The sequence below is a fragment of the Oncorhynchus keta genome, chromosome 25 (assembly GCF_023373465.1).
Source record: "Oncorhynchus keta strain PuntledgeMale-10-30-2019 chromosome 25, Oket_V2, whole genome shotgun sequence".
Classification (NCBI taxonomy): Eukaryota; Metazoa; Chordata; class Actinopteri; order Salmoniformes; family Salmonidae; genus Oncorhynchus; species Oncorhynchus keta.
Genome location: NC_068445.1, coordinates 41,926,554 through 41,998,642, shown reverse-complemented (window position 1 = coordinate 41,998,642; position 72,089 = coordinate 41,926,554). Strand labels below are relative to the sequence as shown.

The 72,089-nt window shown below is 43.2% G+C and overlaps 2 protein-coding genes and 2 long non-coding RNA genes across 66 annotated transcripts; 1 reads left to right on the top strand and 3 right to left on the bottom strand.

The window, feature by feature from the left end:
* Positions 1-14,500: 14,500 nt before the first annotated feature.
* On the top strand, positions 14,501-34,176 carry LOC118378774 (CCR4-NOT transcription complex subunit 6-like). Of its 47 annotated transcripts, XM_052479573.1 has the most exons (12): positions 14,501-14,695; positions 15,947-16,068; positions 19,282-19,468; positions 19,705-19,790; positions 19,970-20,059; positions 21,007-21,075; positions 23,064-23,221; positions 24,182-24,336; positions 24,913-25,064; positions 25,728-25,955; positions 27,948-28,168; positions 33,303-34,176. In XM_052479573.1, the coding sequence occupies exons 1-12, from the start codon at positions 14,514-14,516 to the stop codon at positions 33,513-33,515; spliced, it is 1,863 nt and encodes a 620-aa protein (XP_052335533.1). In that variant the 5' UTR covers positions 14,501-14,513; the 3' UTR covers positions 33,516-34,176. The 47 variants fall into 47 exon arrangements, with proteins under 47 accessions (XP_052335533.1, XP_052335580.1, XP_052335579.1 ...); XM_052479620.1 differs by lacking the exons at positions 14,501-14,695; positions 15,947-16,068 and adding an exon at positions 16,093-16,103; XM_052479619.1 differs by lacking the exons at positions 14,501-14,695; positions 15,947-16,068 and adding an exon at positions 16,130-16,138.
* LOC127911811 (uncharacterized) lies at positions 29,471-31,909 on the bottom strand. 5 transcript variants are annotated; one of them, XR_008079453.1, is made up of 5 exons: positions 31,764-31,909; positions 31,578-31,682; positions 31,410-31,490; positions 31,249-31,329; positions 29,471-29,545 (listed from the first exon to the last, which is right to left on the bottom strand). It is a non-coding gene; the product is annotated as an uncharacterized LOC127911811 (long non-coding RNA). The 5 variants fall into 5 exon arrangements; XR_008079454.1 differs by lacking the exon at positions 29,471-29,545 and adding an exon at positions 30,773-30,815 and having other exon boundaries at positions 31,217-31,329; XR_008079455.1 differs by lacking the exon at positions 31,578-31,682 and having other exon boundaries at positions 31,740-31,865.
* A 158-nt stretch (positions 34,177-34,334) lies between the features above and the next one.
* On the bottom strand, positions 34,335-35,879 carry LOC127911810 (uncharacterized). Of its 13 annotated transcripts, XR_008079443.1 has the most exons (7): positions 35,743-35,879; positions 35,358-35,588; positions 35,127-35,280; positions 34,973-35,049; positions 34,763-34,839; positions 34,553-34,629; positions 34,339-34,484 (listed from the first exon to the last, which is right to left on the bottom strand). It is a non-coding gene; the product is annotated as an uncharacterized LOC127911810 (long non-coding RNA). The 13 variants fall into 13 exon arrangements; XR_008079441.1 differs by lacking the exon at positions 34,973-35,049 and having other exon boundaries at positions 35,050-35,280; XR_008079446.1 differs by lacking the exon at positions 34,763-34,839.
* Positions 35,880-44,040: 8,161 nt separating this feature from the next.
* Positions 44,041-45,640, bottom strand: LOC118379692 (C-X-C motif chemokine 13-like). Its single transcript, XM_035766717.2, has 4 exons — positions 45,481-45,640; positions 45,137-45,272; positions 44,752-44,832; positions 44,041-44,315 (listed from the first exon to the last, which is right to left on the bottom strand). The coding sequence occupies exons 1-4, from the start codon at positions 45,542-45,544 to the stop codon at positions 44,240-44,242; spliced, it is 357 nt and encodes a 118-aa protein (XP_035622610.1). The 5' UTR covers positions 45,545-45,640; the 3' UTR covers positions 44,041-44,239.
* Positions 45,641-72,089: the final 26,449 nt, after the last annotated feature.

The window sequence follows — 72,089 nt, the reverse complement described above, 5'->3', positions numbered from 1 at the left end:
CTACCCTAGTGATGACAGCGTTCCTTCAGACTTACCGTTCCTACCCTAGTGATGACAGCGTTCCTTCAGACTTACCGTTCCTACCGTAGTGATGACAGCGTTCCTTCAGACTTACTTACGTTCCTACCCTAGTGATGACAGCGTTCCTTCAGACTTACCGTTCCTACCCTAGTGATGACAGCGTTCCTTCAGACTTACCGTTCCTACCCTAGTGATGACAGCGTTCCTTCAGACTTACCGTTCCTACCCTAGTGATGACAGCGTTCCTTCATACTTACCGTTCCTGCCCTAGTGATGACAGCGTTCCTTCAGACTTACCGTTCCTACCCTAGTGATGACAGCGTTCCTTCAGACTTACCGTTCCTACCCTAGTGATGACAGCGTTCCTTCAGACTTACCGTTCCTACCGTAGTGATGACAGCGTTCCTTCAGACTTACCGTTCCTACCCTAGTGATGACAGCGTTCCTTCAGACTTACCGTTCCTACCCTAGTGATGACAGCGTTCCTTCAGACTTACCGTTCCTACCGTAGTGATGACAGCGTTCCTTCAGTGATGACCGTTCCTACCCTAGTGATGACAGCGTTCTTTCAGACTTACCGTTCCTACCCTAGTGATGACAGCGTTCCTTCAGACTTACCGTTCCTACCCTAGTGATGACAGCGTTCTTTCAGACTTACCGTTCCTACCCTAGTGATGACAGCGTTCCTTCAGACTTACCGTTCCTACCCTAGTGATGACAGCGTTCTTTCAGACTTACCGTTCCTACCCTAGTGATGACAGCGTTCCTTCAGACTTACCGTTCCTACCCTAGTGATGACAGCGTTCCTTCATACTTACCGTTCCTACCCTAGTGATGACAGCGTTCCTTCAGACTTACCGTTCCTACCCTAGTGATGACAGCGTTCCTTCAGACTTACCGTTCCTACCCTAGTGATGACAGCGTTCCTTCAGACTTACCGTTCCTACTGTAGTGATGACAGCGTTCCTTCAGACTTACCGTTCCTACCCTAGTGATGACAGTGTTCCTTCAGACTTACCGTTCCTACCCTAGTGATGACAGCGTTCCTTCAGACTTACCGTTCCTACCCTAGTGATGACAGCGTTCCTTCAGACTTACCGTTCCTACCCTAGTGATGACAGCGTTCTTTCAGACATACCGTTCCTACCCTAGTGATGACAGCGTTCCTTCAGACTTACCGTTCCTACCCTAGTGATGACAGCGTTCTTTCAGACTTACCGTTCCTACCCTAGTGATGACAGCGTTCCTTCAGACTTACCGTTCCTACCCTAGTGATGACAGCGTTCTTTCAGACTTACCGTTCCTACCCTAGTGATGACAGCGTTCCTTCAGACTTACCGTTCCTACCCTAGTGATGACAGCGTTCCTTCAGACTTACCGTTCCTACTGTAGTGATGACAGCGTTCCTTTAGACTTACCGTTCCTACTGTAGTGATGACAGCGTTCCTTCAGACTTACCGTTCCTACTGTAGTGATGACAGCGTTCCTTCAGACTTACCGTTCCTACTGTAGTGATGACAGCGTTCCTTCAGACTTACCGTTCCTACTGTAGTGATGACAGCGTTCCTTCAGACTTACCGTTCCTACCGTAGTGATGACAGCGTTCCTTCAGACTTACCGTTCCTACCGTAGTGATGACAGCGTTCCTTCAGACTTACCGTTCCTACTGTAGTGATGACAGCGTTCCTTCATACTTACCGTTCCTACCCTAGTGATGACAGCGTTCCTTCAGACTTACCGTTCCTACCCTAGTGATGACAGCGTTCCTTCAGACTTACCGTTCCTACCCTAGTGATGACAGCGTTCCTTCATACTTACCGTTCCTACCCTAGTGATGACAGCGTTCCTTCAGACTTACCGTTCCTACCCTAGTGATGACAGCGTTCCTTCAGACTTACCGTTCCTACCCTAGTGATGACAGCGTTCCTTCAGACTTACCGTTCCTACTGTAGTGATGACAGCGTTCCTTCAGACTTACCGTTCCTACTGTAGTGATGACAGCGTTCCTTCAGACTTACCTTTCCTACTGTAGTGATGACAGCGTTCCTTCAGACTTACCGTTCCTACCCTAGTGATGACAGCGTTCCTTCAGACTTACCGTTCCTACTGTAGTGATGACAGCGTTCCTTCAGACTTACCGTTCCTACCTAGTGATGACAGCGTTCCTTCAGACTTACCGTTCCTACCCTAGTGATGACAGTGTTCCTTCAGACTTACCGTTCCTACCCTAGTGATGACAGCGTTCCTTCAGACTTACCGTTCCTACCCTAGTGATGACAGCGTTCCTTCAGACTTACCGTTCCTACCCTAGTGATGACAGCGTTCCTTCAGACTTACCGTTCCTACCCTAGTGATGACAGCGTTCCTTCAGACTTACCGTTCCTACCCTAGTGATGACAGCGTTCCTTCAGACTTACCGTTCCTACCGTAGTGATGACAGCGTTCCTTCAGACTTACCGTTCCTACCCTAGTGATGACAGCGTTCCTTCAGACTTACCGTTCCTACCCTAGTGATGACAGCGTTCCTTCAGACTTACCGTTCCTACCCTAGTGATGACAGCGTTCCTTCAGACTTACCGTTCCTACCGTAGTGATGACAGCGTTCCTTCAGACTTACCGTTCCTACCCTAGTGATGACAGCGTTCCTTCAGACTTACCGTTCCTACTGTAGTGATGACAGCGTTCCTTCAGACTTACCGTTCCTACCGTAGTGATGACAGCGTTCCTTCAGACTTACCGTTCCTACCCTAGTGATGACAGCGTTCTTTCAGACTTACCGTTCCTACCCTAGTGATGACAGCGTTCCTTCAGACTTACCGTTCCTACCCTAGTGATGACAGCGTTCCTTCAGACTTACCGTTCCTACCGTAGTGATGACAGCGTTCCTTCAGACTTACCGTTCCTACCGTAGTGATGACAGCGTTCCTTCAGACTTACCGTTCCTACCCTAGTGATGACAGCGTTCCTTCAGACTTACCGTTCCTACCCTAGTGATGACAGCGTTCCTTCAGACTTACCGTTCCTACCGTAGTGATGACAGCGTTCCTTCAGACTTACCGTTCCTACCCTAGTGATGACAGCGTTCTTTCAGACTTACCGTTCCTACCCTAGTGATGACAGCGTTCCTTCAGACTTACCGTTCCTACCCTAGTGATGACAGCGTTCTTTCAGACTTACCGTTCCTACCCTAGTGATGACAGCGTTCCTTCAGACTTACCGTTCCTACCCTAGTGATGACAGCGTTCCTTCATACTTACCGTTCCTACCCTAGTGATGACAGCGTGCCTTCAGACTTACCGTTCCTACCCTAGTGATGACAGCGTTCCTTCAGACTTACCGTTCCTACCCTAGTGATGACAGCGTTCCTTCAGACTTACCGTTCCTACCGTAGTGATGACAGCGTTCCTTCAGACTTACCGTTCCTACCGTAGTGATGACAGCGTTCCTTCAGACTTACCTTTCCTACTGTAGTGATGACAGCGTTCCTTCAGACTTACCGTTCCTACTGTAGTGATGACAGCGTTCCTTCAGACTTACCGTTCCTACTGTAGTGATGACAGCGTTCCTTCAGACTTACCGTTCCTACTGTAGTGATGACAGCGTTCCTTCAGACTTACCGTTCCTACCCTAGTGATGACAGCGTTCCTTCAGACTTACCGTTCCTACCCTAGTGATGACAGCGTTCCTTCAGACTTACCGTTCCTACCCTAGTGATGACAGCGTTCCTTCAGACTTACCGTTCCTACCCTAGTGATGACAGCGTTCCTTCATACTTACCGTTCCTACCCTAGTGATGACAGCGTTCCTTCAGACTTACCGTTCCTACCCTAGTGATGACAGCGTTCCTTCAGACTTACCGTTCCTACCGTAGTGATGACAGCGTTCCTTCAGACTTACCGTTCCTACCCTAGTGATGACAGCGTTCCTTCAGACTTACCGTTCCTACCCTAGTGATGACAGCGTTCCTTCATACTTACCGTTCCTACCCTAGTGATGACAACGTTCCTTCATACTTACCGTTCCTACCGTAGTGATGACAGCGTTCCTTCAGACTTACCGTTCCTACCCTAGTGATGACAACGTTCCTTCATACTTACCGTTCCTACTGTAGTGATGACAACGTTCCTTCAGACTTACCGTTCCTACCGTAGTGATGACAGCGTTCCTTCATACTTACCGTTCCTACCCTAGTGATGACAGCGTTCCTTCAGACTTACCGTTCCTACCCTAGTGATGACAGCGTTCCTTCAGACTTACCGTTCCTACCCTAGTGATGACAGCGTTCCTTCATACTTACCGTTCCTACCGTAGTGATGACAGCGTTCCTTCAGACTTACCGTTCCTACCGTAGTGATGACAGCGTTCCTTCAGACTTACCGTTCCTACCGTAGTGATGACAGCGTTCCTTCAGACTTACCGTTCCTACCCTAGTGATGACAGCGTTCCTTCATACTTACCGTTCCTACCGTAGTGATGACAGCGTTCCTTCAGACTTACCGTTCCTACCCTAGTGATGACAGCGTTCCTTCATACTTACCGTTCCTACCCTAGTGATGACAACGTTCCTTCATACTTACCGTTCCTACCGTAGTGATGACAGCGTTCCTTCAGACTCACCGTTCCTACCCTAGTGATGACAGCGTTCCTTCAGACTTACCGTTCCTACCCTAGTGATGACAGCATTCCTTCAGACTTTTACCGTTCCTACCCTAGTGATGACAGCGTTCCTTCACTTACCGTTCCTACCCTAGTGATGACAGCGTTCCTTCAGACTTACCGTTCCTACCCTAGTGATGACAGCGTTCCTTCAGACTTACCGTTCCTACCGTAGTGATGACAGCGTTCCTTCAGACTTACCGTTCCTACCGTAGTGATGACAGCGTTCCTTCAGACTTACCGTTCCTACCCTAGTGATGACAGCGTTCCTTCATACTTACCGTTCCTACCCTAGTGATGACAGCATTCCTTCATACTTACCGTTCCTACCCTAGTGATGACAGCGTTCCTTCAGACTTACCGTTCCTACCCTAGTGATGACAGCGTTCCTTCAGACTTACCGTTCCTACCCTAGTGATGACAGCGTTCCTTCAGACTTACCGTTCCTACCCTAGTGATGACAGCGTTCCTTCATACTTACCGTTCCTACCCTAGTGATGACAGCGTTCCTTCAGACTTACCGTTCCTACCCTAGTGATGACAGCGTTCCTTCAGACTTACCGTTCCTACCCTAGTGATGACAGCGTTCCTTCATACTTACCGTTTCTACCCTAGTGATGACAGCGTTCCTTCAGACTTACCGTTCCTACCCTAGTGATGACAGCGTTCCTTCATACTTACCGTTTCTACCCTAGTGATGACAGCGTTCCTTCAGACTTACCGTTCCTACCCTAGTGATGACAGCGTTCCTTCAGACTTACCGTTCCTACCCTAGTGATGACAGCGTTCCTTCAGACTTACCGTTCCTACCCTAGTGATGACAGCGTTCCTTCAGACTTACCGTTTCTACCCTAGTGATGACAGCGTTCCTTCAGACTTACCGTTCCTACCCTAGTGATGACAGCGTTCCTTCAGACTTACCGTTCCTACCCTAGTGATGACAGCGTTCCTTCAGACTTACCGTTCCTACCCTAGTGATGACAGCGTTCCTTCAGACTTACCGTTCCTACCGTAGTGATGACAGCGTTCCTTCATACTTACCGTTCCTACCCTAGTGATGACAGCGTTCCTTCAGACTTACCGTTCCTACCGTAGTGATGACAGCGTTCCTTCATACTTACCGTTCCTACCGTAGTGATGACAGCGTTCCTTCAGACTTACCGTTCCTACCCTAGTGATGACAGCGTTCTTTCAGACTTACCGTTCCTACCCTAGTGATGACAGCGTTCCTTCAGACTTACCGTTCCTACCCTAGTGATGACAGCGTTCTTTCAGACTTACCGTTCCTACCCTAGTCAAATCAAATGTATTTATATAGCCCTTCGTACATCAGCTGATGTCTCAAAGTGCTGTACAGAAACCCAGCCTAAAACCCCAAACAGCAAGCAATGCAGGTGTAGAAGCACGGTGGCTAGGAAAAACTCCCTAGAAAGGCCAAAACCTAGGAAGAAACCTAGAGAGGAACCAGGCTATGAGGGGTGGCCAGTCCTCTTCTGGCTGTGCCAGGTGGAGATTATAACAGAACATGGCCAAGATGTTTTCACGGTTTCAGAGTTTCCCAAATTCACTCTCAAAAAACCACACTTTTAAATGAAAAACACAGACACAAATGTTATGCTTTAAGCTTAAAAATCAAATCACAAGACCACTTTGGAGGTCTGGGAACAATTCTTTGGCAGGTGTAGTAGCCCTTCCATTCAATTGCACACCTGGCTAGTAGACCGCTGTGTTTGGCTAACGGTGTTTTTGTCCTGTAGTTGCCCTTCCATTCAATTGCACACCTGGCTAGTAGACCGCTGTGTTTGGCTAACGGTGTTTTTGTCCTGTACAAGGTTGGCTACATGTGATGGCAGAGTTAGAAACAAGAAAAAAAAAAGCACCATGATCGATACAAATGATCAAGATAAGCATTCTTGGGGCGGCAGGGTAACCTAGTGGTTAGAGCATTGGACTAGTAACCGAAAGGTTGCAAGTTCAAATCCCGAGCTGACAAGGTACAAATCTGTTGTTCTGCCACTGAACAGGCAGTTAATCCCACTGTTCCTAGACCAGTTAACCCACTGTTCCTAGACCAGTTAATCCCACTGTTCCTTGGCCGTCATTGAAAATAAGAATTTATTCTTAACTGACTTGCCTAGTTAAATAAAGGTAAAATAAAAATTCTGCCAAGTAGGCCTGCTTTGCAGTCAACCTTTAATTGGGAAGGTTTTTGGGGGAAGCCTTCAGAATGTTCCTTTAAACAGCGCATGGGGGCCTCCTCTCAGAGTCAGGTTCCTCTCAAGGTTTTGTTCCTAGGTTTTTTTGGGGGGGGGGGTGTCAAAAGCATTTTGACAAATGTAAAAAAAAAAAAAAGGACGATGTAAATTTGATTGATTGATAACGGGAGTGTTGCCCACCTCTCTTGTTCTTGGGGAACTTCTTTGCGTAGTTCGTTCTTCAGAGGCAGTAGTTTGGAGATGATATCTAGTGCCACTACGTAGAAGTCCACATCATCATCCAAGATCTACATTACGAAGAACAGAGAACACAGGAAATATTAACAAAAAGTGTGTGAGTGATGTGTGTGGATGGGGGGGGGGGTGAGAGAGACAGAAACATAAGGGGGAAAGATTGAATTTCCCTCAGAAAGAGAAAGAACTTTGTGACACTCACTCTCTGCACAAGGTCGGCTCCTCCCACAAACGCTGCTCCGTTCTCCTGGGCTACTTTGACTTGATCAGGATTCTGACAAGAACAGAGACAGTAGCCTTCATTTATATTTACTACAGTATGAACACGAGGCAGAGCAACATGGGACCTATCCTGACATGGGCTGCATTTACACAGGCAGCCCAATTCTGATCTTTAGGCCAACTATTGGCAAAAGTGTTGATCTGATTGACCTATCGGAGGTAAAATAACAGAATAGGGCTGTGAACGTAACTCACAATGACATCAACTCCAGTCTTATGGTGTGGTACAGTGTAGTAGGTGTGTTTACTGGAGCTAAGAATTCCCCGATTGCCAAATATAATATGCGCCACTTGGCTGAACCTTTGATCCAAGCGACGTACAAAACAATATATGCACTCACTGTAATGTAAAGTGTAATGTGTTTGATCCCTACAGGAAGTGAACCACGCGACCTTGATGTTGTTAGTGCCACTCTCTTGCTAACTGGGGCAATAACAGAACGATGTTCATATACAGATTATATATATATATATATATATATATATATATATATATATATATTTACAATATACAGAACCAGTCAAAAGTTTGGACAAACCTACTAATTCAAGGGATTTAAAAAACATTTTAAAACAATTTTCTACATTGTAGAATAATAGTAAAGACATCAACACTATGAAATAACACATATGGAATCATGTAGTAACCAGAAAAGTGTTAAAACATTTTTTTTTCTCTAAATACATTTTATATTTGAGATTCTACAACTAGCTACCCGTTGCCTTGATGACAGCTTTGCACACTCTTGGCATTCTCTCAACCAGCTTCATGAGTTAGTCACTACTTTTCTACAATGTAAATAATTGTAAAATAAAAACCCTTGAATGAGTAGGTTTGTCCAAACGTTTGACTGGTACTGTACATCACTGCCAGTTCTAGTTGCCATACAGATTATACACAGTGCCATTGGAAAGTATTCAGACCCCTTGACTAATATTTTGTTACATTACAGCCTTATTCTTAAATTAAAAATACATGAAAAATGTAAACTCAATCTACCCCATAATAACAAAGAAAAATATTGTTGCAAACGTATAAATACAAAAAAACAGAAATATCACATTTACATAAGTATTCAGACCCTTTACTCAGTTGTTGAAGCACCTTTGGCAGTGATTAAAGGCTTGAGTCTTCTTGGGTATGGCGCTACAAGCTTGGCACACCTGTATTTGGGGAGTTTCTCCCATTCTCCTCTACAGATCCTCTCAAGCTGTCAGGTTGGATGGGGAGCGTCGCTGCACAGCTATTTTCAAGTCTCTCCAGAGATGTTAGATCGGGCTCTAGCTGGGCTACTCAAGGTCATTCAGAGACTTGACCATTCTACCATGTAGGCCTGATTGGTAGAGTGCTGCAGAGAAGGTTGTCCTTCTGGAAGGTTCTCCCATCTCCACAGAGGAACTCTAGAGCTCTGTCAGAGTGACCATCAGGTTCTTGGTCACCTCCCTGACCAAGGCCCTTCTCCCTCGATTGATCAGTTTGGCCCGGGCACCCAGCTCTAGGAAGAGTCTTGGTGGTTCCAAACTTCTTCCATTTAAGAATGATGGAGGCCACTGTGTTCTTGGGGACCTTCAATGCCATAGAGAATGTCTTGATCTACTTAAAATAAGGTCTGCGTTTCGTGCTTAAACCTCCTCTGTTCATGTCTTCCATAGAGAATGTCTTGATCTACTTCAGATAAGGTCTGTGTTTCGTTCAGGCTTAAACCTCCTGCGTTTTGGTACCCGTGTAAATCTCACTAGGATAAGGTAACATTTGTCAAATTATTTTCAAAAATCCACTCTACAAAAAAAGTGATCTTCGCTTATATTTAGCCAATATTGATCAGAGTTACCTTGTCCTATGGATAGCTACACAGTTATAACATTGCCAAGGTGGTGTAAGCCTACACGAAACACAGAGCTTATTTTAAGTGAATCTAAAAATATGCCATGGAATAAATGAATGAATGAACCGCTTTTTATATTTTGCTAGGTGTCATGAGAATTATGACTCGCACTTTGGTAGTCATTTCTTACCATGCCCATTATTAAAATAGGATTTCCTGCATATAGAAATGACAGTTTTTGTATTCAACATTCATGTTATTTGAGATTAAATTGATTTCATTTGTATTATATTAAGTCAAAATAAAAGTGTTCATTGTTCATTCAGTATTGTTGCAATTGTCATTATTACAAAAATGTGTGTGTGTGTGTGTGTGTGTGTGTGTGTGTGTGTGTGTGTGTGTACACACACATACATACTGTGAGCGGACCAAGTAATTGGGCGTCACTCTAAAGCGGGAAGGTGGAATAAACGAGTCAGGAGTAGGTTTTCTTGATTGAACACAGTTCTCTATTGAGGGCATTTGGTCAACACAAACACTCCAACATAATCAATGAAAATCTTCCAAGGAAAAACATATCTTCTTCTCCAGATGAAACAGGGACACAATAGGATTATCTTTAAACTACAACAAAAAGTCAAGGGATTGTCACCGTCTTAGTGGTTCTTCCTGGATAGCTCCTCTCTCTCGGTGGCCATCTTCCAGAGATAGTTTCCCCCCCTTCTCTGCCGGTTCCATTCTCTCTCTTATAGGGGAAGGAGAGTATGTCATTAGTACCGTCAGCTGTGCTTAATTGCCTCTGGTTACCTTGTCTCCCATGCCTTGTTGGGCTACTATCCATGAGCCCAGCCTGCCCTCTCTGGTGGTCCTTCCACCATACATACATACATACATACATACATACATACATACATACATACATACATACATACATACATACATACATACATACAGAGATAAATAAAAAATAAAAAGCAAAAATAAATAAAAAATCGGTATCGGCTTTTTTTTGTCCTCCAATAATCGGTATCGTGTTGAAAAATCATAAATCGGTCAACCTCTAGTCTCTATTGCACTCAACACTACCCTTTCCCACCTGGACAAAAGAAACACCTATGTGAGAACGCTATTCATTGACTACAGCTCAGCGTTCAACACCATAGTGCCCTCAACACTCATCACTAAACGAAGGACGCTGGGACTGAACACCTCCCTCTGCAACTGGATTCTGGACTTCCTGATGGGCTGCCCTCAGGTGGTAAGGGTAGGTAACAACACATCCACCACGCTGATCCTCAACACAGGGGTCCCTCAGGGGTGCGTGCTCAGTCCCCTCCTGTACTCCCTGTTCACTCATGACTGCAAGGCCAGGCACGACTCCAACACCATCATTGAGTTTGCTGATGACACAACAGCGGTAGGCCTGATCACCGACAATGATAACACAGCCTGTAGTAGATTTAAAGTTTTCATAACAATCGGTAATCGGAATCTTTGGACACCGATCATGGCCGATTACATTGCACTCCACGAGGAGACTGCGTGGCAGGCTGACTACCTGTTATGTGAGTGCAGCAAGGAGCCAAGGTAAGGTGCTAGCTAGCATTAAACGTATCTTATAAAAAACAATCAATCTTAACATAATCACTAGTTAACTACACATGGTTGATGATATTACTAGTTTATCTAGCGTGTCCTGCGTTGCATATAATCAATGTGGTGCCTGTTAATTTATCATTGAATCATAGCCTACTTCGCCAAACGGGTGATTTAACAAGCGCATTCGCGAAAAAAGCACTGTTGTTGCACCAATGTGTACCTAACCATAAATAATCAACACCATTCTTAAAATCAATACACAAGTATATATTTTTAAACTTGCATATTTAGTTAATATTGCCTGCTAACATGAATTTCTTTTAACTAGGGAAATTGTCACTTCTCTTGCGTTCTGTGCAACAGAGTCAGGATATCAAATCAAATGTTATTTGTCACATACACATGGTTAGCAGATGTTAATGCGAGTGTAGCGAAATGCTTGTGCTTCTAGTTCCGACAATGCAGTAATAACCAACAAGTAATCTAGCTAACAATTCCAAAACTACTACCTTATAGACACAAGTGTAAGGGGATAAAGGGGTCCTTCTGTAGCTCGCTTGTAACGCCAGGGTAGTGGGTTCGATCCCCGGGACCACCCATAAGTAGAATGTATGCACACATGACTGTAAGTCGCTTTGGATAAAAGCGTCTGCTAAATGGCATATATTATTATTATTATTATTATATTATAAAGAATATGTACATAAAGATATATGAATGAGTGATGGTACAGAGCGGCATAGGCAAGATACAGTAGATGGTATTGAGTACAGTATATACATATGAGATGAGTATGTAAACAAAGTGGCATAGTTAAAGTGGCTAGTGATACATGTATTACATAAAGATGCAGTAGATGATATAGAGTACAGTATATACGTATACATATGAGATGAATAATGTAGGGTATGTAAACATTATATTAGGTAGTATTGTTTAAAGTGGCTAGTGATATATTTTACATCATTTCCCATCAATTCTCATTATTAAAGTGGCTGGAGTTGAGTCAGTGTGTTGGCAGCAGCCACTCAATGTTAGTGGTGGCTGTTTAACAGTCTGATGGCCTTGAGATAGAAGCTGTTTTTCAGTCTCTCGGTCCCAGCTTTGATGCACCTGTACTGACCTTGCCTTCTGGATGATAGCGGGGTGAACAGGCAGTGGCTCGGGTGGTTGTTGTCCTTGATGATCTTTATGGCCTTCCTGTGACATCGGGTGGTGTAGGTGTCCTGGAGGGCAGGTAGTTTGCCCCCGGTGATGCGTTGTGTAGACCTCACTACCCTCTGGAGAGCATTACGGTTGAGGGCGGAGCAGTTGCCGTACCAGGCGGTGATACAGCCCGACAGGATGCTCTCGATTGTGCATCTGTAGAAGTTTGTGAGTGCTTTTGGTGACAAGCTGAATTTCTTCAGCCTCCTGAGGTTGAAGAGGCGCTGCTGCGCCTTCTTCACGATGCTGTCTGTGTGGGTGGACCAATTCAGTTTGTCTGTGATGTATACGCCGAGGAACTTAAAACTTATTACCCTCTCCACTACTGTTCCATCGATGTGGATAGGGGGGTGTTCCCTCTGCTGTTTCCTGAAGTCCACAATCATCTCCTTAGTTTTGTTGACGTTGAGTGCGAGGTTATTTTCCTGACACCACACTCAGAGGGCCCTCACCTCCTCCCTGTAGGCAGTCTCGTCGTTGTTGGTAATCAAGCCTACCACTGTTGTGTCGTCCGCAAACTTGATGATTGAGTTGGAGGCGTGCGTGGCCACACAGTCGTGGGTGAACAGGGAGTACAGGAGAGGGCTCAGAACGCACCCTTGTGGGGCCCCAGTGTTGAGGATCAGCGGGGTGGAGATGTTGTTGCCTACCCTCACCACCTGGGGGCGGCCTGTCAGGAAGTCCAGTACCCAGTTGCACAGGGCGGGGTCGAGACCCAGGGTCTCGAGCTTGGAGGGCACTATGGTGTTAAATGCCAAGCTGTAGTCGATGAACAGCATTCTCACATAGGTATTCCTCATGTCCAGATGGGTTAGGGCAGTGTGCAGTGTGGTTGAGATTGCATCGTCTCTGGACCTATTTGGGCGGTAACCAAATTGGAGTGGGTCTAGGGTGTCAGGTAGGGTGGAGGTGATATGGTCCTTGACTAGTCTCTCAAAGCACTTCATGATGACGGAGGTGAGTGCTACGGGGCGGTATTCGTTTAGCTCAGTTACCTTAGCTTTCTTGGGAACAGGAACAATGGTGGCCTTCTTGAAGCATGTGGGAACAACAGTTTGGGCTGCCTGGCTCGTTGCGAACTGTGTGAAGACCATTTCTTCCTAACAAAGACAGCCAACTTCGCCAAACGAGAGATGATTTAACAAAAGTGCATTTGCAAAAAAAAGCACAATCGTTGCACGAATGTACCTAACCATAAACATCAATGGCTTTCTTAAAATCAATACACAGAAGTATATATTTTTAAACCTGCATATTTAGTTAAAAGAAATCCAGGTTGGCAGGGAATATTAAACTAGGGAAATTGTGTCACTTCTATTGCGTTCAAAACACAATTTCAAACTTTGATACATAAGACCGAATCCAGGTGGTCTGTCATCCAAGTGGTCTCCGACATCATAGTGGTCTCCGACATCATAGTGGTCTCTGACTTGTGGTCAGAATCGCTCAGGTGGAACAAACTTAAACTTGCGGCTTTTTTCAATGCTGATTTGAATGTCATTGAGAAAACAAAGAGGTGTCAAAAAAAAACAATTTGCAAACATCTTTTCTGAATTTTAAAGTAATCCTTGAAATAATCCTGTCGTTTTTCTAAAGTATCTAATCTGATTAGAATATTTTTACTGGTAATCTAACCCTGGTAGTAAGTAAGGGCTCCCGAGTGGCGCCGCTGACTAAGGCACTGCATCGCAGTGCAAAAGGCGTCACTACAGACCTGGTTCGATTTCAGGCTGTATCACAACCCGCCGTGATTGGGAGTCCCATTGAGCAGCGCACAATTGCCCCAGCGTCGTCCGGGTTAGGGCTTGGCCTTCATTGTAAATAAGAATTTGTTCTTAATTAACTGACTTGCCGAGTTAAATAATACACATTTTTTTAAAGGAGTTGAAAAGTTGCTAATTAGCTAAAAAAAATGGTCTGTGATGAGATTTGAACTCGCAACCTATGGGTTGCTAGACGTTCTTGTTATACGCACGACTTTTGTTTTTGCCTTAAGTAACCACCAGTTTTATGTAACCATGCCAAATGTAACACATCACACTAATTTAAGTATCCTATGTTACTTCTAGTGTAAGAGACCACGCTGAGTTATTGAAGTTATTGAATCCTACTAGTTGGCATCAGTAGTTAGAACATTAGTTTGCTAGCTACATGAGTGTCAAAGGCTGCTAGATAGATACTTTTGCTAACGTCAGCTACTGGCCCGAGTTTGTTGGAGTCGACAGCAAGGAACAAACAGTATGCAACATAAAATGCATTGCCTATGCATCATCATATGGACAGTTTATTCTAAACACTGAACTGCAATTGAATTTAAGATTTTTAAAAAAATCGTTTGTAGAACTGACCTTTTTCAATCCTCGTCCAGGTTGCCATGTTTAAATATATATATATATACATATTTTTTTTTACACCAGTGCACCTTGCCTTATGTTAAATTGGTCACGTGTAGAAACAACGCAGGCAACTTTGCATGCCGGTGGGGGGCAGACGGATAGGGCAGACGGTGCGAGCTGGAAGCCATGTTTGTTGTTCCTCCTTCTGCCACTTCGGAGTTCGGTACGTTCAGGGTCTGAACGTTCAAGAACTCCGTCTGCATGTCTTTATTATCAACAATATCGCCACTAAATATTCTCTACCACCCTCCGAATGCAGGTAATACATGATTTTGTTTTATTGTTCATAGTTGCAGTGATACAATTTGTATCGCCGAACGTCTCTCTGCATTTCTCCGTCCGGTTTTTGTCTCACCTCTTCCCAAGGTCCAAGTACCAGAGCTAGGTAGCTTTCTGGCGCAGGAAAGGCTGTGCTCTCAGACCGCCTGGCAATTTACTCAACACCCATGCTTCAAGCCTTTGGTATATTTACTGTCGAAAGTAACGGTGACGTTCAGTTGTGTGTTCAAGTTGTTAACTGCTGAGATGTATTTGTAGCTCGGTGCTGTTGTTGCTCATACACATGTGTCATGCATGCTATTGACTGGTTTTGACAGCTGGCAAGTAAACTTCTCTTGCAAAGCAGGCCCGGTGTAGTTGCATAGCTGTTGCTACTTTTGACATTTGGCAATACTGTCAACACGCAATTGTCACTGCATTTTACAATCATCGGTAGTTTTAATAATTGCAAATTAGCTAGGTAACGTTATTGACATGTGGCTAGTTTGGTTGGTTGCTAAAGTGTTGTAGTTACTGTGTCATTATCAAAGACCCAGCTGTGTAAGCAGCTGTCAATGGACCTCGAAAAGATATTCTCGGATGACAGCCCCGGTGTTTATTTCTTATACCCAGCCAAAGAACGAACCATATTAAATCCCTATTCATACTGTGGTGGTGTTGTTGCCACTATCACTGGTACAGGACGTGTGGCCGACTTGTGTTTAGACAGATAAACATATTATGTAACTACTAAGCCAGCCCTGAACGTCTTCCCTGCTAGCTACACTTCAACTTTGACATTCTAAGTATTTGTGTTACTAATTGTTACTAACTCTATAGCTGCAAGCTTTCAATACATTTCCCATGTCACTGACACCAGAATGATTTCTCAATGAGACATCTGCACAATATAACTAAAATATCAATGTGGACCCCCCTCCCCGCCCCCACAATTTAAAGATATTAAAGTTGGACACCTACAGACAGGAGGCACCCCAGGAGACCATGTGTAATTCAAACCCTGGTGAATCAACATGTCTTGTGTAATAATCTGCCTTGTTGGTGTGTGTCTACTAGGCATTTGACCTGGCTCGTTGGTGTGTGTCTACTAGGCATTTGACCTGCCTTGTTGGTGTGTGTCTACTAGGCATTTGACCTGGCTCGTTGGTGTGTGTCTACTAGGCATTTGACCTGGCTCGTTGGTGTGTGTCTACTAGGCATTTGACCTGGCTCGTTGGTGTGTGTTCCTTAGATTAACAGGTATGCCAAAGGAAAAATATGATTCCCCGGATCCTCGCCGATTGTACACCATCATGTCAGCTGAGGAGGCAGCCAACGGGAAGAAGTCACACTGGGCCGAGCTGGAGATATCAGGTCAGTTACCTTCCCTAGTCAGCTGGAGATATCAGGTCAGTTACCTTCCCTAGTTAGCTGGAGATATCAGGTCAGTTACCTTGCCTAGTTAGCTGGAGATATCAGGTCAGTTACCTTCCCTAGTCAGCTGGAGATATCAGGTCAGTTACCTTCCCTAGTTAGCTGGAGATATCAGGTCAGTTACCTTCCCTAGTTAGCTGGAGATATCAGGTCAGTTACCTTGCCTAGTTAGCTGGAGATATCAGGTCAGTTACCTTCCCTAGTCAGCTGGAGATATCAGGTCAGTTACCTTCCCTAGTTAGCTGGAGATATCAGGTCAGTTACCTTCCCTAGTTAGCTGGAGATATCAGGTCAGTTAGTGACAGTGAATCGGTCAGTTAGCTGGATATATCAGGTAAGTTAGCTGGAGATATCAGGTCAGTTAGCTGGAGATATCAGGTCAGTTAGCTGGAGATATCAGGTCAGTTAGTTAGCTGGAGATATCAGGTCAGTCAGTTAGCTGGAGATATCAGGTCAGTCAGTTAGCTGGAGATATCAGGTTAGTCAGTTAGCTGGAGATATCAGGTCAGTTCGTTAGCTGGAAATATCAGGTCAGTTAGTTAGCTGGAGATATCAGGTCAGTTAGTTAGCTGGAGATATCAGGTCATATTAGCTGGAGATATCAGGTCAGTTAGTTAGCTGGAGATATCAGGTCAGTTTAGTGGAGATATCAGGTCAGTTAGTTAGCTGGAGATATCAGGTCAGTCAGTTAGCTGGAGATATCAGGTCAGTCAGTTAGCTGGAGATATCAGGTCAGTTAGTTAGCTGGAGATATCAGGTCAGTTAGTTAGCTGGAAATATCAGGTCAGTTAGTTAGCTGGAGATATCAGGTCAGTTAGTTAGCTGGAGATATCAGGTCAGTTAGTTAGCTGGAGATATCAGGTCAGTTAGTTAGCTGGAGATATCAGGTCAGTTAGTTAGCTGGAGATATCAGGTCAGTTAGTTAGCTGGAGATATCAGGTCAGTTAGTTAGCTGGAGATATCAGGTCAGTTAGTTAGCTGGAGATATCAGGTCAGTTAGTTAGCTGGAGATATCAGGTCAGTTAGTTAGCTGTAGATATCAGGTCAGTCAGTTAGCTGGAGATATCAGGTCAGTCAGTTAGCTGGAGATATCGGGTCAGTCAGTCGGCTGGAGATATCAGGTCAGTTAGTTAGCTGGAGATATCAGGTCAGTTAGTTAGCTGGAGATATCAGGTCAGTCAGTCAGCTGGAGATATCAGGTCAGTCAGTTAGCTGGAGATATCAGGTCAGTCAGTTAGCTGGAGACATCAGGTCAGTTAGTTAGCTGGAGACATCAGGTCAGTTAGTTAGCTGGAGACATCAGGTCAGTTAGTTAGCTGGAGACATCAGGTCAGTCAGTTAGCTGGAGATATCCAGGTCAGTTCGCTGGAGATATCAGGTCAGTTAGTTAGCTGGAGACATCAGGTCAGTTAGTTAGCTGGAGATATCAGGTCAGTTAGTTAGCTGGAGATATCAGGTCAGTTAGTTAGCTGGAGATATCAGGTCAGTCAGTTAGCTGGAGATATCAGGTCAGTCAGTTAGCTGGAGACATCAGGTCAGTTAGTTAGCTGGAGACATCAGGTCAGTTAGTTAGCTGGAGACATCAGGTCAGTTAGTTAGCTGGAGACATCAGGTCAGTTAGTTAGCTGGAAATATCAGGTCTAAGGTTTAAACTGAGTTTTTCACAATTCCTGACATTATTTCAGCTTTTATTTCTTTCATCACATTCCCAGTGGGTCAGAAGTTTACATGCACCCAATTAGTATTTGGTATCATTGCCTTTTAAATAGTTTAAATTGGGTCATACGTTTCGGGTAGCCTTCCACAAGCTTCCCACAATAAATTAGGTGAATTTTGGCCCATTTCTCCTGACAGAGCTGGTGTAACTGAGTCAGGTTTGTAGGCCTCCTCGCAAACACTTTTTCAGTTCTGCCAATACATTTTCTATAGAATTGAGGTCAGGGCTTTGTGATGGCCACTCCAATACCTTGACTGTGTTGTCCTTAAGCCATTTTGCCGCAACTTTGGAAGTGTGCTTGGGGTCATTGTCCAGTTGGAAGACCCATTTGCGACTAAGCTTTAACTTCCTGACTGATGTCTTGAGAGGTTGTTTCATTACATCCACATAATTTTCCTCCCTCATGATGTCGTCTATTTTCTGAAGTGCACCAGTCCATCCTGCAGCAAAGCACCCCCACAACATGATGCTGCCACCCCAGTGCTGCAGGGTTGGACTGGTGTTCTTCAGCTTGCAAGCCTCTCCCTTTCTCCTCCAAACATAACTATGGTCATTATGGCCAAACAGTTCCCTTCCCCAGATCTGTGCCTCGACACAACCCTGTCTCGAGCTCTACAGACAGTTATTTTGATATCGTGGCTTGGTTTTTGCTCTGACATGCACTGCCAGCTGTGGGGCCTTGTATAGACAGGTGTGTGCCTTTCCAAATCATGTCCAATCGATATAATTTACCACAGGTGGACACCAATGAAGTTGTAGACACATCCCAAGGATGATCAATGGAAACATAATCCAAACAGGATGCACCGGAGCTCAATTTCGAGTCTCATAGCAAAGGGTCTGAATACTTATGTAAATATGTTTTTTTTTGTTTTTAATAAATAAATAAAAACCTGTTTTCGCTTTGTTATTTTGTGTACATTGATGAGGGGGGAAAAACTATTTAATCCATTTTAGATTAAAGGGGGGGGGGGTCTGAAGGCACTGTATATGGGGCGGCAGGGTAGCCTAGTCGTTAGAGCGTTGGACTAGTAACCAAAAGGTTGCAAGTTCGAATCCCCGAGCTGACAAGGTACAAATCTGTCGTTCTGCCCCTGAACAGGCAATTAACCCACTGTTCCTAGGCCATCATTGAAAATAAGAATTTGTTCTTAACTGACTTGCCTAGTAAAATAAAGGTTAAATTAAATATGATTTAGTAATTAGGATTAGGATAGGCATTGTTGTTCTCTGTTGGCATATAGTTAAATGAGCACATATTTTTTCCAGTACAGCCCTTGTTAAAAAAAAGTACTCAAGTATTTGGAAAAAAAAATCATACGAGGACTGGGAACAGTCAAAGATCTAATTCCCATCCCTACTGTGAAGAATGCAATATTGGAAGCCTTATCTGTAGCATTTAGCCCTAACATTTCACTCCTCTGTCTCCTCTCCAGGTCGGGTCAGAAGTCTGAGCAGTTCTCTGTGGACTCTCACCCACCTGACGGCTCTACACATCAACGACAACAACCTGAGTCGCATCCCGCCCGACATCGCCAAGCTGCCACACCTGGCCTACCTTAACCTGTCGTCCAACAAGCTCCGCAGCTTGCCCGCCGAACTCGGAAACATGGTGTCTCTCAGGTAAGAGCTTGTGTGTTCTTGAAGTGGTGCTGGCAACTCTTAAGATTGTGGGTTCAATTTCCGGTTGGAATCGCATACACTTTCTGAAAATGTATGCACTCACTGTACTGTAAGTGTCTGTTCATAGAAGCGTTTGCAAAGTGGTGTAAGACGCCACCAGGATGGTGGAGGTTTTCCACTTTCTACAGACTTTCTTTCTTCCTGCTGTGTTCCCTATCACCCCCTCCCTCCCCCAGGGAGTTGCTTTTAAACAACAATCTTTTGCGAGTTCTACCTTACGAACTCGGGCGGCTGTTCCAGTTACAAACCCTGGGGCTAAAAGGTATGTCTTAGTTTGGTAACACTTTACTTTAAGGTTACCTTTTGTATAATCCTATAAAGGGTTTATAATGACTTCATTCATTATTAATGAAACATTTTATTGACACAGTTAAGTGTGCAGGTAACCAACCACAGTGTTAGATTATTATTAACATTAAGGCTTATTGTATCTCTGTGCAGGTAACCCTTTGTCCCAAGACATCCTCAACCTGTACCAGGAATCAGATGGAACCAGAAACCTGTTGAACTACATGCTTGACAATCTAGCAGGTGAATATGGTTCAACTATACATGCTTGACAATCTAGCAGGTGAATATGGTTCAACTATACATGCTTGACAATCTAGCAGGTAAATATGGTTCAACTATACATGCTTGACAATCTAGCAGGTAAATATGGTTCAACTATACATGCTTGACAATCTAGCAGGTAAATATGGTTCAACTATACATGCTTGACAATCTAGCAGGTAAATATGGTTCAACTATACATGCTTGACAATCTAGCAGGTAAATATGGTTCAACTATACATGCTTGACAATCTAGCAGGTAAATATGGTTCAACTATACATGCTTGACAATCTAGCAGGTAAATATGGTTCAACTATACATGCTTGACAATCTAGCAGGTAAATATGGTTCAACTATACATGCTTGACAATCTAGCAGGTAAATATGGTTCAACTATACATGCTTGACAATCTAGCATGTAAATATGGTTCAACTATACATGCTTGACAATCTAGCAGGTAAATATGGTTCAACTATACATGCTTGACAATCTAGCAGGTAAATATGGTTCAACTATACATGCTTGACAATCTAGCAGGTAAATATGGTTCAACTATACATGCTTGACAATCTAGCAGGTAAATATGGTTCAACTATACATGCTTGACAATCTAGCAGGTAAATATGGTTCAACTATACATGCTTGACAATCTAGCAGGTAAATATGGTTCAACTATACATGCTTGACAATCTAGCAGGAAATATGGTTCAACTATACATGCTTGACAATCTAGCAGGTGAATAAGTCAACCGATTCACTTTACAAAACAAGATGCATATTGAGTCTAAACCTGACCGGAGCACCTGAATTGTCATATTTTCTTCTCCTGAACCAAATATCATTAAAGTCCTGTTTCCCTTTCTAATGAATCAATTAGTTCATTTCTTTATTAATTTTGTTTTATCGTGTCCTTTCTTTGTTTAGTGCACCCAGAACAGCTCCCCCAGAGACCTTGGATCACCTTGAAGGAGCGGGACCCAATGATCCCTACAGGTACTTTGGGATAACTCTCAGTGGGAGCTACAGGTACTTTGGGATAACTCTCAGTGGGAGCTACAGGTACTTTGGGATAACTCTCAGTGGGAGCTACAGGTACTTTGGGATAACTCTCAGTGGTAGCTACAGGTACTTTGGGATAACTCTCAGTGGTAGCTACAGGTACTTTGGGATACTAGTAGTAGCAGCAGTAGTATTAGAGTTATTATTAGTAGTATTGGAAGTATTATTATTAGTAGTAGTAGTACTTGCAGTATTATAATTATTCTTCTTATTAATAATAGTAGAAGTATTATTTGTAGTAGGAGCAGTAATAGTATTATATTTATTATTATTAGTAGTAGTAGAAGCAGCAGTAGTAGTCTTAATAGCACTACTACATACAGTACCAGTTAAAAGTTTGGACACACCTACTCATTCCAGGGTTTTTCTTTATTTTTTACAATTTTCTACATTGTAGAATTGTGACGACATCAAAACTATGAAATAACACATATGGAATCATGTAGTAACCAAAAAAGTGTTAAACAAATCAAAATACATTTTATATTTGAGATTCTTCAAAGTAGCCACCCTTTGCCTTGATGACACTTTTGCACACTCTTGGCATTCTCTTAACCAGCTTCATGAGGAAGTCACCTGGAATGCATTTCAAATAACAGGTGTGACTTGTTAAGTTAATTTGTGTAATTTATTTCCTTAATGCTTTTGAGCCAATCAGTTGTGTGTCGACAAGGTAGGGGTGGTATACAGAAGATGTCCCTATTTGGTAAGACCTGCTCAAATAAGCAAAGAGACACGACAGTCCATCATTACCTTAAGACATGAAGGTCAGTCAATCTGGGAAAATTTCAAGAACTTTGAATGTTTCTTCAAGTGCAGTCTCTAAAACCATCAAGTGCTATGATGAAACTGTCTCTCATGGGGACCGCCACAGGAAAAAAAAGACCCAAAGTTACCTCTGCTGCAGAGGGTAAGTTCATTTAGAGTTACCAGCCTCAGAAATTGCAGCCCTAATAAATGATTCACAGAGTTCAGGTAACAGACACATCTCAACATCAACTGTTCTGAGGAGACTGCGTGAATCAGGCCTTCATGGTCGAATTGCTGCAAAGAAACCACTACTAAAGGACACCGATAAGCAGAAGAGACTTGCTTTGGCCAAGAAACACAGGCCATAGACATTAGACCTGTGGAAATCTGTCCTTTGGTCTTATTTGAGATTTGGTTCCAACTACCGTGTCTTTGTGAGATGCGGAGTATGTGAACGGATGATCTCTGCATGTGTGGTTCCCACCGTGAAGCATGGAGGAGGAGGTGTGATGGTGTAGGGGTGCTTTGCTGGTGACACTGTCAGTGATTTATTTAGAATTCAAGGCACACTTTACCCGTATGGCTACCACAACATTCTGCAGCGATACGCCATCCCACCTGGTTTGCGCTTAGTGGGACTATCATTTGTTTTTCAACAGGACAATGACCCAACACACCTCCAGGCTGTGTAAGGGCTATTTGACCAAGGAGGAGAGTGATGGAGTCCTGCATCAGATGACCTGGTCTCCACAATCACCCGACCTCAACCCAAATGAGATGTTTTTTTCATGAGTTGGACCGCAAAGGGAAGGAAAAGCAGCCAACAAGTGTTCGTCATATGTGTGAACTCCTTCAAGACGGTTGGAAAAGCATTTCAGGTGAAGCTGGTTGAGAGAAATCCAAGAGTGTGCAAAGCTGTCATAAGGGCAAAGGGTGGCTACTTTGAAGTGTGTAAAATATATTTGGATTTGTTTACAACTTTTTTTGGTTACTACATGATTCCCATATGTGTTATTTCATAGTTTTGATGTTTTCACTATTATTCTACAATGTAGAAAATAGTCAAATGAAGAAAAACCCTTGAAATGAGAAGGCGTGTCCGACCTTTAGACTGGTACTGTATGTCATTGAGTTGTTGATGGTGTATTGAATATCCTCCCTCCCTCTCCCAGCCATGTTCACAGTGATGTGTTACAACGTGCTGTGCGATAAGTACGCCACTCGTCAGCTGTACGGCTACTGTCCCTCCTGGGCCCTCAACTGGGAGTACAGGAAGAAGGGCATCATGGAGGAGATCACACACTGTGACGCTGACATCATCAGTCTACAGGTAGGGTCTGACGTCGTCGGTCTACAGGTAGGGTCTGACGTCGTCGGTCTACAGGTAGGGTCTGACGTCGTCGGTCTACCGGTAGGGTCTGACGTCGTCGGTCTACAGGTAGGGTCTGACGTCGTCGGTCTACAGGTAGGGTCTGACGTCGTCGGTCTACAGGTAGGGTCTGACGTCGTCGGTCTACAGGTAGGGTCTGACGTCGTCGGTCTACAGGTAGGGTCTGACGTCGTCGGTCTACAGGTAGGGTCTGACGTCGTCGGTCTACAGGTAGGGTCTGACGTCGGCGGTCTACAGGCAGGGTCTGACGTCGGCGGTCTACAGGCAGGGTCTGACGTCGGCGGTCTACAGGCAGGGTCTGACGTCGGCGGTCTACAGGCAGGGTCTGACGTCGGCGGTCTACAGGCAGGGTCTGACGTCGGCGGTCTACAGGCAGGGTCTGACGTCGGCGGTCTACAGGCAGGGTCTGACGTCGGCGGTCTACAGGCAGGGTCTGACGTCGGCGGTCTACAGGCAGGGTCTGACGTCGGCGGTCTACAGGCAGGGTCTGACGTCGGCGGTCTACAGGCAGGGTCTGACGTCGGCGGTCTACAGGCAGGGTCTGACGTCGGCGGTCTACAGGCAGGGTCTGACGTCGGCGGTCTACAGGCAGGGTCTGACGTCGGCGGTCTACAGGCAGGGTCTGACGTCGGCGGTCTACAGGCAGGGTCTGACGTCATCAGTGTGTGATGACATGTTTGTGAACCCCAGGAAGAGTGTCTGATGGGATTATACCAGTTAATCAGTATACAATAAAACCAGTAAATCTCCACACATCAAGAGGTCATTTTAGCCAGTGTGTTTGGATGTGTTCCATAGAACCCATTCAGACCCAGGCTTTTGTGTCTTTTACACCGGAACAAAGTAAACATCCACTAAAACTATTCTAACATGACGGCCATCTTGGTCGTGTGTCCTCAGGAGGTGGAGACGGAGCAGTACCACGCCCTCTTCCTGGAGACTCTAAAGGACCATGGGTACGAGGGGTACTTCTGCCCAAAGTCTCGTGCCAAACTGGTCTCAGAACAGGAGAGGAAGCACGTGGACGGATGTGCTGTGTTCTTCAAGACTGAGAAGTGAGTAAATTTAATCAATTACATTTATTTTATAAAACTCATTTTACGTTACTAGTGCTTTACTGCGAAGTGCTTTACAGATACCCATCCTAAAAGTGAATAATTCCTAATAATTTACCTGTGCTTGATTGAACTTGCCTCTTGCAATGGGAACCTATATAAAAAAAGTGAAAACCCCGCCCACAATTGATTCACTCCAGGCGGGCTTAAATCGATTCACTCCAGGCGGGCTTAAATCGATTCACTCCAGGCGGGCTTAAATCGATTCACTCCAGGCGGGCTTAAATCGATTCACTCCAGGCGGGCTTAAATCGATTCACTCCAGGCGGGCTTAAATCGATTCACTCCAGGCGGGCTTAAATCGATTCACTCCAGGCGGGCTTAAATCGATTCACTCCAGGCGGGCTTAAATTTATTCACTCCAGGCGGGCTTAAATTTATTCACTCCAGGCGGGCTTAAATCGAGGCACTCCAGGCGGGCTTAAATCAAGGCACTCCAGACGGGCTTAAATCAAATGCTCAAAGTATTTAAAATAATTTAAATGGTGTTTGAACCCATGTCTGGTTATGTTTCAGATTTACTCTGGTGCAGAAACACACGGTGGAGTTCAACCAGGTTGCCATGGCAAACTCTGAGGGTTCAGAGGTCATGTTGAACAGGGTCATGACCAAGGACAACATCGGGGTTGCTGTCCTACTGGAGGTCAACAAGGACATGTTCTCTGGTGGTGAGGAACCTGTTAATCAGTCATCAATCAGCCAATCAATCAATAAATATAATGCCCTTTTAGTGTAAGAGCTGTTTGAAAAGACCGGCTGAAACTTCCTCCTGTTTTGGTAGCATGGAGTTTTGGCCTGCCTGGTGACATCACCAGGTAGTCAATTAGTTCATAGACCAATAAGAGAGTTCCAAACCTCTGTGAGAATAACGCTAGTTTTCACCTCCACAATCAGACCACTTCCAGACAGTCCTAGCAAAATTGTTGCTTGAGAAATTTGCTCTTAACAGCATCTGCTAAATGATGAAAATCTAAAATGGGACTTCAGTGGTATTCTTTCCCTGTCCTAGAGATCACCATCTTTTGTCTTACCTTTTTGATGTGTGTATGGTTTTTACCAGTACCTAACTCTACCAGTAGATGGCAGTCCCTGCTTCTCCAAAGTCTTAAACGTTTACATGATACAACTTTTTAGTTTGATTTAATTTGGCCTGGTATAATGCAAACAAGCCCACTACTTTTTAAGTTTCACGGTCACCTGAAAATACCGTCAAATACTTGAAAAGTTCTTGATATAACCTATTTGGTCAAGGTGTGGTTAACTAACTCTTACCACTGTTCTGTGGACTGAAAGGAGAATGGACAATAAATGATTTGTCTTCTGTTTGTCAGGCATGAAGCCTCTGCAGGAGACACAGTTCCTTCTGGTGGCTAACGCCCACATGCACTGGGACCCAGAGTTCTGTGACGTCAAGCTGATTCAGACCATGATGTTCCTGTCTGAGCTGAAGAGCATCACCGAGAGGGCGCTGAGCTCTGTGGCAACAGGCTCCCCGACCTCCGACCCCTCCTCCATCCCTATCGTCCTCTGTGCTGACCTCAACTCCCTGCCAGACTCTGGTAAGGATCTGACCTTTGACCCGGCTCAGAACTAACCCTTTCCACTGAAGCAAATCTGTGTTCCATATGATATGTTATTCAGGTACTCAAATACACGAGAAAACAGAGGTTAACTGTTTCAATGCCCCTTCGTTCCCCATCCAGTATTAACTGCTTCCATGGCCCCCCCTCCCACCAGGTGTAGTGCAGTACCTGACTAATGGTGGTGTACTGTTTTAATGCCCCCCCCCCCTACCTACACCATATTAACTGTTATAATGTCCCCCCTACCTACACCATATTAACTGTTATAATGTCCCCCCCTACCTACACCATATTAACTGTTATACTGCCCCCCCTACCTACACCATATTAACTGTTATAATGTCCCCCCCCTACCTACCTACACCATATTAACTGTTATAATGTCCCCGCTACCTACACCATACTAACTGTTACTGCCCCCCCCCTACCTACACCATATTAACTGTTATACTGCACCATATTAACTGTTATACTGCCCCCCTGCACCATATTAACTGTTATATTACCTATTAACTGTTATAATGCCCCCCACCTACACCATATTAACTGTTATACTGCCCTGTATTAACCTACCTGTTATACACCACACCATATTAACTGTTATACTGCCCCCCTACCTACACCATATTAACTGTTATAATGTCCCCCCCTACCTACACCATATTAACTGTTATAATGTCCCCCATACTGTTATAATGCCCCCTACACCATTTAACTGTTATACTGCCCCCACACACCATATTAACTGTTATAATGTCCCCCCCCTACCTACACCATATTAACTGTTATAATGCCCCTACCTACACCATATTAACTGTTATACTGCCCCCCCTACCTACACCATATTAACTGCCCCCCTATACTGCCCCCTGTATTACACCTACACCATATTAACTGTTATAATAACTTTATACTGCCCCCCCCCTACCCATATTAACTGTTATACTGCCTACACCAGGTATTATATTAACTGTTATAATGCCCCCCTACCTACACCATATTAACTGTTATACTGCCCCCCCCCTACCATACTACACCATATTAACTGTTATACTGCCCCCTACCTACACCATATTAACTGTTATACTGCCCCCCTACCTACACCATATTAACTGTTATACTGCCCCCCCCTACCTACACCATATTAACTGTTATACTGCCCCCTACCTACACCATATTAACTGTTATACTGCCCCCTACCTACACCATATTAACTGTTATAATGCCCCCCTACCATATTAACTGTTATAATGCACCTACACCATATTGTTAACTAATACTGCCCCCACCCCTACACCATATTAACTGTTATACTGCCCCCCTATACCATTTAACTGTTATACTGCCCCCACCCCCCATATTAACACCATATTAACTGTTATATTAACTGCCCCCCTACCTACACCATATTAACTGTTATACTGTGTGTATACTGCCCTGCCCCCTGTTATACCCCCTACACCATATTATACTGTTATACTGCTGCCCCCCTACACCATATTAACTGTTATACTGCCCCCACCATATTAACTATACACCATATTAACTAATACTGCCCCATATTAACTACACCATATTAACTGTTATACTGCCCCCACCCCTACACCATATTGTTATACTGCCCCCTACCTACACCATATTAACTGTTATACTGCACCATATTAACTGTTATACTGCCCCCTACCCCTACACCATATTAACTGTTATACTGCCCCCCCTACCATATTAACTGTTATACTGCCCCCCTACACCATATTAACTGTTATACCCCCCACCCCCTACCCTACACCATATTAACTGTTATACTGCCCCCCTACCCCTACACCATATTATAACCATAATACTGTTATACCCATATTAACTGTTATACTGCCCCCACTATTAACTGTTATACACCCCCATATTAACTGTTATACTGCCCCCCTACACACCATATTAACTGTTACACTGCTGTTATACCCCCACCAGGTGTAGTGGAGTACCTGACTAACGGTGGTGTAGCAGAGAACCATATTAGGTTATACTGCCCCCCAGAGAGCTGCGCTATCTCAGCAACTTCAGCTGCCCCCCAGGGGAAGAACGGCTCTGACGCCCCCCCTACCAGCATCACCCCACAGCTTCAGCTGAAGAGCGCCTACCAGGGCAGCCTCCATATTATGTCTTACACCAACTATACCTATGACTTTAAGGTAGGTTACACCCCTCACCATATACTAACCCTACCATATTAACTTACCAGGGCAGTTATCATGTCTTACACCAACTGTTATACCTATGACTTTAAGGTAGGTTGCCCCCCTACACCTCTATATACTGCTACATACCATATTAACTGTTATAATACCCCTACCAGGGCAGCCTCATGTCTTACACCAACTATACCTATGACTTCAAGGTAGGTTACACCTCTATATACTAACCCTACCCCTACCAGGGCAGCCTCATGTCTTACACCATGTTATACCCCCCTATGACTTTATAGGTAGGTTACACCTCTATATACTAACCCTACCCCCTACCAGGGCAGCCTCATGTCTTACACCAACTATACCTATGACTTTAACTGGCCCCCTAGGTTACACCTCACCATATATACTAACCCATATTAACCTGCCCCCCTACCAGGGCAGTCTCATGTCTTACACAACTATACCTATGATAATGCCCCCTTACACCATAAACTGTAGGTTACACCTCTATATATAACCATATTAACTGTTATACTGCTACCCCTACCAGGGCAGCCTCATGTCTTATACCAACTATACCTACCTGACTTTAAGGTAGGTTACACCTCTATATGTTATACTAACCCATACTGTTATACCCCCTACCATATTAGGTTATACTGCAGCACCAGGTGTTATGTCTTACACCAACTATACCTATGACTTTAAGGTTATACTGTTACACCATCTTATATACCTAACCCTACCCCCCTACCAGGGCAGCCTCATGTCTTATACCAACTATACCTATGACTATTAAGGTAGGTTACACCTCTATATAATAACCCTACCCCTACCAGGGCAGCCTCATGTCTTACACCATACTATACCTATGACTTTAAGGTAGGTTACACCTCTATATTATACTAACCCTACCCCTACCAGGGCAGCCTCATGTTATACTTACCCAACTATACCTATGACTTAGGTTACACCCCTATATACTAACCCTACCCTACCAGGGCAGCCCCCCTCATGTCTTATACTGTTATACCTATGACTTTAACCATATTAGGTTAGGTTATACACCTCTATATACTAACCCAAATGCCCCCTAGGGCACCATATTAGGGCATGTCTTTATACCAACTATACTATGACTTTAAGGACTAGTAGGTTACACCTCTCATATACTATTAACCTACCAGGGCAGCCTCATGTCTTATACCAACTATACCTATGACTTTAAGGTAGGTTACACCTCTATATACTAACCCTACCCTACCAGGGCAGCCTCATGTCTTATGCCAACTATACCTATGACTTTAAGGTAGGTTACACCTCTATATACTAACCCTACCCCTACCAGGGCAGCCTCATGTCTTACACCAACTATACCTATGACTTTATAGGTTACACCTCTATATACTAACCCTACCCCTACCAGGGCAGCCTCATGTCTTATACCAACTATACCTATGACTTTAAGGTAATATACCCCCTCATGTCTTATACCAACTATACCTATGACTTTAAGGTAGGTTACCATATTAACCCTTATATGTCTTATACCAACTATACCTATGACTTTAAGGTAGGTTACCCCCAGGGCAGCCTCATATCTTACCCAACTATACCTATGACTTTAACTTTGACCTTATATACTAACCCTACCAGGGCAGCCTATGTCTTATACCCTACCCCTACCCTCTATATACTAACCCTACACCTACCAGGGCAGCCATGTCTTATACCAACTATACCTATGACTTTAAGGTAGGTTACACCTCTATATACTAACCCTACCCCTACCAGGGCAGCCTCATGTCTTATACTATACCTATGACTTTAAGGTAGGTTACACCTCTATATACTAACCCTTATAGGGCAGCCTCATGTCTTATACCAACTATACCTATGACTTTAAGGTAGGTTACACCTCTATATACTAACCCTACCCTACCAGGGCAGCCTCATGTCTTATACCAACTATACCTATGACTTTAAGGTCACCTCTATATACTAACCCTATTACCAGGGCAGCCTCATGTCTTATACACTTTAAGGTAGGTTACAACTAACCCTACCCCTATCATGTCTTATACCAACTTTATGACTTTGGTATTACACCTCTATATACTAACCCTACCCCTACCAGGGCAGCCTAACATGTCTTACACCAACTATACCTATGACTTTAAGGTAGGTTACACCTCTATATACTATACTCATGTCTTATACCAACTATACCTATGACTTTAAGGTAGGTTACCCCTACCTCATGTCTTACACCAACTATACCTATGACTTTAAGGTAGGTTACACCTCTATATACAACCCTACCCCTAAGGGCAGCCTCATGTCTTATACCAACTATACCTATGACTTTATATTAACTCTTATACTAACCCTACCCCTACCAGGGCAGCCTCATGTCTTACCAACTATACCTATGACTTTAACCCACCATATGGTAGGTTACACCTCTATATACTAACCCTACCCCTACCAGGGCAGCCTCATGTCTTATACCAACTATACCTATGACTTTAAGGTAGGTTACACTCTTATACTAACCCTACCCTACCAGGGCAGCCTCATGTCTTATACCAACTATACCTATGACTTTAAGGTAGGTTACACCTCTATATACTAACCCTACCCCTACCTTACACCATATTAACTTTATACTGCCCCTATAACTATACCTATGACTTTAAGTCTTACACCATATTAACTGTAGGTTACACCTCTATATACTAACCCTACCCCATACCAGGGCAGCCTCATGTCTTACCAACTATACCTATGACTTTAAGGTAGGTTACACCTCTATATACTAACCCTACCCTACCAGGGCAGCCTCATGTCTTATACCAACTATACCTATGACTTTAAGGTAGGTTACACCTCTATATTACTAACCCCTACCCCTACCACCATACCAGGTACTTCAAGGTTTACACTCTATATACTAACCCTACCCCTACCAGGGCAGCCTCATGTCTTATACCAACTATACCTATGACTTTAAGGTATTACACCTCTATATACTAACCCTACCCTTACCAGGGCAGCCTCATGTCTTACACCAACTATACCTATGACTTTAAGGTAGGTTACACCTCTATATACTAACCCTACCCCTACCAGGGCAGCCTCATGTCTTACACCAACTATACCTATGACTTCAAGGTAGGTTACACTCTATATACTAACCCTACCCTTACCAGGGCAGCCTCATGTCTTATACCAACTATACCTATGACTTTAAGGTAGGTTACACCTCTATATACTAACCCTACCCCTACCAGGGCAGCCTCATGTCTTACACCAACTATACCTATGACTTACCCCATAAGGTAGGTTACACCTCTATATACTAACCCTACGCCTACCAGGGCAGCCTCATGTCTTACACCAACTATACCTATGACTTTAAGGTAGGTTACACCTCTATATACTAACCCTACCCCTACCAGGGCAGCCTCATGTCTTACACCAACTATACCTATGACTTTAAGGTAGGTTACACCTCTATATACTAACCCTACCCCTACCAGGGCAGCCTCATGTCTTATACCAACTATACCTATGACTTTAAGGTAGGTTACACCTCTATATACTAACCCTACCCCTACCAGGGCAGCCTCATGTCTTACACCAACTATACCTATGACTTTAAGGTAGGTTACACCTCTATATACTAACCCTACCCCTACCAGGGCAGCCTCATGTCTTACACCAACTATACCTATGACTTTAAGGTAGGTTACACCTCTATATACTAACCCTACCCCTACCAGGGCAGCCTCATGTCTTACACCAACTATACCTATGACTTTAAGGTAGGTTACACCTCTATATACTAACCCTACCCCTACCAGGGCAGCCTCATGTCTTACACCAACTATACCTATGACTTTAAGGTAGGTTACACCTCTATATACTAACCCTACCCCTACCAGGGCAGCCTCATGTCTTATACCAACTATACCTATGACTTTAAGGTAGGTTACACCTCTATATACTAACCCTACCCCTACCAGGGCAGTCTCATGTCTTACACCAACTATACCTATGACTTTAAGGTAGGTTACACCTCTATATACTAACCCTACGCCTACCAGGGCAGCCTCATGTCTTATACCAACTATACCTATTGGAAGCATACTTCCAAATGGACAGTGACTCCAAGCATACTTCCAAATGGACAGTGACTCCAAGCATACTTCCAAATGGACAGTGACTCCAAGCATACTTCCAAATGGACAGTGACTCCAAGCATACTTCCAAATGGACAGTGACTTCAAGCATACTTCCAAATGGACAGTGACTCCAAGCATACTTCCAAATGGACAGTGACTCCAAGCATACTTCCAAATGGACAGTGACTCCAAGCATACTTCCAAATTTGTGGCAAAATGGCTTTAGGACAACAAAGTCAAGGTATTGGAGTGGTCATAACAAAGCCCTGACCTCAATCCTATAGAACATTTTTTGGGCAGAACTGAAAAAGCGTTTGCGAGGAGACCTACATACCTGACTCAGTTACACCAGCTCTGTCAGGAGGAATGGGCCAAAGTTCACCCAACTTATTGTGGGAAGCTTGTGGAAGGCTACCTTTCCTGTACTCCGTAACATTCCCAAGAACCCATATCCATGACCTTAATTGACCCCCACCATATACATTGCTGCTATCGATAACCATTCACTTCTGCTGTAGCAAGTTTTTCAAAATTACAACCCAACAACTGAAGCCAGACTATGGGTCTTCTCCTTTCCATAGGATTCCTCATGTCAATCAATAACATGTTCTGACAGAATGTAACTGTTCTGCATTCCCCTCTCTCCCTCAGTACCATGAGCAAGGATATTTCATAGTTCAAGTTTATGAATTCAGAACCCATCACACCTTAATACCACCAACTATATACGTATGACTTCAAGGTTAAACTGGGCTGCTCTGGAGTAGGATCTGTCCTCAGTTGAGTGCTCACAGTTTGTCATGTTCTCGGCCCAGTTCGATAAGCCTAGCAACTCCTTGACCAGCAGTGAAGGTTGTGTGTTTCATATTTTTTACGTGTAACAATAGTAAAGAAAATCTCTTTCATTCTCTCCGTTTCACCTTCTCTTCCCGTCTCTCCTTCCGCAGGGCGTGATCGACTACATCTTCTTCTCCAAGACTCACATGTCTGTAGCGGGGTTGCTCGGTCCCCTGGAGTCTCGGTGGTTAACGGACAACAACATCACCGGCTGTCCCCACCCCCACATCCCCTCTGACCACTTCTCTCTGCTCACCCAGCTGGAGCTCCACCCGCCCGTCACCTCTTCCCTCAACGGCCTGCACCTGCCCGTCCACAGGTAGTGAGGCACCAACCTCTCACCCGTGATCCTTGACCTTTGAACCCCTAATGCCCTGCCCCCATCTCTGCCGAACAAACAAACCCAGACAGGCCATCCCCCCCCGACGGAGTATTCACCCCTTCTGCTCCTCTTTTAACCTCCATTTTGCTTGGATTTCTGTTTGTTTTTGTTTGTTGTCTTTCTTTGTCTACATGAACGGCTTGATACCAAATTAGGGTTGGGTTTTGTGTTGTTTTCTGGTCACATTACATACCGCTGCTCTTCTCCTTGGATGCAAAAGTGCGTCTGAAATGGCACCCTATTCCCTATATAGTGCACTACTTTTGACCAGGGCCCTATGTGGGACTTGGTCTAAAGTAGTGCACGATATGGGGAATAGGGTTCCGTTTGGGAGGGAGCCCCAAGTTCAGGTCATCCTGATCTGGTGTCAGAGTTTTTTTTGCCTTAAACCTGGTTTGGATGGTGGTGACTTTTTGTCACATAACCTTCTACAGTAACAATGACAACCGACATCTGAATTCTCTCCGTTCGATTTTGAGGTACCCAATCCTCAAGACAACTACTTAACATATTTTACAAATATGACATCCAAAGTTCTACTGAAATTGTATTTTATGATCATGTTAAGTCCTATCATTTCAACATAAATGTTACCCCAAACACGTTTTTCTTTCTTCTCCTAAATCACAAAGGATGGGGTGTGGGACTTTTCAGTATTGCTCGATTTGGTGTAATGTATGGTAAGAGGACAGATGTGGTTTTTATCACGTCAGTATATCAGTCGAAGATTAAATGTAGATTTCAATATGGAAATCAAAATGTGGCTTCTATGGAGACCTATAGGAACGATCGTTGAACAGGATCCCAGCATCCCTGTCAGCTTCTATGGAGACCAATAGGAACGATCGTTGAATAGGATCCCAGCCCTACTAACTCCAATCCCAGCATCCCTGTCAGCTTCTATGGAGACCTATAGGAACGATCGTTGAACAGGATCCCAGCATCCCTCCCAGCATCCCTGTCAGCTTCTATGGAGACCTATAGGAACGATCGTTGAACAGGATCCCAGCCCTACTAACTCCAATCCCAGCATCCCTGTCAACTTCTATGGAGACCTATAGGAACGATCGTTGAACAGGATCCCAGCATCCCTGTCAGCTTCTATGGAGACCAATAGGAACGATCGTTGAATAGGATCCCAGCCCTACTAACTCCAATCCCAGCATCCCTGTCAGCTTCTATGGAGACCTATAGGAACGATCGTTGAACAGGATCCCAGCCCTACTAACTCCAATCCCAGCATCCCTGTCAACTTCTATGGAGACCTATAGGAACGATCGTTGAACAGGATCCCAGCATCCCTGTCAGCTTCTATGGAGACCAATAGGAACGATCATTGAATAGGATCCCAGCCCTACTAACTCCAATCCCAGCATCCCTGTCAGCTTCTATGGAGACCTATAGGAACGATCGTTGAACAGGATCCCAGCCCTACTAACTCCAATCCCAGCATCCCTGTCATCTTCTATGGAGACCTATAGGAACGATCGTTGAACAGGATCCCAGCCCTACTAACTCCAATCCCAGCATCCCTGTCAACTTCTATGGAGACCTATAGGAACGATCGTTGAACAGGATCCCAGCCCTACTAACTCCAATCCCAGCATCCCTGTCAGCTTCTATGGAGACCAATAGGAACGATCGTTGAACAGGATCCCAGCCCTACTAACTCCAATCCCAGCATCCCTGTCAGCTTCTATGGAGACCTATAGGAACGATCGTTGAACAGGATCCCAGCCCTACTAACTCCAATCCCAACATCCCTGTCAGCTTCTATGGAGACCTATAGGAACGATCGTTGAACAGGATCCCAGCCCTACTAACTCCAATCCCAGCATCCCTGTCAGCTTCTATGGAGACCTATAGGAACGATCGTTGAACAGGATCCCAGCCCTACTAACTCCAATCCCAGCATCCCTGTCAGCTTCTATGGAGACCTATAGGAACGATCGTTGAACAGGATCCCAGCCCTACTAACTCCAATCCCAGCATCCCTGTCAGCTTCTATGGAGACCTATAGGAACGATCGTTGAACAGGATCCCAGCCCTACTAACTCCAATCCCAGCATCCCTGTCAGCTTCTATGGAGACCTATAGGAACGATCGTTGAACAGGATCCCAGCCCTACTAACTCCAATCCCAGAATCCCTGTCAGCTTCTATGGAGACCTATAGGAACGATCGTTGAACAGGATCCCAGCCCTACTAACTCCAATCCCAGAATCCCTGTCAGCTTCTATGGAGACCTATAGGAACGATCGTTGAACAGGATCCCAGCCCTACTAACTCCAATCCCAGAATCCCTTTCACCTCACGTTGCTATTTATGTTGACACTACGCGCTGATTTCCCCTCGTCCGTTTGAGTTGCTTGCGAGTGGTGTGTTCCCCTGATCCAAACCAAAATGTACTTATGGATTGCCGTCATTTTAGATATTTCTTTGACCAATTTATCTTGTTTCGTTCATTATGATTTGGTCTTTAGCTTTTAAACTGCAGTGCATTTAACACCTTTTAAAGTCATAAGTCCTAAGCCCAACTTCCTCGAGTCTCGTAGCCCAACTTCCCCGAGTCTCGTAGCCCAACTTCCCCGAGTCTCGTAGCCAAGAGTCCTCATCAATCCATCAATGTTTGATTGATAGATTCATTGAAGAATCCTCCCAAAACCAATCACATCTGCTTGCCATGTATTGCGTTATCTATGTATTAAGAGGCGTGAGAAAGGATTGGTGTGTTTCCAAGCCAGATGTCATTAAGGAAGTGGTCATGTCCTGTCATTGATTAATGCTGAGCTGACTGTATTTCTAATCGAAACGCTCACAACAACCGCAGTGGTTTTTAGCTCAATTCTACATAGCAATAGCTTCCAAACCATTGGAAATGTGTGTGTTAGGTAAAAAATGATAGTTTATGTCCCAAGTGACACCCTATTCCCAATATAGTGCACTACTTTAGACCAGAGCACTATATAGTGCACTACTTTAGACCAGAGCCCTATATAGTGCACTACTTTAGACCAGAGCACTATATAGTGCACTACTTTAGACCAGAGCCCTATATAGTGCACTACTTTAGACCAGAGCCCTATATAGTGCACTACTTTAGACCAGAGCCCTATATAGTGCACTACTTTAGACCAGAGCACTATATAGTGCACTACTTTAGACCAGAGCCCTATATAGTGCACTACTTTAGACCAGAGCCCAATATAGTGCACTACTTTAGACCAGAGCCCTATATAGTGCACTACTTTAGACCAGAGCCCTATTCCCTATATAGTGCACTGCTGTTGACCTGGGTCAAATGGTTCTGGTCAACAGTAGAGCATCATGTCTGTGATTACTCAGGCAGCTCAACTCTGATCTTTTTTTCCACTAATTGGTATTTTGACCAATCACATCAGACATTTCACATTACATTTTTTTTTAGAGCTGGTCTGATTTTTGTCAAAAGACCAATTAGTGCAAAAAATAATATCAGCATTGGGCTGCCTGTGTAAACACAGCCTGGGTGTAGGGTATGGGGAGCAATTTGGGACATAAGCCAAACTCAATGTGATGTCCGGCTTACTGCGGTGGAACCCAGGGGTGTACTGTGCATTATAAAATACCTCTTCTGTTCATGACCAAGACTCTCGACTCAAGACTCTAAGAAGCTGTTGTTTTGTGAAGGCTTTCATATCTCTAGGTCCGTACCAATGACTTTAGATAAGTTACACACACACTAATGTTCAGTACAGGCTATAGGCTATATAGCTGACACAGGGTTGTCTGACAGAGTTTGGGGGTAGGTTATTATTGAGTAATACCATTTTTACCATGTCATTTCTTAAGAAGTACCGAGTTATAAAAATGACTATCTAAAGTGATAGAGTTGAGGGGTTGTAGAAGTGATCAAACCTAGCGTTTGTTCCCAGAGATATTTGAATGATAGAAGCCATATATTTATGGGGATTTAAAAGGTTGAAAGATGTTGTTAACTTTCTCAAAACTCACAGTTTTTTTTCTCCAGAAATCCTTGTTAGAACATTTCCCTGAATCAAGAGATGAATAAGAAGGAAATCCATGAATCCTCCTGTGGATTTTGGGAAAAAGTTAAGACTATTTGCAACCCTACCGGGGATACAATAACACCATGACAACACTGTACTGTGTGTGCAGGTTGAAGCTGCGTCGACGTAACCTAACGTTATAACATGTCTTGACAACATTTGGCTCTGCTTTATTTGCACGTGATTATCTAACACGCTATGCCTCCAATTTCAATGACTTCTGTGACACCAGCCTGAGAAAGTGAGAACGGACGGACGGACGGACGGACGGACGGGGGCATTTCTGGGCCCATACTTCACTCCCCCCAGATCTTCATTTAGTGGGGTACGACTATTTTTATGGCAGTTGTATATTCAACCAGATATTAACGTCTTTGGTGACCGTCTGATCAACACAGCTGCTTTACATCCGTTGGGGGTAATGTACAATTTTCCTAGCCTGGTCTCAGATACACTGTAAATATATACAAAAGTATGTGGAACCCTTCAAAATCTGTGGAGTCAGCTATTTCAGCCACACGTATTGCTGACAGTTATATAAAATCGAGCACACAGCCATGCAATCTCCATAGACAATCATTGGCAGTAGAATGACCTTACTGAAGTTTTCCCCGGTCAACTGAAAGTGCTGTTATTGTGAAGTGGAAACGTCTAGGAACAACAACGGCTCGGCCGTGACATGATGGGACACACAAGCTCACAGAACGGGACCCCTGAGTGCTGAGGCACGGACTCTGTAGCAGTGGACAAGCTCACAGAACGGGACCCCCGAGTGCTGAGGCACGGACTCTGTAGCAGTGGACAAGCTCACAGAACGGGACCCCCGAGTGCTGAGGCACGGACTCTGTAGCAGTGGACAAGCTCACAGAACGGGACCCCCGAGTGCTGAGGCACGGACTCTGTAGCAGTGGACAAGCTCACAGAACGGGACCCCCGAGTGCTGAGGCACGGACTCTGTAGCAGTGGACAAGCTCACAGAACGGGACCCCCGAGTGCTGAGGCACGGACTCTGTAGCAGTGGACAAGCTCACAGAACGGGACCCCCGAGTGCTGAGGCACGGACTCTGGAGCAGTGGACAAGCTCACAGAACGGGACCCCGAGTGCTGAGGCACGGACTCTGTAGCAGTGGACAAGCTCACAGAACGGGACCCCGAGTGCTGAGGCACGGACTCTGTAGCAGTGGACAAGCTCACAGAACGGGACCCCGAGTGCTGAGGCACGGACTCTGTAGCAGTGGACAAGCTCACAGAACGGGACCCCGAGTGCTGAGGCACGGACTCTGTAGCAGTGGACAAGCTCACAGAACGGGACCCCGAGTGCTGAGGCACGGACTTTGTAGCAGTGGACAAGCTCACAGAACTGGACCCCGGTGCTGAGGCACGGACTCTGTTCAGTGGACAAGCTCACAGAACGGGACCCCCGAGTGCTGAGGCACGGACTCTGTAGCAGTGGACAAGCTCACAGAACGGGACCCCGAGTGCTGAGGCACGGACTCTGTAGCAGTGGACAAGCTCACAGAACGGACCCCCGATGTGCTGAGGCACGGACTCTGTAGCAGTGGACAAGCTCACAGAGCGGGACCCCAGTGCTGAGGCACGGACTCTGTAGCAGTGGACAAGCTCACAGAACAACCCCAGTGCGGAGACACGGACTCTGTAGCAGTGGACAAGCTCACAGAACGGGACCCCCGAGTGCTGAGGCACGGACTCTGTAGCAGTGGACAAGCTCACAGAACGGGACCCCCGAGTGCTGAGACACGGACTCTGGAGCAGTGAAAAAGCGTTCTCTAGAGTGATGAGTCATGCTATACCATCTGGCAGTTCGACGGACGAATCTGTGTTTGGCTGGTGCCCGGGGGGGACACTGCCTGCCCCGATGCGTGGTGCCGACTGTAAAGTTTGGTGGAGGAGGAATAATGGTATTGGGCTGTTTTTCATGGTTCGGGCTTGGACCATTAGTTCCAGTGAAATCTAAATCTTAACACTACAGCATACAATGACACTCTAGATGATTCTGTGCATCCAACTTTGTGGCAACAGTTTGGGTAAGGGCCCTTTGCTGTTTTCAGCAGGACAATGCCCCCTCGCACAAATCTAGATCCATACAGAAATGTTTTGTTGTGATCGGTGTGGGAGAACTTGACTTTGCCTTCACAGAGCCCAGACCTCAACCGCATAGAACAGCTTACGGATGAATGGGAACGCCGACTGCGAGCCAGAGGCCTAATCAGCCCAACATCAGTGCCCGACCTCACTGATGCTCTTGTGGTTGAATAGAAGCAAGTCCCAGCAGCAATGTTCCAACATTTAGTGGAAAGCCTTCCCAGACAAGTGGAGGCTGTTATAGCAGCAAAGCGGGGACCAACTCCATATTAATTCCCATGATTTTTGTATTGAGATATTGGACCAGTGGTGTCCACATACTTTTGGTCATGTAGTGGACATTTGTTCTGTCTTGCCAACTCATTTGTTTTTGCGACAAAGCAAACTGATCTGGGGCCAGGCTACAATTTTCTTACAATAAGGGTTATTTTGATTTTGACACAAGTCCAAAGTTTGTCAATCTTACGCGTATGCCCAGTCAGTGTGCCACCATTTTGTGTGTGAAATAACCCCCAACTCAACACAGTACAGACAGAAGTATATGTACCAACGCTTCAATTCGAAGCTTGTTTTTAAACTATGGGCATTTTTGTCTGTGATCTAAATGCAGTCTCTAAATTGGTACTTTGTGTGAAAACAGTAATTACAAGTTTTTGAAAAAGAGATTTGTCGTTAATGGGTTTTATTAAGACTGAAATGTTTTATGTGGAATCAATCTAAATGATCAAATGATGGTCGACTCTTTCTAAATCCATTTTTTCTTTTTTTGTCCCCTTTTCAGCTGATGATCTCCTAGTCTTCCGTAGGACTTTTTATGTTTGAACAAGGTCTCCCACTCCCAAACACTAATTATTTCCCCAACTTCAGCTGTACACCCCTACCCCCCCCTCCAGCCCCCTTCCCCTGCACCCCCCTCCACATATCTAATTTAATATCACAGCCTTTTTTTCTCTCTCTCTCTGATGAACACATCCACTCTTACTTTACATTTGTATCAAAGTTAGTTTTGTAGAGCACGCCTCCATTTTCTTACTTACAACAAAAACAACGTGCCTCGTTTGTACAGTGTACAATCTCTCCAACAGCAGCACTGCCTAGGAAAATAATTTGCGTTTACACAGGCAGACCAAATCTGATCTTTTGCTACTAACTTTTGACCAATCAGATCAGAATTTTTTTTGCCAATAATTGGTCAAAAGATCAGAATGTGCTGCCTGTTTTTAAACCCAGCCTGAGTAGCTCAGACTAACCATGCGCCAACATCTATCCATCCATTCCTCCATCCCTCCCTCCATTCATCCCTCTCTCCATCCATCCCTTCATCATCCATCTCTCCATCCCTCCCTCCATTCATCCCTCCCTCCATCCCTCCCTCCATTCATCCCTCTCTCCATCCATCCCTTCATCATCCATCCATCCCTCCATCCATCTATCCCTCCATCCATCCATCCCTCCATCCATCCCTCCATCATCCATCCCTCCATCCATCTATCCCTCCATCCCTCCATCCATCTATCCCTCTATCCCTCCATCCATCCATCCATCCATCCCTCCATCCCTCCATCCATCTATCCCTCCATCCATCTATCCCTCCATCCATCTATCCCTCCATCCATCTATCCCTCCATCCATCCATCCATCTATCCCTCCATCCATCTATCCCTCCATCCATCTATCCCTCCATCCATCTATCCCTCCATCCCTCCATCCATCTATCCCTCCATCCCTCCATCTCTCCATCCCTCCATCCATCTATCCCTCCATCCATCTATCCATCCATCCATCCATCTATCCCTCCATCCATCCATCCATCCCTCTATCCCTCCATCCATCCATCCCTCCATCCATCTATCCCTCCATCCATCCATCTCTCCATCCTTTTTCTCTTCTATCATCCCCTGTTCCATCCTCAGAAGGTATATGAAGTTAAACGTAGATGAGGTACAGGGATGACAGTGTCACCAAAACCCTCTCATTTCATACCACTCGGGTTGCCCTTCTGTTGCAATTCACATCAAAGTTAACTGAAATTCCAATCCAATAACTGAAAAAATGGCATCTATTTGCAATGTTTTTCTCAATAAACTGAAGCTATTTATTTGAAAAGTTTATTTTATTTTTAATGTAAGAATTATTTTTCCTGATTTGAGATGTTTTTTGACAGGTGGTGCAGGATTATGTTGCCTGATTTAGCTATGCATCTGCTTGTAAATTCCAACATGTTGGTAGGCTATTTGTTAGTCAACTATAATTAGATACTTGCTCACCAGAAGAATAATGTGATCGACTCAATAGAATGAATGCTTCAGTGTAGTTGACATCAGTAAACTTTTCTCTGTCATCTCTGCTTCTTTCGTGGAGCGAAGACGTTCAGGGACCGGGGATAAAATGCAATAACTGGAGATTTAAACAAATTTAAACAGGAAACGGATTCTGTGCAGAATTTCCAAATCACGTCTGTTTGACCGGTTGAAAGGAAATGGAAATGTGTGAAAACAAACCAACATGTTTCTGATAAGATTTTAGTTCTGCTTGGGTGCACATTTGATGTGGTTGAAATACTATTCGTTTTTGTGACGCTGATAAAGATGGCCGCTCTACAGATTGTATCTAAATGAGCACTCGCATTCTGTCAAGATGCTGAAATAAATCATATTTCTCCACTCCTGTTCCAGAGTAAAAATGTTGCATACATTTGGTTGATCATTTTACTGCTAGATATGCTTGTTTTTTCCCCCCCCCCCCAGGAGTTCATATTAAGGTCCATGTGAGAGGTTATAGATCTACAGTCGGTGTCCAGATTTCACTTTCCATTCAACCCATCCGAACAGTAGGCTACAGTTCCATTGACGTGACTGTCACATTTTTATATAGCTTCTCACAATCATCACACGTAACTTAGCCACCGCTTCTGCTATCATCCTCTTTTAACACTTCACCAAAATCTTTCCCAAACATTACATTTCTGGACCTCAATTAGCTTTTTTTTAACAACTCTTTTTATTTCGCAGCTCTTCTGTCATTGAATTAAAACTCCGACATTTTGTCTTTTTTTTCCCCTCCTTGGATCGACATGAACTTTTTTCTGCCCATTCCCAAAAGCATCTGGTGATTGGCTGTAGGCTATTTGGCCCGCTTAGGCCTTAAAGTTTAGGCTTTATGCACTAATGCCAGATAGTGACTCAGTGTAGCATATACATATAAATTGAGCAAGAATTTATATATAGATTTTCTTCTTTCTCAAGCCAGCCCACACCCTTCATCCACTCAATATTTCGTGACCCTAAACCGCCCCCACCCCACTGATATAACCGGATGGACTGCAGCTTATGAGTCAACCCGTGCGTCACTAGTAGGAAACCATCATTGTGGCTTGTCGGCCATATGGAGAATGCCCACTGGTAGCCCCTCGGAGACCATTCTAAACCCATAGATGGTTTCATGTCTACAGCTAGACCGGAGGATCCAACAACTGCTACCCAGCTGCACACGTTCCGTTTGGTTTCTGAATGTAGAAGGTTTTTATTTGATTTCAATTTAATTTTTTTTTTTTTCATTCGGGTCATAATTAGGTAGACTTGGCACAGAGTGACTGAATTGCTAGAGGTTTTGTTAGCAGACATCTTTTGAATAGTGAACTCTAGACTTTGGTGAATATCACTTGTTCTTTTCAGACCTAAGACACTTTTTTTAGAAGAGAAATGTTAGCATCTTTAGTATGTTAATTCAGGTTTAAAGCTGATTTGCCATTGCAAGGTCATCGTTTCAGTGTGATTTTAAAAAGAAAGCACTTTTTTTAAATATGTGTTTTGTCTTGGTTTATCTGACTCTTATGCATCTATCCTAGCCTTCCATCCTACATGGTGTACCTAAAACTGGTGGATTTCAATGTTTTACCTACAATCATAAAACATATTTGACACAGAGGGATTGTGGTCAATGTGGTCGTGTCAATATGTTCATGCTAACCATGTGATCAAGGACCAGGAAGTAGACTCTGTAGTGTTTGGGCAAGAAACAAGGCCTAAACTATGACCAGGAAGTTTGAGAATGACCTATGCTCCCCAAAGAGGAAAGGGTTTAAGTTGAGTAAACTACGACCACCCCAGTCCCACCTCCTCCTGGGAGTGTAATCTGTCAACCAATCAGAGGTGGAGGTGCTAACTTTTTGTATTACTCTGAAAACAGTGTTTTAGTTTTATGGATTTATTGGGGTAATAATGTTCACATAGAAATAAAATATACACGCTCATCAGCAATTGTATAATAGTCCCTCTTCCTCCTCAGGCAATAAAATTGTCATTTAAAAAGAAAGTATGTTTTGTCCATCTTTATTTCTCTGGGTTGGAGACGATACATTATAAGGACATGAAATAATACGTACAGAGATAATTTCAGAGAAATTAAATAATTTGTTATTACAATATTACAATTGAATGCATTGGTATTGCGTAAACTCGTGTTGTGTTCATTCCATTTTGCTCCAGATTGAATGATGTGATGATGTTGACCGTTTACTGTAGCTGTTCCACTATCATGTTGATGCCATCCGTCGTGGTTGAGATGGGGACACCTGCACTTCCCTTGTTACTGTTGACAGAGATGGTGTTACTGTTGACAGATGTTGTTACTGTTGACAGAGATGGTGTTACTGTTGACAGATGTTGTTACTGTTGACAGATGTTGTTACTGTTGACAGAGGTGGTGTTACTGTTGACAGAGATGTTGTTACTGTTGACAGAGATGGTGTTACTGTTGACAGAGATGGTGTTATTGTTGACAGATGTTGTTACTGTTGACAGAGATGGTGTTACTGTTGACAGAGATGGTGTTACTGTTGACAGATGTTGTTACTGTTGACAGAGATGGTGTTATTGTTGACAGATGTTGTTACTGTTGACAGAGATGGTGTTACTGTTGACAGAGATGGTGTTACTGTTGACAGATGTTGTTACTGTTGACAGAGATGGCGTTATTGTTGACAGAGATGGCGTTACTGTTGACAGAAAGTGTGTGTTGTATATACCTTTGTAACCGGGCAATGACTTTTTTGATCCATTTTGCCTCTGGATTCACACAGATGATGGTCTTGTCCTTCTTGGTAACGCTGATGAATGGAGGGGATACATTACTAGCCAAGGAGAAGTCAAACTACCATAGAAATAATCAAATATAACTATCTGAGCTTTGCCATGAAAATGGCATAATTTATTGTAGCCTGTTGTGTGAAATGGGAGACTTGAACTCTTCAGTGACTTCTAATGGGTTTGGATGTAAAGACAGTAATGTGACACTTTTCTTCTTCTTCCTTCCACTACTTCCTGTCTCCCATACTTTTCATGCATGCATTTTTGAGTGACTCCGTGGTTTCATTTAGAATATGTTGAAATAGTGACATTCTGTTGACTCACATCATCTCCATGCGACTACAGTGGGCTCCTGCAGGTAAGATCTCCAACTTGTGAAACCTGGTGGGAGAGATGAAGGCAGGGGACGTCCGGATGCAACGGCATGTCGCACGTGGAGCGAAGCCGCCCATAGGAAACGCTGCAGGGAGGAAGAGGAAGACCATCATAGGTCAAGTAAATGCAGGTCACGTCAAATCCTTAAAAAACAACTGATAGGTTAACTTTATAAAGGGAACAGTTTGTTATGAAAAACATTCATATGCTACGTTTTAGGTCCTATTGCAATAAATAAATAAATAAATTACAGCACATTATTTGAGCAGCTTTTTAACAGATCTGTATCTCACCGTGAAGAGCAGCAACGCAGCAGAGAGTCAGTACGACCAACACGTAGTGTGGCTTGAAGGGCATCTTGAGTCTGGGTTGGCTGTGGTCGGCTGTGGTTAAAGATCAAGATCGAAGTGCTCAGAGTGAGTGATGGAATTCATGTGCATTCTGGGTTTATATTGCTGCAAATAAGGAAGTGTGTTGGGGAATCCCTCATCAGAAAAATCACAGATTCATAGATTTACCGACATCAATCTATTTGAGTCGGTGTTGGTGGGTATACCTAATATTGTAGATGTAAGCTTTTTTTTTTTTACACTGCAAAAACATGAATGTTACCTAGATAACTAATCTTGTATTGAGATGCTTAAATTAAATGTACTTGTTTTTGAGTTAATTTAGTTTACCCATTTCTTTGTTTTAAGGCTGATTACACTTGATTGCACGTGCAGAAAATGCTTTGAGATCTGCAGTCGTTTTATCAAAAAGTTTTGCATTTTTGGCAGTGTAATTAAAGTACCATTTAGATTTTTTTGCAGTAAATTAAATTCTACTTTCCTCCAATTCTACTGTAACCTTCTAATGAAACTAAACCGAAGCTGTCTTCATATCAGAAACATCTAGATAAAATGAGTCATACACAGAGAAACAAAGAGAGATATAGTTATATCCTCTTTCCCCCCCCCCCCCTTCTTGCTCTTTCTCTCCCTCTCTTATCTCATTCTGTTTTATATATTAATTATTAGTCTTTCTTTAACAGGGCTGTAAAGGTTACACCGTCATTTAAATCAAATGAAATTTATTTATATAGCCCTTCGTACATCAGCTGATATCTCAAAGTGCTGTAAAGAAACCCAGCCTAAAACCCCAAACGGCAAGCAATGCAGGTGTAGAAGCACGGTGGCTAGGAAAAACTCTCTAGAAAGGCCAAAACCTAGGAAGAAACCTAGAGAGGAACCAGGCTATGTGGGGTGGCCAGTCCTCTTCTGGCTGTGCCGGGTGGAGATTATAACATAACATGGCCAAGACTTAGGAAGAAACCTAGAGAGGAACCAGGCTATGTGGGGTGGCCAGTCCTCTTCTGGCTGTGCATTTAAGCAGCAGTTGAGGCAGATTGATGTTTATGTCACTACGTTTCCAAATGGAATGTACTGACTCTCTCTTGGCCACTCTACATAAAGTAGAAATGAGCTTCAGCCGTCGTTGTCATTGCAGATAAAGCAAAATACTGGAGGAGGGGAGACAACAGTAGCTAGATGGGTGAAGAGATAACAGCATTCTATCATGATAAAGTTGACCTTTTTGTGATGCATTGATATACTGTTAACATTGAGACTAATCCTTTATTGATAAAGATATGTGAGATTAACATTTGAAGATTATAGTGTAGAGTATAGCAGGCAGCTTGTATCATACTAACAGACCGTCTGGAGATTATCTATGGAGAGTAATCCATGCAGCAAACATTTCTGGAGCATTGAAGGTCCCCAAGAACTCAGTGGCCTCCATCATTCTTAATAGGAAGAAGTTTGGAACCACTGAGAGTCTTCCTAGTGTTGTCCGGGCAAACTGAGCAATCGGGCGAGAAGAGCCTTGGTCAGGGAGTTGACCAAGAACCAGATGGTCACTCTGACAGAGCTCTAGAGTCCCTCTATGGAGATGGAAGCACCTTCCAGAAGGACAACCATCTCTGCAGCATTCCACCAATCAGGCCTTTATGGTAGAGTGGCCAGACGGAAGCCACTCCTCAGTAAAAGGCACATGACAGCCTGCTTGGAGTTCACCAAAAGGCACCTAAAGGTTCTCAGACCATGAAACAAGATTCTCTGGTCTGATGAAACCAAGATTGAACTCTTTGGCCTGAATGCCAAGCGTCACATCTAGAAGAAACCTGGCACCATCCCTACGGTGAAGTATGGTGGTGGTAGCATCATGCTGCAAGGACTGGGAGACTAGTCAGGATCGAGGCAAAGATGAACAGAAAAAAATACAGAGAGATCCTTGATGAAAACCTGCTCCAGAGTGCTCAGGACCTCAGACTGGGGCGAAGGTTCACCTTCCAACAGGACAACACAGGAGTGGCTTCGGGACAAGTCTATGAATGTCCTTGAGTGGCCCAGCCAGAGCCTGGACTTGAACCTGATAGAACATCTCTGGAGAGACCTGAGAATAGCTGTGCAGCAACGCTCCCCATCCAACCTGACAGAGCTTGAGAGGATCTGTAGAGAAGAATGGGAGAACCTACCCAAATACAGGTGTGCCAAGCTTGTAGCGTCGTACCCAAGAAGACTCTCGGCTGTAATCACTGCCAAAGGTGCTTCAATAAAGTACTGAGTACAGGGTCTGAATGTAAATTTTGATATTTCAGTTTATTTTTTATTTTTTATAAATTAGCAAAAACATCTAAAAACATGGATTTGCTTTGGTATTGTGTGTAGATTGATGAATAAATAAAACCATTTGATTAATTTTAGAATAAGGCTGTAACCTAATAAAATGTGGAAGAAGTCAAGGGGTCTGAATACTTTCCGAAGGCGGTGGAGGTGCACAGTTTGAGTGAAATTTGAGTAATCAAGGTGACAGACATTGCCACATTCAATACCGCCATGCACCATCTTGCATCTAGCTGAGCTAGGGTATAATCATTAGTCCAACAGTTGCAAATGAGAGTTTCTATTGCACAAATTCAGGTATGTTTATTCCGTTTGCTTCCGTTTATGAAAAGTTTTCCAACAGAATGGGCGGAATGAATACACCCCTGATCGCACGCAAACACAGTTCACTTTCAAAGCAACCAAATGGAAACAGAATGATCCTTTTGATCGTTGGATAATTCCTTTTTGCATCAGACTTGCTGTCTCCTCCTTTCACCTTTTCCCTTCACTTGTGGACTTCAGGGCACAACATATCAGCTGTCTGTGACCAGGCCAAACCTTTGTATCATAACCACTAAACTCTACACACAGCCTACATCGTGGTCACCATATTAGCTAACGTCAAGTCAACATGGCTAATAGAATTAATGTGTTAGTAAACCAGCTACAATCATGCAGTACATTGTACAGTTAGCAAGCAGTTTAGCAGTTACACTGATGGGCTCCAGTGGCAATAGACCTTCATTGCAAAACAGTGTGTTTTAATCAATTATTTGGTGACGTGGATTTATTTGTTATATCTAAATCTTTTTTTAAATTTTACTCCCCAAATGAGACTGTCTTGTCTCATCGCTACAACTCCCATACGGGCTCGGGAGAGACGAAAGTTGAGAGTCATACGTCCTCCGATACACAACCCAACCAAGCCGCACTGCTTCTTAACACAGCGCGCATCCAACCTGGAAGCCAGCTGCACCAATGTGTCGGAGGAAACACCGTACACCTAGCGACCTGAACAGCGGCACTGCGCCCGGCCCGCCACAGGAGTTGCTAGTTTGCGATGAGACAAGGATATCCCGACCGGCCAAACCCTCCCTAACCTGGACGACGCTAGGATAATTGTGCGTCACTCCATGGTCCTCCCGGCCAGCTGCGACAGAGCCTGGGCTCAAACTCAGAGTCTCTGGTGGCACAACTAGCACTGCGATGCAGTGCCTTAGACCACTGCGACACCCGGGAGGCCCTAAAAGACAACTTTTTTAATGTTTCACTTTTTTTCCCCATGAAACTCACTGAGGAGGACGGTCCTCCCCTTCCTCCTCTGAGGAGCCTCAACTGATAGAGACTAATCCAGACAGTATGTATCATAATAACAGACATATTATCTCCAGACTATAGACACTAATCCATCCAGAATATTGAGGTAGGCTATATTGCAAATAACTAGGTTAAAATGTCTATCGATACCTACAGTACAATAGTTAATTTGTCGTTGTATATCATGTAGACTAGACCATCTAAATACATCCCGTTCTGAGATTAAAACTCACTTAGATTACACAACCACAACCTCAATACATTTTCCACGGAGTTAAACTAGGATGTGGTAGATAAGGGGAAGGTTATACAAGGGAAAGGGGTTAATTACACAATGCTCTGCTGAAAGCTTACTGTAAACCAGCATGATACCATACTGCTGAGCATCCATGTAAAACATCCAACAGCTTCCTGTCACCATATGCTGCCTGGATGAGGTTAATCTTTCAGGAAGCATTATCTGATTATGCTTAAGTTGTCTTCTGAATGGAGAGCCGTGCATTAGAGAGTGTTTACATACGGGTCCTGAAGATTATTACAGAGACATTAACTTGTCTTGTGCTGTAGACTAAGGCCCTTCAGATTCTCAAAAAAGTTATGCAGCTGCAACATTGAGAGCATCTTGACTAGCCAAATTACAGCTTGGTATGGCAGCTGCTTGGCGGCCGACCGACCGTAAGGCGCTACAGAGGGTAGTTGTGTATGGCCTAGTACATCATTTGGGGTCGAGCTCCCTGCCATCCAGGACCTCTTCAGTCGCTTTATCCCTACCAATATGTACATACTGTATGTAGCCTATGTGAACAAGTAGAAAGTCAGTAGTAAAGATTTGACATTATCTTACTGTTTCATAATATGTTCTATTTTACTGCTACGGTAGCCTAGTGGTTAGAGCGTTGGGCCAGTAACCGGAAGGTTGCTGGATCGAATCCCCAAGCTGACGAGGTAAAAATCCGTCGTTCTGCCCCCGAGCAAATGTAGTTAACCCACTGTTCCCCGGGTGCCCGAGGACGTGGATGTTGATTATGGCAGCCCCCCGACACCTCTCTGAATCAGGGTTAAATGCGGAAGACACATTTCAGTTGGACAACTGACTAGCTATCACCCCTTTTCCTTTATTAATTCACTTATAGTAACATCCAGTACATCTCAAATCTTCCCATAATTTTGGCACACAAGGCTGATATCTTCATATCGCTTGTGTTAAATTTTGATTAGTTTCACTTGATCAGACACAAGGAACCCAGAATGAGGAACAGAAACATGCTAACAAGCATTAAATAAGCCAGATAATATTTTCTATTAGCAGACTGACTGAAAGAGTTCTATATTGGCAGTGAATGCCCCCTGTTGCATTACAGCTTATTTTATATTAATCCTGACTAAATAATAGCTATTTTATATCAATACTGACTAAATAACAGCTATTTTTTATCAATACTAACTAAATAATAGCTATTTTATATCAATACTGACTAAATAATAGCTATTTTATATCAATACTGACTAAATAACAGCCATTTTATATAACTTCTGACTAAATAACAGCTATTATTAAAAATGCTGGTTATTGTCATACCATTATTGCTCAATGGAGAGACAACACATTATAACCTTATAATAAGATAAAGGCTAATACAATCTTATAGCAAATAATAAAGCTATTAATTGGGTTTTCTAGTAATCAAATCAAATTTTATTGGTCACATACACATATTTAGCAGGTGTTATTGCGGGTGGAGCGAAATGCTTGTGTTCCTCCTAGCTCTAATAATGCAGTAGTATCTGACTAAATGCTTGTGTTCCTCCTAGCTCTAATAATGCAGTAGTATCTGACTAAATGCTTGTGTTCCTCCTAGCTCTAATAATGCAGTAGTATCTGACTAAATGCTTGTGTTCCTCCTAGCTCTAATAATGCAGTAGTATCTAACTAAATGCTTGTGTTCCTCCTAGCTCTAATAATGCAGTAGTATCTGACTAAATGCTTGTGTTCCTCCTAGCTCTAATAATGCAGTAGTATCTGACTAAATGCTTGTGTTCCTCCTAGCTCTAATAATGCAGTAGTATCTGACTAAATGCTTGTGTTCCTCCTAGCTCTAATAATGCAGTAGTATCTAACTAAATGCTTGTGTTCCTCCTAGCTCTAATAATGCAGTAGTATCTGACTAAAAGCTTGTGTTCCTCCTAGCTCTAATAATGCAGTAGTATCTAACTAAATGCTTGTGTTCCTCCTAGCTCTAATAATGCAGTAGTATCTGACAATCCACAACAATACAAACACATATCTAAAAGCAAAAAAATTGCCACATTACCATAGTTTAAATACCCCTCAGACTGACACTGAGTTGAGTAGATAGGATACCTACTACATTGGTACCATCATTGGCATTTATACATGTTATTTTGTTGGCTTTGCAGAACCAAAACTCCACAATCTACCAAAAGACTTTCCAACTTCTCTGAATCAGAATAGCAAATAAGCCAATATAATGAAACTTACAGTATGGGCGGGATAACATGGGTGGAACAACATGCAGCCACACTCTGGTGACGAGTATCTTTCTCCCTGCTTATACATGAGTATTAATAATGGCCTTGTGCACTATTTTTTTGCTTATATTAATGATGTTTTTTTTATGGGTGATTTATCAGGGGGTGCTGCAGGTTACTTCCGGGGGCAATGTACCCGCCTGCAATTGCAATGTACCCGCCTGCAATTGTAATGTATTTGCAATGTACCCGCCTGCAATTGTAATGTATTTGCAACGTACCCGCCTGCAATTGCTAATAACTAATCCACAACTGCATTACTATATGTAATAAAGTGAAAATATGAGGCCCGCACCTGATCTTAAACCACTAATATAGAAAATGCACTGAAGGCAACAGTCAGATACAGCAAAAATAGTTATTTTTGCCTGAATTGGATGTGTTTCTGCTTATAATTTCCCACATTGTAGTAGGCAATTTGTTAGTCAACTTGTCTATAACTACATACATGCAGCTTCTCTTCAGTCATTACACTGTATGTACACTGCCCTTAACCTTGTTAACCCTGTACACACTAAGCTTTCTTAGTGTCCAACAAGCTTTCTCTGCCTTAACCTTTTTCTGAACACCTCCAAAACAAAGGTCATGTGGTTTGGTAAGAAGAATGCCCCTCTCCCCACCGGTGTGGTCACTACTTCTGAGGGTTTAGAGCTTGATGGAGTCAGCTCATGCAAGTACTTGTGAGAATGGCTAGACGGTACACTGTCCTTCTCTCAGCACACATCAAAGCTGCAGGCTAAAGTTACATCTAGACATGGTTTCCTCTATCGTAATCGCTCCTCTTTCACCCCACCTGCCAAACTAACCCTGGTTCAGATCATCATCCGACCCATGCTAGATTACGGAGACATCATTTATAGATTGGCAGGTAAGGCTGCTCTCGAGCGGCTAGATGTTCTTTAGCATTCGGCCATCAGATTTGCCACCAATGCTCCTTATAGGACACATCACTGTACTCTGTACTCCTCTGTAATCTCTGTATACCCCTCGCAAGATCCACTGGTTGATACTTATTTATAAAACCCTCTTAGGCCTCACTTCCCCTTATCTGAGATATCTACTGCAGCCATCATCCTCCACATACAACACCCGTTCTGCCAGTCACATTCTGTTAAAGGTCCCCAAAGAACACACATCCCTGGGTCGCTCGTCTTTTCAGTTTGCTGCAGCTAGCGACTGGAACGAGCTGCAACAAACACTCAAACTGGACAGTTTTATCTCCATCTCTTCATTCAAAGACTCATCATTGACACTCTAACTGACAGTTGTGGCTGCTTTGTGTGATGTATTGTTGTCTCTACATACTTCCCCTTTGTGCTGTTGTTTGTGCCCAATAATGTTTGTACCCTGTTTTGTGCTGCTACCATGTTGTGTTGCTACCATGTTGTTGTCATGTTGTGTTGCTACCATGCTGTGTTGTCATGTGTTGCTGCCTTGATATGCTGTTGTCTTAGGTCTCTCTTTATGTAGTGTTATGTTGTCTCTCTTGTTGTGATGTGTGTTTTGTCCTATATATATATATATATATATATATATATATATATATATATATATATATATATATATTATTTATTTATTTATTTATTTATTAAACCCCAGCCCCTGTCCCCGCAGGAGGCCTTTTGGCTTTTGGTAGGCCGTCATTGTAAATAAGAATTTGTTCTTAAAACTGACTTGCCTAGTTAAATAAATGTTTTTTAAAAAACGTTGTCTAGAAGTCAAAATAAACCCTTGGTCACCAGAATAATGTCATAAACTGACTTCAGTCTAATTGGCAACAGTAATGTTTTCTCCATCATCTCTGCTTCTTTCGTGGAGCAAAGACATTTAGGGACCGGGGAGAAAATGCAATAGCTCAACAACAAAAACAAGTTGAACATTTTTTCAGTGCAAAATTTCCAAATTATATCACTTTGACTAGTTGGAAGGAAATAGAAGCTGTAAAAACGACCCAACATGTTTCTCATAAGAATTACGTTTGGCTTGTGTGGATATTTGTGACGCGTTTCAAGAAGCTAGTCGTACGTCGCAAGTCACTACTTCACAGGAGAGGTATTTATTATTATTATTTATTTAAAAGAAAAAGCTAGGTGTACGTCGCAAGTCACTACTTCACAGGAGAGGTATTTAAAAGAAAAAACGTGTACACATTTTTTTAAAATCAAAATGCGTTTTGGGGCAGAAATATACTACGTGACCAAATGTATGTGGACACCTGCTCGTCAAACATATCATTCCAAAATCATGGGCTTTAATATGGACTTGGTCTCCGCTTTCCCACTAGCCATGATATAATGGATGGGCTGGACATGCCTAGAGATGAGTTCGGATTGGTCTGCCATGTAGCATGCTTCTGTCGATAACATGATCAGCTCAGTATGAGTAGATAATCCTTGCTACCGCAGCTTTTTTGAAAGTTACAACCTTAGCCATGGAGAACTGCAAAAGTGCTCTCAACAACATTGCAGGAATTTATCAGGCGCTATCGACAAAGATCAGTGAGAAAAAGTTGCGATGGACAACTTTCTGCGATGTGAACCGGAGTGACATGGCATAATGAGCCAAACAAGCTGTTGCTACAAAAAAAAAAACAGAAATGGCACAGGACGTATTTTTCTTAGTTAACGGGTTCCAGTCACGAAGCGTTCATCCACTCTGGTTAAGAGTCTAGCTACATTTTCAGACATTCTATTTTTCTAATTTTGTCAGAAAGGTATTTATTTAAATTAAAAGCGTACTGTTGTCTGGCAAGTGAATGTTTGCATGCTGGCTCGCTAGCTAACGTTATGTGTATGATCTGTGTAGTAATATTATTTGTACCTCCAGAAAGCCGTTTGTATTGTTGGTTATAGCCTACTATTAGCTAGCTAGATAACCAACTATGTTCAATGTTATCTTTAGCTACCTGCAAATGCATGCATGGTGGCTAGCTATGACAATCAGTTTGTATTGCTAGTAGTATGGGTTGGGATTATTGCCACGTTCAAAACAACTTGGAACTTGGACGTCTCCGACATCTGACTTCAGTGCGTTCAAGACAACTGTGAACTCTGAAAAAACAAACTCTGACTGGGAAAAATCGCTTTGAACAGTTGTCCAACTTGGAATACAAACTTGGGAACTCGGGCCTCTTTCTAGAGCCTTGACTTTCTGACCTGAAGATCACTGACGTCATGATTTGACCTTGTGTTTTTCTAAGTTCCCAGTTGTATTGAAAGCACCATTAGGTTCATTGTTTAGCTAGCTAACTACATGTCTAAATAAAAGACTCCACTTCGCCAGATGATTACATGACCAATCAAGTTTGCTAGGTGTGTTTGGGGGTGATTACGGTCATCTGTTGTATTTCATGAACATGTGAACATGCCTAGATAATAGTGACCCATCCACTTAGCTAGATGTGGCTGGGGGTTATAGAATTTATTTCACGACACATCAATTTAGACAGGTGTGTCTGGGTAAGCATCATCTAATATTCATAAAATATTTTTATCTGGACACTTTCTATATTTTATGTAGTGTGTGTTTACCAGAGCCAGTAATGTAAAGGACAACATGACCTGCAACAAAGTCAGATTAGGATATAGGCCAAGGAGTAAATAACGTGTCTTTTTATCTGGAGTTTGTCCTTATTGTAAGCTACTACTTCCACCACCTTTAGTCTTGAAATCTTTGGTTTTTAACTACACTACTTTACTGACTCTGTTTCTGTTTCTGATTATGGCTTCACATATGAATGCTTAAAGATGGGTGGGGCTAAGGCTTAAGAGGGTGTGAACGATGTTGAATAGGAGTAGACAAAGAAGAGCTCTCCAGTAGGTGTACCAAAACATTCAAGGGCCATTTTCTCAAAAGTGAGGTTACAAGTTTATCAACTTTAGAACCAGAATTACTTTCCCATGTTCCTCAACTGTAGTGTATGATATACCATTGTGTAGCTCTGAGACTCTACTTTTATTAAACGTGAAAACCGTGTAACAGAGTCAAAAGACCGATTGTGTTTTTTTGTTTGTTTATCAGCGTTGTTTGTAACTTATTTTTTTACTCATTATGTACATAATGTTGCCGCTACCGACTCTTATGACTAAAAATAACTTCTAGATATCCGGACTGTGATAACTCACCAAGGAATATCAGAATCCTTTTTCTTCTTTCATGCCTCTAACGAGGTGGAGGATATACAGAACAGGCCCGACCCCCGTGATCTGCGTGAAGAGGAGGCGTAGAAAGAGAGGCTGGAGAGCGGGCTGCCTTCTGAGAATTCAAAGGTGATTGAATAAACCCCCACTTCCCTCATTTCTGCTAGCAAACGTGCAATCTTTGGACAATAAAATGTACGAGTTACGGGGAAGATTAAACTACCAATTGGACATTAAAAACAGTAACATCTTATGCTTCACAGAGTCGTGGCCGAACGACAACATTATCAACATACAGCTGGATGGTTATACAATGTACCGCCAGGAGACAACAGCGGTGTCTGGTAAGACAAGGAGCTAATATATTTTTGTAAATAACAGCTGGTGCATGATATCTAAGGAAGTCTCGAGCTATTGCTTGCCTGAGGTTTATATCATGATAAGCTGTAGACCACACTACCTACCAAGAGTTCTCATCTGTATTCTTCGTAGCTGTTTGCATACCACCTCAGTCAGAGGTTGGCATTAAGACAGCATTGAATGAGCTGTATTCCGCCATAAGCAAACAAGAAAACTCTCACCCAGAGGTGGTGCTCCTAGTAGCCGGGGACTTTAATACAGGGAAACTTAAATCAGTTTTACCAAATTTCTATCAGGATGTCAAATTTGCAACAAGAGGGAAAATAACTCTGGACCACCTGTACTCCACACACAGAGACACGTACAAAGCTCTCCCTCGCCATCCATTTGGCAAATCTGACCATAATTCCATCCTCCTGATTCCTGCTTACATGCAAAAATGTATGCAGGAAGCACCAGTGACTCGATCAATAAAAAAGTGGTCATATGAAGAAGATGCTAAGCTACAGGACTGTTTGCACAGACTGGATTGATGTTCCTGGATTCCTCCAATGGCATTGAGGAGTACACCACATCTGTCATTGGCTTCATCAATCAGTGCATCGATGACGTCGTCCCCACAGTGACCGTATGTACATACCCCAACCAGAAACCATGGATTACAGACAGCATCCGCACTGAGCTAAAGGCTAGAGCTGCCACTTTCAAGGAGCGGGACTCTAACCCGGAAGCTTATAAGAAATCCCGCTATGCCCTCCGACAAACCATCATACAGGCAATCGTCAGTACAGGACTAAGATCGAGTTGTACCACCCCGGCTCTGACGCACGTTAGATGCAGCAGGGCTTGCAAACCATTACAAACTACTAAGGGAAGCACAGCCGAAAGCTGCCCAGTGACACGAGCCTACAAGATGAGCTAAACTACTTCTATGTTCGCTTCGAGGCAAATAATTACTGAAACATGCATGAGAGCACCAGCTGTACCGGAAGACTCTGTGATCACGCTCTCCTCAGCCGATGTGAGTAAGACCTTTAGACACGTCAACATTCACAAGGCCACAGGGCCAGACGGATTACCAGGAACGTCTACTGTGAGCATACGCTGACGAACTAGCAAGTGTCTTCACTGACATTTTCAATCTCTCCCTGTCCGACTGTAATACCAACATGTTTTAAGCAGACCACTATAGTGCCTGTGCCCAAGGACACAAAGGTAACCTGCTTAAATGACTTCCGACCCATAGCACTCATGTCTTTAGCCATGAAATGCTTTGAAAGGCTGGTCATGGCTCACATCAACACCATCATACCAGAAACTAGACCCACTCCAAGTTGCATACCGCCCCAACAGATCCACAGATGCAATCTGTATTGTACTCCACACTGCCCTTTCCCACCTGGACAAATGGAACACCTATGTGAGAATGATGTTCATTGACTACAGCTCAGCGTTCAACACCAGAGTGCCCTCAAAGCTCATCAATAAGCTAAGGATTCTGGGACTAAACACCTCCCTCTGCAACTGGATCATGGACATCCTGACGGGCTGCCCCCAGGTGGTAAGGGTAGGTAACAACACAACCGCCACGCTGATCCTCGACACAGGGGCCACCAGGTGTGCGTGCTCATCCCCCTCCTGTACCATCTGTTCACACATGACTGCATGGCCAGGCACGACTCCAACACCATCATTAAATGTCCCCGACACCCAAAAGTTATTACAGGTTTTCCCTACTATTAAGTATGCTGATGACACAACAGTGGTAGGCCTGATCACCGACAACAACGAAACAGCCTATAGGGAAGAGGTCAGAGAACTGGCTGTGTGGTGCCAGGACAACAACCTCTCCCTCAATGTGATCAAGACAAAGGAGATGATTGTGGAATACAGGAAAAAGGAGGACCGAGTTCACCCAAATCTTATCGACGGGGCTGCAGTGGAGCAGGTTGAGAGCTTCAAGTTCCTTGGTGTCCACATCACCAACAAACTAACATGGTCCAACCACACCAAGACAACCTATTCCTCCTCAGGAGACTGAAAAGATTTGGCATGGTTCCTTAGATCCTCAAAAGCTTCTACAGCTGCACCATTGAGAGCATCCTGACCTGATCAATCACTGCCTGGTATGGCAACTGCTCTGCCTCCGACCGGTAAGGTACTACAGAGGATAGTGCGAACAGGACCTCCATACCAGGCTGTGTCAGAGGAAGGCCCTAAAAATTGTCAAAGACTCCAGCCACCCTAGTCAAAGACTGTTCTTTTTGCTACCACACTGCAAGTGGTAGCGGAGAGCCAAGTCTAGGTCCAAGAGGCTTCTTAACAGCTTCTACCACCAAGCCATAAGACTCCTGACTGAACATCTAGTCAAATGGCTACCCAGACTATTTGCATTGAACCCCCCCCCCCCCTTCTCGTCTCCACACCACTGCCACTCTCTGTCATCTATGCATAGTCACTTCAATAACTCTACCTACATGTACATACTACCTCAACTAACCGGTGACCCGCACATTGACTCTGTATAGGCACCTCCCTGTATATCTTGTTATTTTTTACTGCTGCTCTTTAATTACTTGTAAGGTCTACCTACACCTGTTGTATTCGGCGCATGTGCCGAATACAATTTGATTTGATTTAATAATGTATCATTTTACTGGAAGAAATGCACAGGAGTTCATATTAAGTCTATGTGAGAGGTTCCTACAGTCCAGAAGAGGCTGATGGGAGAAATAGAGTTCAACACATGGTTTAATAAGTTCCATTCCAGTCATTACAATGAGTCCATCCTCCTATAGCTCCTCTCATCAGTCTCTTCTTCTACAGTCAGTGTCCAGATATCAGTTACCATTTAACTTATCTGAACAGTTGTCGTCTGGAGATAGAGAGGACCAAAGCGCAGCGTGGTTAGTGTTAATCTTTTTAATGGAAAACTGAACACTTCAAAAACACAAAACAACAAAGTGACAACCGAAACAGACACACAAAGACTGAAAATAACCAGCCACAAACCCCAACAGAAAACAGGCTACCTAAATATGGTTCCCAATCAGAGACAATGACTAGCACCTGCCTCTGATTGACAACCATATCAGGCCAAACAAGAAACCCAACCTAGAAACACAAAACATAGAATACCCACCCAACTCACGTCCTGACCAACTAAAACAAAGAAATAACACAGGAACTAGGGTCAGAACGTGACAACAGTCGGCTACAGTTCACTTGACGTGCCTTAGGCCTATTTGATGTCCATCTTGTGACTGTCAAATTGTATATAGCTTCTCACAATCACCACACACAACGTAGCCGCCGCTCCTATCATCCTCTTTTAACACTTCACCAAATCTTACCCAAACATTACATTTCAGGCCCTTCTTTTTATTTTCAACTCTCCATTGCCTTGCTATTCTCTTAAAGAATTCAACTCCAACATTGTCTTTTTTTGCCTGTTTAGATAGACATGAACTTGTTCTGCCTGTTTTCAAAAGCAATTCTGCGATTTGCTGACAATCTTTTTTTGCCACACATATTGTTAGATCCTAAGGTTTATGCACTAATGCCAGATAGCATAAAACAAAAGACAGAAAAACCGCAATGTAGCCAATAGAAATAAATTGCACAATATAAATTAAACTTTATTCAACCTGCCAGCCACCAACCCGCGGTCCATCCACACACTATTTCATAACCCTAGGCCCACCCTTTCCACGGAGACTGCGGGTTATGAGTCAACCAGCACACCACTAGCCTACAGTAACCCTCCCCTCATATCAGCCATAGCACTAACCATGAGAATCACAATGTTCCAGGCAGTAAAATGTGGAAGCTGTTAGAATCTCTTACAGATGTTTGTTGTCTGGTTTCCAATGTAAATTAGTGTGCCTAGCTTAGGACCATGTATGTGTTCCCTCAGCCCTGTGTTCCCTCAGCCCTGTGTTCCCTCAGCCCTGTGTTCCCTCAGCCCTGTGTTCCCTCAGCCCTGTGTTCCCTCAGCCCTGTGTTCCCTCAGCAATATGCTCCCTCAGCAATATGTTCCCTCTTCACTATGTTCCCTCGTCACTATGTTCCCTCGTCACTATGTTCCCTCAGCACTATGTTCCCTCAGCCCTGCGTTCCCTCAGCCCTATGCTCCCTCAGCAATATGTTCCCTCGTCACTATGTTCCCTCGTCACTATGTTCCCTCAGCACTATGTTCCCTCAGCCCTATGTTCCCTCAGCCCTGCGTTCCCTCAGCCCTATGCTCCTTCAGCAATATGTTCCCTCGTCACTATGTTCCCTCGTCACTATGTTCCCTCAGCCCTGCGTTCCCTCAGCCCTATGCTCCCTCAGCAATATGTTCCCTCGTCACTATGTTCCCTCGTCACTATGTTCCCTCAGCACTATGTTCCCTCAGCCCTATGCTCCCTCAGCAATATGTTCCCTCGTCACTATGTTCCCTCGTCACTATGTTCCCTCAGCACTATGTTCCCTCAGCCCTATGTTCCCTCAGCCCTGCGTTCCCTCAGCCCTATGCTCCCTCAGCAATATGTTCCCTCGTCACTATGTTCCCTCGTCACTATGTTCCCTCAGCACTATGTTCCCTCAGCACTATGTTCCCTCAGCCCTATGTTCCATCGGCCCTATGTTCCCTCGGCCCTATGTTCCCTCGGCACTATGTTCCCTCGGCACTATGTTCCCTCGGCCCTATGTTCCCTCGGCCCTATGTTCCCTCGACCCTATGTTCCCTCAGCCCTTTCTTCCCTCAGCCCTGTGTTCCCTCAACCCTATGTTCCCTCAGCACTATGTTCCCTCATCCCTATGTTCCCTCGTCCCTATGTTCCCTCGTCCCTAGGTTCCCTCAACCCTTTGTTCCCTCAGCCCTTTGTTCCCTCAGCCCTTTGTTCCCTCAGCCCTATGTTCCCTCAGCCCTATGTTCCCTCAGCCCTATGTTCCCTCAGCCCTTTGTTCCCTCAGCCCTTTGTTCCCTCAGCCCTATGTTCCCTCAGCCCTATGTTCCCTCAGGCCTATGTAGGTTTTCCCACAAGGAACCACTAAGGAACCCACATGGAAACACAAGACTGCGCTCAGAAGGTTCCACTTTGGGATGCTTCTGTCTGGTGTGTTAGACCTATATGGTGATAAGGGTGAATTCAGAGTGTCTAGGTGTGTACGGGTGGAGACCAGTGTCCTGTGGAGTTCCTTTTGTCATTATCATGAGCACTGGTTAAATCAGCTGGTTAAATCAGCTGGTTTATTCATTTGGTTAAATCAGCTGGTTAAATCAGCTGGTTTATTCATCTGGTTAAATCAGCTGGTTTATTCATCTGGTTAAATCAGCTGGTTTATTCATCTGGTTAAATCAGCTGGTTTATTCATCTGGTTAAATCAGCTGGTTAAATCAGCTGGTTTATTCATCTGGTTAAATCAGCTGGTTTATTCATCTGGTTAAATCAGCTGGTTAAATCAGCTGGTTTATTCATCTGGTTAAATCAGCTGGTTAAATCAGCTGGTTTATTCATCTGGTTTATTCAGCTGGTTAAATCAGCTGGTTTATTCATCTGGTTAAATCAGCTGGTTTATTCATCTGGTTTAATCAGCTGGTTTATTCATCTGGTTAAATCAGCTGGTTTATTCATCTGGTTAAGTCAGCTGGTTTATTCATCTGGTTAAATCAGCTGGTTTATTCATCTGGTTAAATCAGCTGGTTTATTCATCTGGTTAAATCAGCTGGTTTAATCATCTGGTTTAATCAGCTGGTTTATTCATCTGGTTAAATCAGCTGGTTTATTCATCTGGTTAAATCAGCTGGTTTAATCATCTGGTTAAATCAGCTGGTTTATTCATCTGGTTAAATCAGCTGGTTTATTCATCTGGTTAAATCAGCTGGTTTATTCATCTGGTTAAATCAGCTGGTTTAATCATCTGGTTAAATCAGCTGGTTTAATCATCTGGTTTAATCATCTGGTTAAATCAGCTGGTTTATTCATCTGGTTAAATCAGCTGGTTTAATCATCTGGTTTAATCAGCTGGTTTATTCACCTGGTTTATTCACCTGGTTTATTCATCTGGTTTAATCATCTGGTTTGTTCCCACGCTTCATCCACACACTATTTCATAACCCTAAACCCACCCTTTCCACGGAGGCTATGGGTTATGAGTCAACCAGCACATCACTACAGTAACCCTCCACTCATATAGGCTAGGCCATAGCACTGACCATGAGAATCACAATGTCCCAGGCAGTATAATGTGGAAACTGGTAGAATTGTTATTCTAGCTATCTCTTATAGATGTTTGTTGTCTGGTTTCCATTGGAAATGAGTGTGCTTTAGCTTAGGACCATGTCTATGTTCCCTCAACCCTAAATTCCCTCAAGCCTATGTTTAATTTAATCAGATGACTTCATTCACACACTATTTCAGCTAGTTTATTCAGCTGGTTTAATCAGCTGAGAAAAATGCATTTTTATCTGTAGGACTTGAAAATGTACAATCAAATGAATAGGCGTAAACTTTGTGTTTTTATATAGACTTCGTGGTGTGGTGGTAGTGAAATAGTGATAGTGAGGTTGATCAACACTGACAGAATGACACGTGACATTAGCGCCCTCTGGTGCTTAAGGAAAACCGTTACACAATTAAAAATGAACACTACCCTAGACAGCCAGTAGAGGGCTAGACTGCCACTGAAGATTGTGTATGTTAGAACAAAGCAGCCTGCACAGCTCACACAAATAATTGTCCATGTGTGGATATGATTACTATGATACTTGAAGCTGTTTGACCAGTCGACTGACAACAACATGTCCATTGAATGTTGATGGGAACAGGTCAATCAAGCCTAAAGAATGATACACCTGCCAGAACCAGGGTAGTGTAGCACAGAGGAAATAAGAGAGACCTGAGGGAGGGGCATGGAGGACAGGAGGCAGTCATTCATAAACAACTTTTACATTTAAAGCACCAGGTACATTTCTGGGACTGTTATTGGCACAGGGTGATTCAATGAGAGTGATGTGTGAGGAAACAAACGAGTGGATGGCATCTGACAACATGTGGAGAGGCAGGGTAACTCCCAGAGAGAGAGAAGTACCTGTCAAACCATAGACAGGTTTCCTGCCTTCATATGTGGATATGATGAGGTGATAAGAAGGGATGTGTTGAGATAATAGTGTTTCCTTCAGTTGTCCCCTGAGCTGAAGGTCACATATGAATCAAATCAAACTTTATTTGTCACAGAAGCCGAATACAAAGTGTAGACCATGAAATGCTTTACTTACAAGCCCTTAATCAACAGTGCAATTCAAGTGTGCAGCAGTATGATTTTGTCAAAGCACTGAACTGATATGTCCAATAGTTTCATCAATATTCTTATTCAAATCAATACAATGGGCTTTGTACAATGTCCTGTATTACATACTATTCATATACTGTCTATCAAATGGTTTCATTTATGAACCTTTATTGATCAAGGTTAGCTCACGGCGATAACATACAGTTCTCCCATTTTCTGGATTTTTTCTTCTCATTTTGTCTGTCATAGTTGAAGTGTACCTATGATGAAAATTACAGTTTTGTGGGAGAACTCGCACAATTGGTGGCTGACTAAATACTTTTTTTTGCCCCAATGTAGTTTTAATGCATTATGACAGAACTGGTCCTAGACAGATGCAGGTTCAAGCGTTTTACATAAGAGACCACACTTCCATGACACTAAACATGGAAAACAATCCAACAAGAAATAAATGAAGGTACAATTGAACAACGGAACAACCCTGTGAAATAACAATTGTATTTTACCTGTAATTTACTTACTGCCTAAACTGTTAACGAATAATTAAACCTTGAAGGTTGCTGCAAACAGAAGATTCATATTGTTTGATGATTAAAGCTTTTAACCTTGAAGGTTGCTGCAAACAGAAGATTCATATTGTTTGATGATTAAAGCTTTTAACCTTGAAGGTTGCTGCAAACAGAAGATTCATATTGTTTGATGATTAAAGCTTTTAACCTTGAAGGTTGCTGCAAACAGAAGATTCATATTGTTTGATGATTAAAGCTTTTAACCTTGAAGGTTGCTGCAAACAGAAGATTCATATTGTTTGATGATTAAAGCTTTTAACCTTGAAGGCTGCTGCAAACAGAAGATTCATATTGTTTTGATGATTAAAGCTTTTAACCTTGAAGGCTGCTGCAAACAGAAGATTCATATTGTTTGATGATTAAAGCTTTTAACCTTGAAGGCTGCTGCAAACAGAAGATTCATATTGTTTTGATGATTAAAGCTTTTAACCTTGAAGGCTGCTGCAAACAGAAGATTCATATTGTTTGATGATTAAAGCTTTTAACCTTGAAGGCTGCTGCAAACAGAAGATTCATATTGTTTGATGATTAAAGCTTTTAACCTTGAAGGCTGCTGCAAACAGAAGATTCATATTGTTTGATGATTAAAACTTTTAACCTTGAAGGCTGCTGCAAACAGAAGATTCATATTGTTTTGATGATTAAAGCTTTTAACCTTGAAGGTTGCTGCAAACAGAAGATTCATATTGTTTGATGATTAAAGCTTTTAACCTTGAAGGCTGCTGCAAACAGAAGATTCATATTGTTTGATGATTAAAGCTTTTAACCTTGAAGGCTGCTGCAAACAGAAGATTCATATTGTTTGATGATTAAAGCTTTTAACCTTGAAGGTTGCTGCAAACAGAAGATTCATATTGTTTTGATGATTAAAGCTTTTAACCTTGAAGGCTGCTGCAAACAGAAGATTCATATTGTTTGATGATTAAAGCTTTTAACCTTGAAGGCTGCTGCAAACAGAAGATTCATATTGTTTGATGATTAAAGCTTTTAACCTTGAAGGCTGCTGCAAACAGAAGATTCATATTGTTTGATGATTAAAGCTTTTAACCTTGAAGGCTGCTGCAAACAGAAGATTCATATTGTTTTGATGATTAAAGCTTTTAACCTTGAAGGCTGCTGCAAACAGAAGATTCATATTGTTTGATGATTAAAGCTTTTAACCTTGAAGGCTGCTGCAAACAGAAGATTCATATTGTTTGATGATTAAAGCTTTTAACCTTGAAGGCTGCTGCAAACAGAAGATTCATATTGTTTGATGATTAAAGCTTTTAACCTTGAAGGTTGCTGCAAACAGAAGATTCATATTGTTTTGATGATTAAAGCTTTTAACCTTGAAGGCTGCTGCAAACAGAAGATTCATATTGTTGTTTGATGATTAAAGCTTTTAACCTTGAAGGTTGCTGCAAACAGAAGATTCATATTGTTTTGATGATTAAAGCTTTTAACCTTGAAGGCTGCTGCAAACAGAAGATTCATATTGTTTTGATGATTAAAGCTTTTAACCTTGAAGGCTGCTGCAAACAGAAGATTCATATTGTTTTGATGATTAAAGCTTTTAACCTTGAAGGTTGCTGCAAACAGAAGATTCATATTGTTGTGATGATTAAAGCTTTTAACCTTGAAGGCTGCTGCAAACAGAAGATTCATATTGTTGTGATGATTAAAGCTTTTAACCTTGAAGGCTGCTGCAAACAGAAGATTCATATTGTTTGATGATTAAAGCTTTTAACCTTGAAGGTTGCTGCAAACAGAAGATTCATATTGTTTGATGATTAAAGCTTTTAACCTTGAAGGCTGCTGCAAACAGAAGATTCATATTGTTTTGATGATTAAAGCTTTTAACCTTGAAGGCTGCTGCAAAAGAAGATTCATATTGTTTGATGATTAAAGCTGAAGGTTGCTGCAAACAGAAGATTCAACCTTGAAGATTAAAGTTTTAACCTTGCTGCAAACAGAAGATTCATATTGTTTGATGATTAAAACTTTTAACCTTGAAGGCTGCTGCAAACAGAAGATTCATATTGTTTTGATGATTAAAGCTTTTAACCTTGAAGGTTGCTGCAAACAGAAGATTCATATTGTTTGATGATTAAAGCTTTTAACCTTGAAGGCTGCTGCAAACAGAAGATTCATATTGTTTTGATGATTAAAGCTTTTAACCTTGAAGGCTGCTGCAAACAGAAGATTCATATTGTTTTGATGATTAAAGCTTTTAACCTTGAAGGCTGCTGCAAACAGAAGATTCATATTGTTTGATGATTAAAGCTTTTAACCTTGAAGGCTGCTGCAAACAGAAGATTCATATTGTTTTGATGATTAAAGCTTTTAACCTTGAAGGCTGCTGCAAACAGAAGATTCATATTGTTTGATGATTAAAGCTTTTAACCTTGAAGGCTGCTGCAAACAGAAGATTCATATTGTTTTGATGATTAAAGCTTTTAACCTTGAAGGCTGCAAACAGAAGATGCAAAAGGCAGAAGATTCATATTGTTTGATGATTAAAGCTTTTAACCTTGAAGGCTGCTGCAAACAGAAGATTCATATTGTTTGATGATTAAAGCTTTTAACCTTGAAGGCTGCTGCAAACAGAAGATTCATATTGTTTGATGATTAAAGCTTTTAACCTTGAAGGCTGCTGCAAACAGAAGATTCATATTGTTTTGATGATTAAAACTTTTAACCTTGAAGGCTGCTGCAAACAGAAGATTCATATTGTTTGATGATTAAAACTTTTAACCTTGAAGGCTGCTGCAAACAGAAGATTCATATTGTTTGTCTATGTTTTTTTTATTGTGGTTGTTCCACATCAGAGCATCTGAATGGGAGATCCGTTCCTCCTGTTGAAACCAGCTCAGGGAACACGACTTAGTATCTGTTTAAAGGTATTCACCCATCAGGTAACTCCAGAGATTATTTTAATGTTGATTACAGGCCTTGGTAATTACCACTGTAGTGTTGAAATGAATCGTCTCTTTTCTAATGACATTGTCCGGAAGAGAACTAATATATCTCATCAGAGCATTTGAATGGGCGATCCGTTCCTCCTGTTGAAACCTGCTCAGGGAAGAAGACTTAGTTTACAGACATGTATTTATTGGTAATACAGGCTTTGGTCATTACCACTGTGGCTTTGAAATGAATCGTCTCTTTTCTAATGACATTGTCCGGAAGAGAACTAATATATCTCATCAGAGCATTTGAATGGGCGATCCGTTCCTCCTGTTGAAACCTGCTCAGGGAAGAAGACTTAGTTTACAGACATGTATTTATTGGTAATACAGGCTTTGGTCATTACCACTGTAGCTTTGAAATAAATCGTCTCCTTTCTAATTACATTGTCAGGAAGAGAACTAAAGTATTTCCTCAGATCATCTGAATGGGAGATCCGTACCCCTGTTGAAACCTGCTCAGGGAAGAAGCCATAGTGTCCATTTAAAGATATTCATTCATCAGGTCATACCAGACAGGTATTTATAATGGTAGTACAGGCTTTGGTCATTACCACTGTAGCGTTGAACCTCAAGCACAACTAAAGTAGCTCAATGAGTAAAGTAGCTCAATGAGTAAAGTACCTCAAGGAGAACTAAAGTACTTCAAAGAGAACTAAAACCTTGTGGGGCCCCAGTGTTGAGGATCAGCGGGGTGGAGTTGTTGTTTCCTACCCTCACCACCTGGGGGCCGCCCGTCAGAAAGTCCATAAACCAGTTGCACAGTGCGGGGTTCGAGACCCAGGGTTTGGAGGGTACTATGGTGTTAAATGCTGAGCTGTAGTCAATGAACAGCATTCTTACATAGGCATTCATTTTATACAGTTGGGATAGGGCAGTGTGATGGCGATTGCATCGTCTGTGGACCTATTGGGGCGGTAAGCAAATTGAAGTAGGTCTAGGGCATCAGGTAGGGTGGAGGTGATATGATCCTTGACTTGTCTCACAAAGCACTTCTTGATGACAGAAGTGAGTGCTACTAGGTGATAGTCATTTCGTTCAGTTACTTGAGCTTACATGGGAACAGGAACAATGGTGGCCATCTTGAAGCATGTGGGCACAGCAGCCTGGAATAGGGATTGATTGAATATGTCCGTAAACACACCAGCCAGGTGGTCTGCGCATGATCTGAGGACGTGGCTAAGGATGCCGTCTGGGCTGGCAGCCTTGCGAGGGTTAAGACGTTTAAACGTTTTACTCATGTTGACCACGGTGAAGGAAAGCCCACATGCTTTGGTAGCGGGCCGTTTATTTTTTTTTGTAATCCGTGATTGACTGTAGACCATGCCACATACGTCTTGTGTTTGAGCCATTTAATTGTGACTCTACTTTGTCTCTATACTGACACTTTGGTTGTTTGATTGCCTTGCGGAGGGAATAGCTAACTGTTTGTATTCGGTCATGTTTCCAGTCGCCTAGCCCTGATTAAAAGCGGTTTGCACTTTCAGTTTTGTGCGGATGCTGCCATCAATTCATGGTTTCTGGTTCGGGAAGGTTTTAATAGCCACAGTGGGTACAACATCACCGATGCACTTGCTAATAAACTCGCTCACCGAGTCAGCATATATGTCAATGTTGTTGTCTGAGGCTACCTGGAACATATCCCAGTCCATGTGAAATCAAAGCAATCTTAAAGTGTGGAATCCGATTGGTCAGACCAGCGTTGGATAGACCTGAGCAGGGGCGTTTCCTGTTTTAGTTTCTGTCTATAGGTTGGGAGCAACAAAATGGAGTCATGGTCAGATTTGCCGAAGGGAGGGCGGGGGAGGGCTTTGTCTGCATCACTGAAGTTAGAGTAGCAGTGATCCAGAATGCTACCATCTCGTGTCGCGCATTTGATATGCTGATACAATTTAGGAAGCATTGTTCTCAGATTTTCTTTGTTAAAATCCCCAGCTACAATAAATCCTCTGGAAATATGGTTATCCAGGTTACATAGAGTCCAGTGAAGTTCTTTCAGGGACGTCGAAGGCATCTTCTTGGAGGGGATATACACAATTGTGACTATAATCGAAGAGGATTCTCTTGGTAGATAATGCACTTGGCATTTGATTGTAAGGAATTCTAGGTCAGGTGAACAAAAGGACTTGAGTTCCTGTATGTTGTTGTGATTACACCATGAGTTGTTAATCATGAGGCATACACCCCCGCCCTTCTTCTTACCAGAGAGATGTTTGTTTCTGTCGGCACAATGTGTTAAGAAACCGGGTGGCTCACATCGGCTAGCGAAAGCGGTGGGTGGTGTTCTCGCCTTCTAAGTCTGACCAGTAGGCCGCTCCGTATGCCTTTCCTACGGCGACCGTAGGAGAATTTAGTTGCCAAGGCGGTTGCAGATTGTCAACAGTTTTAAAGGCTACTTCCATAGTAACAGGGGCGTGGTCAGATACAACAATTTGATTATATGAACATGATGATATGGAATGGAGGAGCCTGTCATCTACAAGGAAGTAGTCTATGCTTGTAAAAGTGTGGTGAACTGATGAGAAAAAAAGAGTATGCTTTTCCAGCTGGATTAAACATTCTCCAAGGATCTGAGACTGTGAATTCAGACATAAAGGTGGTAGCTTTAGTGGAATATCAATCCAAATGTGGGTCTAACCAACAGTTCGAGTCACCACCTAAGATCAACATATGGGAAGACATATCTGGGAGTGTAGAGACAACCGATTTGAAAAAATCACCACTATCCCAATTAGGAGCATAAATATGAACAAGATGTACCTTTGTATTGAGCAGCCTACCACTGACAATTATGTATCTACCATTGTGATCTGTGATCACATTAGAACATGTTAAGAGTACCGATCTGTGAAGTAAAAATAGCCAGCCCTCTTGCCTTACTCTGAAATGAGGAATGGAACACCTGACCCACCCATCTGCACCTAAGACTTGAGTGTTGTGATACCTTCAGATGAGTTTCTTGGAGTAAGATGATGTGCGCTTTCAATTGATGAAGGTGGTGTAGCATCTTACTACATTTAACTGGGTTATTGATGCCCCTGCAGTTCCCCACAGTTCTGTTTTACATTCTAACATTTTAGTAGTTTAACAGATGCTGTTATCCAGAGTGACTTACATTTAGTACACTAATCTTAAGATGAGAGAACCACATATCACAGTTGTAGTAAGTACACTAATCTTAAGATGAGAGAACCACATATCACAGTCGTAGTAAGTACACTAATCTTAAGATGAGAGAACCACACATCACAGTCGTAGTAAGTACACTAATCTTAAGATGAGAGAACCACATATCACAGTCGTAGTAAGTACACTAATCTTAAGATGAGAGAACCACATATCACAGTCGTAGTAAGTACACTAATCTTAAGATGAGAGGGTCAGTTTGTTATATCTGGAGTACTTCTCCTGTCCTATTCGGTGTCCTGTGTGAATTTAAGTGTGCTCTCTCTAATTCTCTCTTTCTTTCTCTCTCTCTGAGGACCTGAGCCCTAGGGCCATGCCTCAGGACTACCTGACATGATGACTCCTTGCTGTCCCCAGTCCACCTGACTGTGCTGCTGCTCCAGTTTAAACTGTTCTGCCTTATTATTATTGGACCATGCTGGTCATTTATGAACATTTGAACATCTTGGCCATGTTCTGTTATAATCTCCAGCCGGCACAGCCAGAAGAGGACTGGCCACCCCACATAGCCTGGTTCCTCTCTAGGTTTCTTCCTAGGTTTTGGACTTTCTAGGGAGTTTTTCCTAGCCACCGTGCTTCTACACCTGCATTGCTTGCTGTTTGGGGTTTTAGGCTGGGTTTCTGTACAGCACTTTGAGATATCAGCTGATGTACAAAGGGCTATATAAATCAATTTGATTTGATGATGAGAGAACCACATATCACAGTCGTAGTAAGTACACTAATCTTAAGATGAGAGAACCACATATCACAGTCGTAGTAAGTACACGTTTCCTCAATAAAGTAGTTATCATCCAATTCAGAGCGAGCAGGAAAAGTTGTAGGGACCTATCTCAAATCAAATCAAATCTTTATTTGTCACATACACATGGTTAGCAGATGTTAATGCGAGTGTGGTGAAATGCTTGTGCTTCTAGTTCGGAACAATGCAGTAATAACCAATGAGTAATCTAACCTAACAATTCCACAACATCTACCTTATACACACAAGTGTAAGGGGATGAAGAATATTTACATAGAAATATATGAATGAGTGATGGTACAGAACGGCATAGGCAAGATGCAGTAGATGGTATAGAGTACAGTATATACATATGAGATGAGTAATGTAGGGTATGTAAACATATAAAAGTGGCATAGTTTAAAGTGGCTAGTGATACATGTATTACATAAAGATGGCAAGATGCAGCAGATGGTATAGGGTACTGTATATACATACATACTGTATGAGATGAGTAATGTAGGGTCTGTAAACATTATATTAAGTGGCATTGTTTAAAGTGATACATTTTTACATCAATTTTTCCATGATTAAAGTGGCTGGAGTTGAGTCAGTATGTTGGCAGCAGCCACTCAATGTTAGTGGTGGCTGTTTAACAGTCTGATGGCTTTGAGATAGAAGCTGTTTTTCAGTCTCTATGTCCCTGCTTTGACGCTCCTGTACTGACCTCACCTTCTGGATGAAAGCGGGGTGAACAGGCAGTGGCTCGGGTGGTTGTTGTCCTTGATGATCTTTATGGCCTTCCTGTGATGTAGGTGGTGTAGGTGTCCTGGAGGGCAGGTAGTTTGCCCCCGGTGATGCGTTGTGCAGACCTCACTACCCTCTGGAGAGCCTTACGGTTGTTTTGTTGACGTTGAGTGTGAGGTTATTTTCCTGACACCACACTCCGAGGGCCATCACCTCCTCCCTGTAGGCCGTCTCGTCGTTGTTGGTAATTAAGCCTACCACTGTAGTGTTGTGCAAACTTGATGATTGAGTTGGAGGCGTGCGTGTCCACGCAGTCGTGGGTGAACAGGGAGTACAGGAGAGGGCTCAGAACGCACCCTTGTGGGTCTCAACCTTTATATTATATTACTTTGCTTTTAAGTATTTATGAAGCAACTACATTGTTTTTATGAATATGGTATGA

What these genes read in the sequence shown, in the direction of transcription:
- LOC118379692 (XM_035766717.2), bottom strand. Translation starts at nt 45,544, where the DNA reads ATGCCCTTCAAGCCACACTACGTGTTGGTCGTACTGACTCTCTGCTGC. An exon ending in CTGCGTTGCTGCTCTTCACG is followed by an intron (nt 45,273 to 45,480) that starts GTGAGATACAGA and finishes TCCTCCCTGCAG; the next exon opens with CGTTTCCTATGGGCGGCTTC. An exon ending in GTCATTGCCCGGTTACAAAG is followed by an intron (nt 44,316 to 44,751) that starts GTATATACAACA and finishes CTCTGTCAACAG; the next exon opens with TAACAAGGGAAGTGCAGGTG.
- LOC118378774 (XM_052479573.1), top strand. Translation starts at nt 14,514, where the DNA reads ATGCCGGTGGGGGGCAGACGGATAGGGCAGACGGTGCGAGCTGGAAGC. An exon ending in CTACCACCCTCCGAATGCAG is followed by an intron (nt 14,696 to 15,946) that starts GTAATACATGAT and finishes TGTGTTCCTTAG; the next exon opens with ATTAACAGGTATGCCAAAGG. An exon ending in ACAAACCCTGGGGCTAAAAG is followed by an intron (nt 19,791 to 19,969) that starts GTATGTCTTAGT and finishes ATCTCTGTGCAG; the next exon opens with GTAACCCTTTGTCCCAAGAC.